The 72,089-nt window shown below is 30.2% G+C and overlaps 7 protein-coding genes across 8 annotated transcripts in view; 3 read left to right on the forward strand and 4 right to left on the reverse strand.

Moving 5' to 3' along the window:
- Positions 1–1,048, reverse strand: part of LOC150024796 (fanconi anemia group D2 protein) — a 1,386-nt gene extending 338 nt beyond the window's left edge. Inside the window, exon 1 of the mRNA XM_090296659.1 lies at positions 781–1,048. Within this exon, the coding sequence (XP_090152785.1) occupies positions 781–996 (216 nt within the window). The 5' untranslated portion in view covers positions 997–1,048. The remainder of the gene's footprint in view (positions 1–780) is intronic.
- A 9,207-nt stretch (positions 1,049–10,255) lies between these two features.
- Positions 10,256–16,388, forward strand: LOC137818517 (ribonuclease 2). Of its 2 annotated transcripts, XM_068621988.2 has the most exons (9): positions 10,256–10,632; positions 11,106–11,134; positions 11,792–11,865; positions 12,228–12,329; positions 12,439–12,442; positions 12,713–12,804; positions 13,680–13,841; positions 14,301–14,400; positions 15,988–16,388. In XM_068621988.2, exons 1-9 carry the CDS (start codon positions 10,436–10,438, stop codon positions 16,032–16,034), a joined length of 807 nt encoding a protein of 268 aa, XP_068478089.1. In that variant the 5' UTR covers positions 10,256–10,435; the 3' UTR covers positions 16,035–16,388. The 2 variants fall into 2 exon arrangements, with proteins under 2 accessions (XP_068478089.1, XP_090152933.1); XM_090296807.1 differs by having other exon boundaries at positions 12,228–12,442; positions 14,301–14,396.
- A 66-nt stretch (positions 16,389–16,454) lies between these two features.
- Positions 16,455–23,642, forward strand: LOC137818031 (cytochrome b561 and DOMON domain-containing protein At3g07570). Its single transcript, XM_068621254.2, has 6 exons — positions 16,455–16,931; positions 17,024–17,429; positions 19,774–19,943; positions 20,471–20,876; positions 22,156–22,439; positions 23,288–23,642. Exons 1-6 carry the CDS (start codon positions 16,764–16,766, stop codon positions 23,516–23,518), a joined length of 1,665 nt encoding a protein of 554 aa, XP_068477355.2. The 5' UTR covers positions 16,455–16,763; the 3' UTR covers positions 23,519–23,642.
- Positions 23,643–25,440: 1,798 nt separating this feature from the next.
- LOC150024797 (Cytochrome b561/ferric reductase transmembrane with DOMON related domain-containing protein) lies at positions 25,441–28,231 on the forward strand. The gene is made up of 4 exons (XM_090296806.1): positions 25,441–25,676; positions 25,858–26,260; positions 27,028–27,296; positions 27,842–28,231. The coding sequence occupies exons 1-4, from the start codon at positions 25,497–25,499 to the stop codon at positions 28,115–28,117; spliced, it is 1,128 nt and encodes a 375-aa protein (XP_090152932.1). The 5' UTR covers positions 25,441–25,496; the 3' UTR covers positions 28,118–28,231.
- An 8,633-nt stretch (positions 28,232–36,864) lies between these two features.
- Positions 36,865–40,561, reverse strand: LOC137818988 (metal transporter Nramp3.2). Its single transcript, XM_068622674.2, has 4 exons — positions 39,915–40,561; positions 39,013–39,149; positions 38,190–38,842; positions 36,865–37,092 (listed from the first exon to the last, which is right to left on the reverse strand). The coding sequence occupies exons 1-4, from the start codon at positions 40,559–40,561 to the stop codon at positions 36,865–36,867; spliced, it is 1,665 nt and encodes a 554-aa protein (XP_068478775.1).
- Positions 40,562–42,789: 2,228 nt separating this feature from the next.
- On the reverse strand, positions 42,790–44,547 carry LOC137818515 (serine acetyltransferase 5). The gene is made up of 2 exons (XM_068621985.2): positions 43,984–44,547; positions 42,790–43,524 (listed from the first exon to the last, which is right to left on the reverse strand). Exons 1-2 carry the CDS (start codon positions 44,350–44,352, stop codon positions 43,033–43,035), a joined length of 861 nt encoding a protein of 286 aa, XP_068478086.1. The 5' UTR covers positions 44,353–44,547; the 3' UTR covers positions 42,790–43,032.
- A 3,540-nt stretch (positions 44,548–48,087) lies between these two features.
- Positions 48,088–60,676, reverse strand: LOC137818399 (uncharacterized). The gene is made up of 13 exons (XM_068621809.1): positions 60,276–60,676; positions 60,056–60,172; positions 57,801–57,865; positions 56,365–56,470; positions 55,922–55,993; positions 55,172–55,231; positions 53,939–54,068; positions 53,669–53,862; positions 53,384–53,568; positions 52,949–53,076; positions 51,515–51,801; positions 50,080–50,299; positions 48,088–49,117 (listed from the first exon to the last, which is right to left on the reverse strand). The coding sequence occupies exons 1-13, from the start codon at positions 60,543–60,545 to the stop codon at positions 48,321–48,323; spliced, it is 2,631 nt and encodes an 876-aa protein (XP_068477910.1). The 5' UTR covers positions 60,546–60,676; the 3' UTR covers positions 48,088–48,320.
- Positions 60,677–72,089: the final 11,413 nt, after the last annotated feature.

Below are 72,089 nucleotides of genomic sequence, written 5' to 3' on the forward strand. Positions count from 1 at the left end.
AGCAACTGCAATTGAAAAATCTCTCTACTAAAATTACCAGCAGCAGAAAACATATCTAATGTTGCCTTCTTTGAAGTGTAACATTGAGGTTCACAAATAGAAAATTCAAGTGTTAACTATATTCTTGAAAAAAGGACTGGTGAAGTTCAAACTTCTTAGAATTTAGATTTGAACCTAATTCAATCCCAAAAAAGTAGCCAATAGGATGAATGTTGTCCCTAACTTAAATATACTATTTGAGCCACAAAAGAAAAAAGTGAATGCGAAATCTAAATATATTACCTCATGTCAACTTCTAAAACAAGCTGAAATGTTATCTTAAAAATTGGGTTTGAACCAAAACGCTAGCTCTGAGGATGAGGACTACAGCCATATTTTGAATACACCATCGGTGAATATGATATCTCAAGCAAAAAAGAATATATAGAAAGCTCATGTTCCATATTCATTCTATGAATTCACCAGATGCACAACAAAATAATACCTAATTAAATTTAATTAACCACAACCTCACTAAGAGATGTAACCAATATTGTTCCAAGCACAAGACAATCCGTTACTGCAGTATCCAGATCATAATATTATAATTTATTAGATTAAATACGCAAAAAAAAAATTATTAAAATGAAAATTGCAATCCCTAAATTGTGAGAAATTTCTCCACCGAAAATAATAGAAATTATGGCAAAACAGAGCAAGGCGATTTGAGCGTGAAATTAAAGTGAAATTAGAGAGAGATAGAGAGAGAGAGAGAGAGAGAGAGAGAGAGAGATGAATTACCTGATCGGAAGCGGAAGGAGGAACGACAACAGAAGAAGGTTTTGAGAAAGAGGATTCGATTTGGGAGATTCTGGTTTCGAGAACGCGAAACTCGTGTTCGAAATGAGAGGAAAGCGCAATAGACTGAACCATCAAGTCCTTCAAAACACATTGGGAGAACACAGCGTATGATGAAGCGAATCCAAAGGTGAACCATAACAATCGACTTCGCGACATCCCTTCTTCTTCTTCTTCTCAGTTCAGAGCCAAGCCAGCACGAATTTGTGATAAAAGATGGATAGCTAATTTTATTTAAATATAAAAATTAGTTTTATATAAATTAATAGTATGTATAAAACTGGAAAAAAATATTATTTCAAACACACAACTTTTTTTTTCTTCTAAAACTAACATTTGAAATCCAAATTTCAGCTTTTCCAAATATGTCTTAACAATGTGTTTTCGTATAAATTTTTCAAAGAGTAATTATTTTGATAGAAAATTTAAAATATTTTATGATGAAATGTTTTTTTTTTGGATAAAGAGTTTTATACTTTAAAACTTTATGAGAAGATTTTTTTTTTAAATTAGATAAAAATTCTAGATTGAAAATAAAAAAAAATTAATTGTTATTCATAAGATTACTTTTTGTTAAAGTCAAATTAGAGAATTTTCTATTAACATCTATAAAAAAAAAGTCACTAAAAAATATTGTAAAAATAACTTCAATTAATAACCTAAATAATTGTAGTTGATACCAATTCAAAAGAATTTAAGCTAAAGTTGAAATATCAGTTCTGAAAACCTTAGTGAATTTTGACTGTAAATAACATGTTTCAAAATTGACTTAAAAATAATTAATGTTGATATTTATTTAAATTATTAACAATTGTTAAATATTTAAATATTTTTATATTTTATGATAATTAAAATATAATATTTAAATAAAAGAATAAAAATTAATATATTTAAATATCTTATCCACCAAAACTTTAGTATAACCAAATAATTTAAAATAATATTAATTTAAATTTATTATATTTTAATGTATCATAAAACGTGAAATCCCCTTTTCAAACTCAAGATAAAGGATTTTTATAATTATTTTTCTTAAAAACTTACACTAAAATACTAGTAAGTTAAATAAATCATCAATAAAAACTAAAATAAATAAATAAAATATTCATTTCGAATTAATTTTCAGTTATTATATTAAAAAGCTAAACTAAGATACTAAATTTATACTTGTAGTTTTTCTATTTGAGTCTTCAATAATTCCTAACTCAAAATCCATTATATTCTTGAGTTTATCATGAACATATATTCTATTTTCAGAAGTATTATTGTAATTATATATTTACTAGTCATTTTTGTGAAATTGTGTATTTTTAGGGTTTTTTTTATTGTGTAATCTTTTTTTATATTATAATTTTGAATAAAAAAATTTATAAAAATGAGAAAGTGTGTAGTGTTGGGACGACTTCATAATAGAAGTAGAAGTCGTATTATATGAATATGACTTTGGATCTAAAAGATGATTAAGTAAAAGTTGTGTTCCATCAAAATGATCCTGTCAAATTTGTTATATCATGACGACTTTAAGTGAAGTTGTGTAGAAAAAATATAACTCAAGTCGTGCTACTTCAGTTGTATTATTTTATATTGAAACCGAAGTTGTATTGTAACACCCAAAAAAAATAACATCAAACTAGATATAAACTTTATTAATTCACTTAATATAATTCACCTATTTACAAAATAAGAAAATAAAAAAAAATCATTTTTCCTATATTTCTCTCACAAACTCGCTCTTTTACCTCTACAAATATTTGCTTATGCATAGTTATCACAATTCATACACAAACAAACACATGCAAAGGTAAGTTATCGAAATAAAGTTCTGACATACGAAAATATAAATAAAATAACTAATTTGATTAGTAATTCATAATTAACTTGGTTTTCTTTTTACTGAAAGACGGTCATACAAATTCAAATATCAATCACAATAATTTGATTTCATTTCAATCATACTCACTTGCATAGATTCATTTGTCTCACGGTTCTTGATTTCCTTTCAATTTGCAGTACCCTTTTGATTTCATTTCAATCAGTGATAATATATTGATTTATTATCTTTCGGAAGACTCATTAAGTATGCCCCTACCAGAGACCAACATCTAATTCACTCCAATCGAATATAGGTAAGTCCAAACATTCATACCGTGTGACTACAAGCGGTCACAATGAAGCGAGAGGAGCTCTAATCGTAGGCTTTTCATACTTAATGTACCAAAACACAACATATCATACATTACCCAGAATGTATGACATCAAGTTCATGCAATTTTCATCAATCACATACAACAAATGTCATTCACATACAACACATATCATTCACATACAATGCATATTAATCACTCATACATACATAATTTAAGATTTTTCAAATCAATTACATGTATATTTCAAATTCATACTCATATTAACTCATAATCAAATTCAGTTTAACTAATTTTATGACCTAACATGCATACAATTACTAGATTAACTTATTATTTATCAACTATCTAAAGTTCTATATAAAAAATAATAATAACTTCTCTTACCTTAAATTCTTTATTCTGATAGAAATTCTACCTCAAACAAGGGAACCATTCCAAAATTTAGGAACCTAGAGCAAGTCATCCAAACATTACTAAATTTTAGTATGAGCTTAATCAAGTTGAGAAAAACATAGAGTAAGGGATCTTTAGAGTAAAAACGAACTTACTCTGTTTGAAAAGCTGATTTGGATGAACTTACATCAGATTTTGAAATATATGAGATATGGGAGAGAAAGTAAAGACAAAAGAGAGAGAAGAGAAGTTGGAAGAGAGAGAAAATAAAAAAGAAGAAGAAGAAAGGTGTTTGTGTGAGGGCGAATTACAATGAACATCAATAATAAAATGTTGAAGTTGAAATTTTAAACTTATTTTCTCTTTTTCACTAAAATATCCTATAAGAATCCAATTAAATATTGAATAACATAATTACCAAAAATGATTTTTTTTATAAATAGGTTACACTTAAAAACTATTTATAAAAAACATAACAATTAACATTTCATTTTATGTTCTTAAAAGTTTTTTTTTTAGAAAAAAACTCATGAGATCATAAATTACCATGAATTTAATATTTCATTGGAAAGTGGAGCAAGAGAGTTATTCTCCTTTTTTTTCTTCAAAATATAAAAATGAATAGAAGAGTTTGTATTTTAGTTCTCTTTTTCCTTTGAAAATAGTTAAGTTTTTTTCATTTATAAGCTTTTAAACTTAATTAATATAATATTCCTACTTTATCTCATTTAAATGACTTATACTCTTAGACCAAATTGTTTACTCTCATGACATGTTAGACACTCACGCCTAGCTCAGCATTTTTTAATTTTGTTTTTTCAATATAAATTTTAAAAATGCAAATATTTCCTAAGTATTTTATTAAGTAATTAATGCTTCTAATGGAATAAATTAAAAAAATTATTATCTTTAATTATCTACTATAGTTAATTATTGAATTAGAATAACTTAAAAAAAATTATTATCTTTAATTATCTACTATTTAATTAATTATTGAAACTTAATTTATAAAGAATAATGATTCGAGTCATCATACTATTACATATTTCTAAAATAAAAAATAAATTTTTAACTTTTTTTTATTTTAATTTTTGTAGTCACATCTACTACAAAATTGTAACTCATTTATAGTGACTTTTTCTTTATCCAAACAAGCTTTATTTCCACTATCTTTCAATTATTTTCTTTTCCTTATTCTCTTGCTCCTTTTATTAATGATCATGGCATGTCATTACATGTTTTCGATGCTATAACAATTTTTTAACCAATGCACAATTATTTTATTTTAATATGTAGGAGACTTTTTTTAAAACCTCATTTCACATTTTCCATGGTCTAACAAGATGTGTGCAAAAAGACAGAGTCACTGATTTGAAAAACCTGTCCTAAACATAAAATTAATTTATAAATAAACTAATTTGTAAAAAGTAATCTTATTCGGTTTTTCAAAATCTGATTTTCAGCTTACACAAACTAATTTTGGTTTACGAAAAACTAAATATGTTTTTCTTTATAATTGCTCTATCTTAAAAATGCTGATGAAAAAGTTTCTTTAGTCATACCGACTAACCCACATTCTCCCATGAACGTGCCTTTCCCTATTAACCTTCCTACTATCCTATTATTTAAATTAAGCATCTCACACTTCAATTGGAACTACATTAACAAGTTCTTTAACTCTTTAATTCTAATAACCATAGCTATAAAATCCAATACCTCAACCAGCTTAATGACCTCGCTAATTCTAATTTAGTTTATTTTTTATTTATATATTTGTGTTTTCATTAAGAATTTCATTTTATATATTAACTACTTTACCATAAGTATGCTCAGAAGTTTAAACTATAAAATTATATTGCATTGAACTTTATTTATTATGATATATTAATCTTTTATAATGGTAAAAAGTTTAAATTTTAGTTAGATTTATCAAACTATATAAGATATTTTTTTATTTGTTAAATCATTAATCCAATACCTCAACGCGATTAACGGTAATTAACTTAACGCTAATAATCATGTTTCTATTTGTTCAAGCATGCAAAACTATAAAAGGAAGAAAAAACAACATGCCAGAATATTTACCACTTTAAAATGTAACTATATTTCTAATGCGTTTTCTTCATCTAAAAAATTGTGAAGCAGAAACTTAGATAACAACTGTAAAATAAAACGAAAAGTTATTGATGATAAAATATCTATTTTTCCTTTATTTTTTACAACAGTATGCTTAATGGTGGTGTTGATTGATTGATTCTAGTGTAGTGAGACATGGATCCAGGCCACCTTGCCATTTTCAGAACCCACCAGAGAATCTTGGTTACATAATTTTCTTCAGCGTATCAAATTTCATAAAAATTTGCTAATGATAATAACATAGTTCAAAGTCCTGGGACAGACTAAACTTCACTTTGTTCTTCTCATTTTTCTTCCTCACAATTCGTTAATATCCTCCCAGGAAAACAAAAAAGCATGCAAAAATAGAATTTTAATGCTGCCTCGGCGTTTGTTTAATTTTGGACATTTCCTCTAAGAACATTAGATCAAGCATAAATCCCATAGAACCTTGTAGAAATCATTTCCCTTCAACCTGCCAAAGAAAATAAAAGTTTTTCGATGCACACTCAGTTAAATGTGAGTGATCATGAAAGAATTAAAAGCAACTGCAATTGAAAAATCTCTCTACTAAAATTACCAGCAGCAGAAAACATATATAATGTTGCCTTCTTTCAAGTGTAATATTGAGGTTCACAAATAGAAAGTCAAGTGTTAACTATATTCTTGAAAAAAGGACTGGTGAAGTTCAAATTTCTTAGAATTTAGATTTGAACCGAATTCAATCCACTATTTGAGCCACAAAAGAAAGAAGTGAATGCGAAATCTAAATATATTACCTCATGTCAACTTTTAAAACAAGCTGAGATGTTATCTTAAAAATTGGATTTGAACCAAAACGCTAGCTCTGAGGATGAGGACTACGCCCATATTTTGAATGCACCATCAGTGAATATGATATCTCAAGCAAAAAAGAATATATAGAAAGCTCATGTTCCATATTCATTCTATGAATTCACCAGATGCACAACAAAATAATACCTAATTAAATTTAATTAACCACAACCTCACTAAGAGATGTAACCAGTCTTGTTACAAGCACAAGACAATCCGTTACTGCACTATCCAGATCATAATATTATAATTAATTAGATTAAATACACAAAGAAAAATCTTATTAAGATGAAAATTGCAACTGCCGAGAATATGAGTATTTGTCAACCACGAATTGCAATCCCTAAATTGTGAGAAATTTCACCACCGAAAATGAAAGAAATTATGGCAAAACAGGGCAAGGCGATTTGAGCGTGAAATTAAAGAGAGAGATGAATTACCTGATCGGAAGCGGAAGGAGGAGCAAGAACAGAAGAAGGTTTTGGCAAAGAGGATTCGATTTTGGAGATTCTGGTTTGGAGAACGCCAAACTCGTCTTCGAGGTGAGAGTAAAGCGCATTAGACTGAACCAACAAATCCTTCAAAACGCATTGGGAAAACACAGCGTATGATGATGCGAATCCAAAGGTGAACCATAGCAATCGACTTCGCGACATCCTTTCTTCTTCTTCTCAGTTCGGACCCAAATTTGAACCGCGTGTGATGGTGAAAGATGAATAGGTATTTTTTTTTAAATATAAAAAATAGTTTTATATAAATTAATTGTATGTATAAAACTGGAAAACAGATTATTTCAAACACACAACTTTTTTTAAAAAACGAAAAACTTTCTCTTTTCTTCTAAAAAATAACATTTGAAATCCAAGATTTCAGCTTTTCCAAATATGTTTCCGTATAAATTTTTAAAAGAGTAATTATTTTGATAGAAAGTATTTTTTTGGATAAATAATATAGAATTTTATACTTTAAAATTTTATGAGAATAATTAATTTTTTTAAAATTAGATAAAAATTCTAGATTGAAAATAAATAAAAAATTAATTGTGGTTCATAAGATTACTTTTTTCTTAAAGTCAAATAGGAGAATTTTTCAATTAACATCTATCAAAAAGTCACTAAAAAATATTGTAAAAATAACTTCCATTAATAACCTAAATAATTGTAGTTGATACCACTTCAAAACAATTCAAGCTAACGTCAATCATTGAGAAAAGATGTTGAAATATCAGTTATGAAAACCTTAGTGAATTTGAACTGCAAAATATATAACATGTTTCAAAATTGACAGTAGAAATATTTTTAAGAAAATATGTGGAGGAGGAAAGTAAAAAAAATAATTGTGATCAGGGATGCAAAACTTATAGTTCAACCAAAATACTATATATAGTAATTTTTAATTGCTTGGCTGCTAGAGATGTATACTATATTTGCATGCATTGTTAAGTTCTAATTCAGCAGCGATAAAAAAAATGAATATGCTATAAGCTATTAAAATAAAGTAAATTGATTTGCTTATTTTAAGAAAAGTTAGATATTTCTTAGATAAATTCATATATGATTTAATTATACACAATAATTACTCTCATTTTTTATTTTTTAATAATCTAAAATTTTATAAAAAAAAGTATTTTAAATGTAGTGTAAGACTTCATTTAAAGTATTAATTTCTGATTTAATCATAGTTGTGAGGTATCTTACATAGGTCCGTCCCACATAAATGTGAGTTGTTTATATTGATCAATCTGCATGTGGATTAACCCATATACTTGCCGGTTTGTAGATTCTTTTTAATTAATGAAAAAATTAAATATAAATTTTGAATAATTTTGTTGTTGTTTATTAAGTTTTTTTTCTTATTTATATTAATTAGGTAATTGTCTCATAATATTATTCTCACTAAAATAAGATTTGGATAAAAAATATATAATGATGTTTTGAATTTCCATCATATTAATAAATTAACTAATATAATATTTTATTAGATATATAATTTTTTTTAAAGAAATACATATAGAAACATGATTACTATTTTAATTTAAAAATTAATATATATAATAATAATACTATATTTATATTTTATTAAAAAAAATACCAAGGTTAGACTTTGCATTTAACATTGATGATTATTGGAACTTAAACAATTTATGTATTTTAAAAAGACAAAAAAACTATTAAATATTAAAAAATTATTATCGAATTTGATAAAGGTATTATGAATTAGGGATTGAGGTAGTTTCTTCATGCACCTCCTTCCATCCCATACTTAAAAAATACTCAATTATCCTTTGACATTTTTCATTGAATATTTTTTGTTTAATTATGAAATGTAAAATTAAAAGACTTCCCGGATTATAGAGTTAAAATTTGTGTTTCGGATTATACGATCCATACAAATTTGTTGAGTAGATAACTTTTTAGAATAAGAGGCTGAAAGAAAAAATTATGAGGGTACAAAAAGAAAATTCTAAATTTTTTAAAATACGCAGGTTATTCAGGATGAGCTTAAGCAAACTCACATGTTGAAATAAACAACCCACCTGCGTTTCTTCTCAGCGGACCACCGGCCAGTCCGTGTGGCCACTGTAATGAATCTTCACCGATGATTTTGTACCCAACAAACGATTTCCAGCATGAATTGTATTATAGCGTCGATGTATCATAAAATATTTTAACATCCTAATTTAATGTAGAAATCTATTTATCGCGTAAAAAAAATGGAAAATAACTAATTTCAATAATTTATTTATTACAGATTAAAAAAGTTCAAAATTTATATTAAAAATTAATTTTATGTGAAAGTACATTAATGAAATTATATTTAAGCTTGAAAAATATGAGTCACAATCGATCGATAAAATAAAATATGTAGTCATGGATAGTTGAGAGCATTTTTTTTTCTACTGAAAGAGTAGAATGTAAAATGTTTAATTGAGAAAAAAAGTATGGGTGTTGGTAATGTTTTAACGATGGTGTGTTCTTCGTGACGAATGTTTTTATATATATTTTTACTAATATCTTTTAATATATCATTTGTATCTTTATTTATAAAATAAGTTTCAATATGTTTAAAAAGAAATTATCAATAGTTAAAATAACCTTATATTATTATCATATAAAATACTTATAGTAAATCCAAAATGTATTTGATATGTTTAAATATTTTTATTTCTTATGAATTTATATACAATATAATTTACATGTTAAAAATATATTTATTTATTAAAAATTTGAGTTATATAAAACAAATACTTATTTTCCACATTACACAACATGTTAAAAGATAGTATTAGTAATGATCAATTGGAAAATTGGTAAAATAATAACATTTTATGTTTTAAACTCAATTGCTATATTGAATCTCAGGAACATGTTTCGAACAAATATTTTATTGATTTCAACTATTTTTTAGATAAAAAAATATTTACAATTTCAGAACTATGTTTAGAATAATATTTTAATTTTGTAATTTTTTATGAAAAAATAAACTGTTTTGTGATGAATTAATTTTTTTGTATCTAATGATTATTGTTTAAAGTTAGTTTTTTCAACTTCACGTCTTGCATAACGTTCTCCTCATGTAAAGACTTTTTTTTTGTTTTAAAATGAAATTAATTATTATAAAACCAGTTTTTAGTAAATTTGCCCAAAATATTAATTTGATTATTGAAACAATTTAGTTTGAAAGATTTTATGAAGAGGAGAAGTTAATATTAAATAATAATTTAAATTATTGATCATAAATGAAAATATAATTTAAAGATATTTATTATAAAAGTAAATAATAGTATAATTTATACATTTTTAAAATAATTATTTATTGTAAAGCTTAAATATATAAAATTGAGCATCCCATAAAATTAAAAGAAAAACAATCATTCTATGAAATTAAAATTATACTTTAAAACATTACTTTGATATTAGATGAATATGTTTTAGAATATACCCTGAATAGAGGCTCTGATTTGAGTTCCGTGTGAACGTCGAGAAGGGTGCAAATGATTTAAAATGCACGTGCCAATCTAACTCCCCCTTCTTCTACTACTATATATAGCCTATTTATCTCCATCTTGTATTTATTCGGACGCAACAATTGCCAACGGAAAACGAACGATGCCTCCTTTGACTTCGTGGCTGGTGCTCGCTATTCTCGCGCTTACAGCGCCGGCGACGCCTCCAGCAAGCGCCGCGCCGGTTGCGTCGTTCGATGGTCAGCGAGAGTTTGACTATTTCGCGTTGGCCTTGCAATGGCCCGGCACTTACTGCCAGCGCACGCGCAGTTGCTGTCCCTCCAACGGTTGCTGCAGAGGGTAATCTAGTAATTTACACCACTTCTTTCTTTTCATTTCTCAATTTCGTACGTTCCGTTGGTTCAATCCTTAGGTTTGTTCATCTTGCATTTTTACTCGTTCCTTTGACTTAAAAATGTGAAGTGATTTATCTGTTTGTATTGTGCCTTTTTGGTCGAATTTGGACTCTCTTTTTTGTTATTGATGATAATCAATGATTACTCTATGAAATGGATTTTTAATAGGAAAAAACTTAGTTATAGTTCTACAGCTACTTTTCGTGTTATTCTCTTATCAGAATTGGAATTTTGCTTCTGTAATTTGTGTGGATCTTTAAAGCAAACCTAGGCGAATTAGCAAAATAAAACTCTAATTCTGATGGCAGAATGCCAAAGGTAGCTAAGGAGCTTTATGTAAGTTTTGTATGTTTTTTATTATGCCACTTTTGTCAAGCACTTGACGAGAGGCTGACATGTTTACGTTTCTTATTGCAGCTCCGATTCTCCAACAACATTCACCATTCGTGAGTATTAGGTTTCAAATGCGGCTCTGTCGTGGTGGTGGAATACTTTTTGCTTGTTGTTGTGAATTTAGACCTCATGGAATACGTATTGCTTGTTGTTGTTCTGAGTTAATTTCTCCTTCTGAAGTTGTTTTATAAGTTTAGTTTGCATGGAATACCTGTTGCTTGTTTATCTTGAATTTCACTACTTGCATTGACTATATTCTGAGTTAATTTCTCCTTTTGAGGTTGTTGTTGTAATTTTTGAAAATAAGTATGCAAAGACATCACTATGTAACTATGTTGAAGACTATGTGGAATACTTATTGCTTGTTTTACTTTAACTTTTCTACTTGCATTGACTATGTTCTGAGTTAATATCTCCTTCTGAGGTGTGAATCCCTGGTACGGTCAAGAAAAATATTGTAAAATTCTTCTGATATTTTAACTCACTGAGAAATTAGCTTTAAGCATGACTTTTTAGTTTTTGTTTCGTTCCGTGAATTCTTTTGCCTGTCATTCCTTCCTCGTCAATGATTTTCTTTTAGATTACTTTGTTTGTTAAAAATAAATCTGTTTTGGGAGGTAAACAGCATATTGATCTTTTTGGTTATGTCTGTTGAGTACGGAGATTCTAGCGATAAATAGCTTAACAGGTTATATCTTCGTGCATGATAGATGGACTCTGGCCTGACTATAATGATGGAACATGGCCATCCTGTTGTTCTAGAGACAGTTTCAATCCGAAAGAGGTATATTCCCCAGCCTTATTTTGCAAATCATTTGATCACAAATAACATTCGCTGGTTTCATGCTTTGGCTGATAGAAATTTGGTAAAGAATGAAACTGAATTACCTTTCATAGATATACTGGAAAGTTTACAACTATTCCTTTTAGTTTTACTAGGTATTAGTTCAATGATAAAGTGTTAACTATTGATTGAACAAAGCCAAGACACTTTTTTTTTATATTTCGAAACGGCAATATTTTAATCCTTTTCAGTGTTAATTGTTTGTATTAGTTTTACCTTTATATGCTATTACAACTTGGTGTCTTCTATTAACTTGGTTGCATTAACTCTCTATTTCCACCATTGTTTCATCTTCTGTGTAGATATCGACTTTGACTAATGCTTTAGAGCAATATTGGCCATCATTGAGCTGTGGCAAGCCATCAGTATGCCATGGTGGGAAAGGATCATTTTGGGCTCATGAGGTGGTTGTTGGAATTAATTAGTTTCCTATTCAACCTTAAATTATTATGGACTCTAATTTTTCTTTTTTCAATTGCTTCTCGGCTTATCACACCCGGCTTGCATTGGCAGTGGGGTAATAATCTTTCGTAGCTTTTGCTTGCTTACTTCATTTAATGAGTTTATTCATTGTTTTTCTTGAGTAATAGTTGTGTTGTTTTCCTAAAATCTGCAACTTGTGGATGGAGTTAGTTGTACCAACCAAGTGTTAAATTGGTGCCGAACAAATTGTTCAAAGTTTCAAATACACATTTGTTTTTACTTTTTTTGCTGTTTTCTGAGGCAAAATGGTATGGTTTTCTTGTACTCATATTCCTATTTTCTAATACTGTAATTTCATTTGCAGAGAAACATGGCACGTGCTCTTATCCTGTATTCCGAAATGAATATGATTATTTTCTGGGAGTTCTGAATATCTATTTCAAATATAATATTACCGTAAGTTTGTAAAATCTATTTTTTTTTTTTGTGTATATGAAATTTCTGTGTTTTTCTGTAGGTAATGACTTCATATGAAATATGATCAATATACATTGATAGCTTAATTAGTATTATCATTTTTCCTCATAGATAAAACATCAAACTTGCTTTACTGAATACTAATAGTTAGACAATTAAAGGTTATTATTCAATGCAACTGTTATTTTTTACTTCTATCTTGCCCCGTCCCATCACCCATAAAAACTAATAAAATTAATGGATTGTTTAACCAATAGTATCCTCCCTCCGGTTGATAGAATTTGTCTGTTGATTGATAAATCCATTAATTAGTGGTCTCTTTGGCCATGATGCATTTGAGAATATGTGGGAGATAGTTAGGCCATGGCTATAAAGGAGAAGCTAGCGCAGGAGAGAGAGTAGTTTCAGAGTAGAAGTATTGTGAGGAGAGTTTAGGGTTTCTCAACCTCAAGTACTCTGGGAGTATTTTATTCTTTTCCATTCTGCCTCTTAGTTCTCACAAATTGGCTCTATTGAATATAGTAATCCTTTGCTCTGTTCTGCACCTATTACATTTTCTTTTTTCTTTTTCCTTATCTGCTGAACCACTCCAATTAGTCTACTGGTGTAGTATGGTCCAAATACATGCACGAAGCCTAAATTATACCAGAATTTTGTTGGCAACTTAGGCTGCCATCTTATCAATTGGCATTGAAGACTTAAAATCTTGGTCACAGGTTCTCAATTGTTGAAAAACTGCTGAATTGGTTTGGTGTTTACTCTGTTTTCAAAATATTACCAATTGATTATTAAGAACTAATGCTTACCTGTATTGACACATATTCTGACTATTGTTTTTTTCAACACTTCTCCAGAGTGTTCTAAATGATGCTGGATATGTTCCCTCTAATACAGAGAGGTATCCCCTTGGAGGCATTATCTCTGCCATTGAGAATGCTTTCCATGCATCTCCTTTAATAATTTGCTCTAAAGATGCTATTGAGGAACTTCGCCTATGCTTTTACAAGGACCTCCAGGTATGAAATCTGCTCTACTCTGAAATATATGTTTAGCACACAAGAAACTAAAATATGTGCAAATATTTGTCTTATTTATGATGGGATATTGCCATATTTAGATACCCATTGATGAGTTGATAGATAAATAATTCAGTCTGTGGTCGCTAGAATTTCAATTATCGATATCAGCATTGTACCCTCTGCTCAATTTTGAAGTAATACTGCATGATACATCTGCAATAGTTGTGAGATCATTGAGATGTTTTAGACCTGTATGACACAGACATTTAACTCAAAATTTATAAAATTATATTAATTTGGATTATTTTAGAAGTTTAATAAATACGCCACTGGTAAACAAACTTTCATGTACATTATGAGAGAATCCCCATTAATTCTATGATTTCATGTATTCTGTTAAAAAAACAGTAATTTGGCCATTATTAATTCTAGAATACATTGTCTGTTGTTTTGCAGCCACGAGATTGTGCTATTAGTTCTGACGATAAAATTGACATGGTTACTTCAAAAGGATCTTGTCCCAAATATGTTAGCTTGCCTGAGCCGGTTTCAGTAAGTAAGTTCACTGCCGTTTCATCTTTCATATATCCTTATCTTTAGTTCTGTTACAGTTGCTCTCTAGCCATCAAACTAATCTTCTATGACTTACGTTACGTATGAATATTAGTGACAGATGGATTAGGATGAAGGAGCTGGTCTGTAGTCTATTCTATTTAGCATGTAATGAAGCATTTGTTTGGAAAATGGTTAATATTTTATTAAACTTTGTGGGAAAATCTGAAATTGATTGACCTTAGGCATGAGTTTGGTTAGATTAATTTAATGTGGATTGAACTATCGAGTATTGACACTTGGTCAATGGTAGGTGGCCGTGACCACAGATTGATTTGTTTATTAGCTGTTTTTTCTCTTTTTGATTTAATTGTAGTAATGTACTCTTAAACATGCTGATTGTGACCTGATTTATACATACGAGTCCCTTACCATTTTGAAACATCTTAGCAAGTATTTCACTTTTCTACCAACATCTAGATACTTTCGTACACAGAAAGTCTCAGAAAGAAAGTAATTTTTTCAATTTTTGTGATGGAAGAGATTTTATTAAAGAGAAAACAAGGAGTACAACTTGGGGTGTTGTAAGAAATCCCAAAATAAGGCTCAATAAACCATTGTGGGCGTCCCCCAACAGCAGCAAGAAATGAAGAAAGTGGTTGTTGTTGGTTGAACTAACTAAGTATGAAATGAACAAAGCCCTTCCCAATCCTCTTGCAAATCCAAGATTGCTAATTCTACACCCTTGAAGTAGTCATGGGCTTAAAACAACTGGGAGCCTAGTAAGTGTTTTTCGGCAAAGAAATCACTTGAAAACAGTTTTGTCCCTCTCCAACTGCCTCAGGAAAGGATCCTTACCCTCTCACATACCGGGCTGAAGATAACTAATAGAAATGGAATTTTTTGTTGTTGGTATAATAGAAATTATGGTAGTTAGTCAGCAAACTGCTTAATTACGTGAATACTATCTCAATCCCAGTAGTTTCTTTGATTGAGAAATCCGGTGCCGATAAAGATGCCTCCGGTCAATGGGTATGAAATTTCCAAGGGTATCACCGATGTTTGGTATATGCTTGTAAGCATGTGAGACTTTTAAGAACATGTGATAAAGTATATAACCTAGAAATTAATGTTTTAAAATTGTGAGGTATACCTAAGCAGGGGCATATCACAGGCCCAAAAAAGAGGACTAAAAGTTGATGTAAAACAAAAGATTCCTAAATATCAATGCCTAGTATTCTTAGACGGTGTTCAACTTAGTTGGTAATTTGCTACAAAATTTACCTTAAATTTTAAAATTATAGTGAGTTTGGAAAGGGAATCTTTCCTTTAGAAGGAGCTGGTTTTGTCCCGGTCTCGTCGAGATATAAGGCAGTCTGTAATTGTTATCTGCTGCTATTTTATTGCTGTTTCTATTGTCAAGTATTTTTTACCTAGTTAATGAAATTTCGTTGATTTAAACATACCTTTTAATATGAATTTTTTTATCTGTTGAATTCGGCCCAGAGTTGTATGAAAACATTGATCATTACGTTGGATTAGGAGAATCCATTGCAATTTATTAATGCCTTAATTATCTATCGGTCTGTAGGGCGCGATGGACTTCTAAGTCAGGTCTCTGATGATGCAGCTTTATAAGGTTTTGGTACTGTACTTCTTCTATCTGTAAATTTATGTAGCTTGCGAAAGAACAAAGGCACATGAATAAAATTATTTAGATGTTGTACCATTTATCAATTTGGAGACAATTGAATAGAGTGAAGACTTGGCATTTGGATTGGAATCTAGACGTGCTAAAGTCTGGCCGAGAAAAGTGAAGTGATGGTTGAAAGTATTATTTGGGAATTGGGAGCTGTCCCAAGCCTGTTGCCATGTATTTGGAGTTTGGGTTTTATCATTTTATTTATTATTGGAAGAATGTACAACTATATGATGGAATATGTTGTTGTATCATATGGAACTATGAATATAATTTACTTTTCTTATACTTTACCCTACTCTGTTTCTTTACATACATTTGCATTACATAGAGTTCATGTACGAGTTCGTGTTGTCTTTAATCAGGTGAGCGAAACACTTGGCGGACTTCAACCGACAAAAATTTGCCCTATGTGTTGATACATTTTGCCATTTTAATTTTTCGTTTTTTAATCTTTCATGTACTTCAATTTTCGTTTTCAATTTATTATCATAATTGAGAATGGCCCTGCACCATTTTAGTTACAAAATGACAATCATTGCATCGTTTATTTTTCCCCCTTTTAGCTTCAGTAGGAATAGTAAGCCCAGCTTCAATAAGATTAGTAAGACTTACTCATTCTTACCACATCTTTCAAACTAACACCACTTGCATAATAATAGAGACAAATGAAGGCTCTAAGACTTCTCTTCATGATTATTTTTCTTGGTTCATTCTTCCTTGAAAGCCCAGAAGCAGACTCGTGTACCAGCAATCTAAGCTATGTTTCTATCCCCTTTGATACAACCAACCTTCACTGCCTTTCTGTTTGGGATGCCCAAAGTTTCATTCTCAGAGTAAGTGCATCATGTTTGAATTTCATCACATGTATATAACCTTATTCCAATAGCCCCACATGTATATACTAATCTATGTGTAAACTTTGCAGTATGCTCAGACTTATGCAAACATTTGGAGTTTTATTCTCTCAACCCCCGACACAAATTCTTACATAGCTATGGGATTCTCTGTCAGTGGCGGCATGGTTGGTTCAAGTGCCATGGTGGGGTGGGTGGCATCAAGAGGAGCCAGTGGAGGGATCAAGCAGTATTATCTTGGTGGGGTCACTTCAAATCAGGTGGTTCCTGATAAGGGCAACCTACAGGTGATAGCCAATTCAACCTTCATCACTTTACAGTCCTCTCGTCTGTTCATGGTGTTTCAGTTACAAACCGCTGAACCTTTGTCCTCGCTGATATTTGCCACTGGATCCACCGGTCTATTCCCTGCACCACCAAGCTTTGCACTAACCAAACACCTAGACAAGGTTTCCACAAGAATAGACTACTCAAAAGGTTAGTATAATTTTAACTTCCTTAAAACACTCTCGTAAATGATTGTTATTCTTCTCTTCAAATAAATTTATTTTCTAAACGACAGTCTATGGACTAATTAATCGTATATGAGCTATAAAAATAATTACTATTTTCCTTACAATTCTGTAATAACTAAGTTTAGGTAATTTCTTTTAACCAAAATCTGAAAAAGTATTGCTTGAACCGTAAACCTTAATTTTCTACGTCAAAAACTGAGTTTTAAGGCAATTTCAAATAAGATTTTTTTAGTTTTACTTTGCCTTGATTAACTTTTTTTTTTCTTTTTATTATCTTTTTAGTTTTGTTCAATCTGGTACCGCAATCAATATAAGTTTCAGTCCCTCAATTTAAAAAATGCAATAATGTAAGTTTTTTAAAAATTTAATAAGGTTCCTTAATTTTAAAAATGCAACAATGTGATGGTTTTATTTGTTGAAATTAATTTTATTAGTTTTACAGTTTGTCACTATATAATGAATATAAATTATATTACGTGTAAATTAAAATTATTAATGTTTGTTTATTAATGATTTTATTGTTAATTGTGTAAGAATATTAAATTGTTGCATATTAAAAATGGATAGACTTGATTAATTTTTTATTAATAATAAGACTAAATAAAAAAATTACAGAATAAAAAATAATTAATTCTTTTGATTTTGGAATAAACTTCTGATAACTAAAACAGAGACAATGCTAACTAGTAGTGAATAATATATGTTTTTATTTTCTTTGGTTTGAGCTCTGTATAGCGCAAGGTAATCATAAATATGATTAGTGGTTGAGAGTGGAGAGTGCGTTGAAATTATGTCTGTGGTTGAAATTTGACGGCATACTATTCAAATTCATTGATTCAGCTAGAGAATTCTTTGGTTGGCATCATAGAGTGGGTGGTGTGTTCTATCAAAAACTATATTAGTAAAAGCCAAAACAAGTTGAGAAGAGTAAATAGTGGAACTTCACATGTTGGTTGTGAGCAACGCAGTTCCATTTCTTAGAATGTTGACTCCTCTTTTCGAGACAGAGGGAGAGAGAGAGAGAGAAAACGGCCGACAACTGGTTTGGGTAGCAACAACAGCTAGTCTTAGATTCACACGTTTTTTTTCTGTTCTCTCCGACTTGGAAGTTATGGAATAACAACCGGATCGAGTTCATCTCAAGCAATCTGATTCTTCAACTTTAGGCCTTAGGTTAGGGTCCACCTTAACTGTATCTCAAATTTCCCCTCTAACAACCTATGCATATATTTACATTAAAAACTTTCAGTTCATAATTGTCTTTTAGAATTTATAAAGCCGTAGTTTCTCTGTCTCCAAATATATAATATCTTTTAGTTATTTCTATTGCACTAATTTTAGTGGAAAAAATAAAAATTAATAAAAAAAATTCTGTTTAAAAAAATTTCAAGATAAAAAAATAATTCTATTAAATAATATTGAAATTCCCAATTTAAGTTTTATCGTGATCTATTCTATGATTTCTTTTTCCAAATCATCCGTTCTTAAAAGAAAATGAAGCACATTCCACTTCCACAAACTCCATAACATGCATTCTAAGTTTGAAGTCTCGTGGTGTTAATAAAATTTTCAACGACACGATAGAAAAAAAAAGTGCTTTTACTTTTTATTCTTTCAAAATCAAAATATTTTTATGTTAATTAATCTCATCTTTAAACTTTTAAAAACATCGATTTAACCCTTATTAATGAATTTAACCACATTAAACCAGAAGTATAGAGGACTATAACGACTTTTTTTCCAACATGATAAATGTATTTCTTTGGTGAATGGAGGCTATAAAGACAAATATTCTTTTTTTTAAATACCGCATTGAGTTAACATAGATGGGATAATTTAAAATTTGAAAAAAAATGTTATTTTATTCCCTTTCCAGAAAAAAACAAAGTAAATATAACTTATAATATCGGTAGAGAGTGCTTTTTCATAATTTATTGATAATACTTTAATGTCTTTGAGAACCCAAAAGTTTTAATCTATATTATATTTATATAATGATTTTCCCCCACAATCAAAATCAATCTTTTATTATGAATAAAAGAAACTTAATGGTTTAAGTTTAGCTCTTCCTTTCACCAAATCTACTAAATCGAATATGGCCATAATTATTGATACGCTGCTACCTATACCATTGTTTAATTGTAACAATCTTTCCCTTTACTTTACTTAATCCTATAGCAGTACGTCTTTCTTTCTTGGTTTAACAATCTCATGAATAAGTTTGCAAACACACAAGCATAAACAATAGAGAGTAATGAAGATATCTTTAGCATTCCTCATGTTCACTATTTGTTTGCATGCTTCAGCCAACATCGGAAGTTCACAAGGAGATGGAAATTCTTCACAAGTAGATGGAAGTACTTCGCAGGCAGCAGACTCCTGTGTCTCCAAGCTAAACCTCAGTGTTCCTCTCCTCTTCGACACAACCAATCTCAATTGTCTTCCTGTTTGGAATGCTCGGGGATACATCCTTAGAGTAAGTCGTGCATTAATCCTATAAAATTAAGTTATTGTCATTCTAATTATGATTGTGTATCCCAGATAAAAAAACATTTTAAGAGATTAATTTTAAATTTAATTCAATTTTACAAAATCAATTTAGATTTATACCTATTTGTATATTATAAATAAAGATTTATACCTATTTGTATATTATAAATAATTTTATCTAATAACGTGTCAATATAAACTCTTATGTCGAGATATGTAAATTTGATACATGTCACTAAATATTTATAGATGATTCAATAATAGTTCGATAGTGGATGATAATCTCATTAAGATAGATCGTAATATTATCTTAAAAAGTAGATTAACTCAACCTTACAAAATTGAATTTTAAGATAAGTTTTGCACTCATTTATATATTATAAATTTATCTTAAATCCTAGTTGATATGAAATCTCCCAACAATTTCAACAACAATAAATTTAACAATCAACTGTGACCTTTCAGTAATTACATCAAACCAATTAACCGAATATGCATGCATTAACTGTGCAGTATTCTCAGACTTCTCCAAACATATGGAGCTTCATTCTCTCAGCACCGAACACAAATTCTTATATAGCAATGGGGTTCTCTCCCAATGGAGGCATGGTGGGTTCAAGTGCCATTGTGGGGTGGATCTCATCCAGTGGGGCTGGTGGAGGCATGAAACAGTATTATCTAACAGGACTTGCACCAAACCAAGTGGTGCCAGATAGAGGCAACTTAAAAGTTCTCACCAACTCAACCTTCATTACATCACAGTCCTCACGTTTGTACATGGCCTTCCAGTTAGAAACCAACCAACCTCTGTCCCGGTTGATTTATGCCTTTGGACCTAACGGTGTGTTCCCTTCAACACCAAGTTTTGCATTAACGCAGCACCAAGACAAAGTCTCCATTACGTTGAATTACGCAACAGGTTAGTTAAAAGAATCAGCCATGCATGAGTTTTTTACATTCAAGTACTAATGAATTAATTAATTCAGTGAATCTCTAAGGGAACATGACAAACTCATTTCTATCTTGATTAATCAACTTAAACCACAAATTCAATCGCAACATCCAATCTTCATCAAACAGTTATATGTATACTGAATGCGTGGATACTTGCAAAAATGATTGCGCTAGTTTCATTACTTTTGTGATTTGAGAAATTTTATTCCTGGCTACATGTATTTTCTACAAAGAAAGAAGAAAGGTAAGTATAGAAGAAAAGGAGATAGAAAAATATGCTAAAAATCAGTGCTATGATAGAGATATATGGAAAGAAAAATTGTGTTGTATATTGCATAAATTACTCAAATCTTTATTTTATTTGCATGACAAGGTTTGAAAAAATCGAAAATTAGTAGACGCATTATTCTAGGGATGACCTTTTAGTGGAGTTGATTTTGACAAATTGATTGGACCAATACATGGCCCATTCTTAGTGCCAAACTATTTGCAGTGGTTTTGTGGTTGTTGAGAGGATTTATCGTGTGAGAATAATCTAGTTGAAATGTAAATCTGACTCGACCTTCTACCAAACCAAACCCACATATGTTCTTTTATTTTTACCTTTTCTCTTTATTTTTTGTATGTAGTTCTATCCACTAAATTTGGCTCCATAATTCCTTTTGCATAACACTTGTTAATTACAGTAGATGTTCCATATTAAATATGGTACTTTAAGTCAACTATTCATTCTAAAACTGAGAAAATTATTTTATTCTAAAAAATTATATAAACGAGACCATATATAAAATAAAACTATTTACAAATATCCTATATCTACTATAACATCTTAAACACGTACCATAAAGATAACAAAAGTTATACTTTTAATATAATATGTAACAAAAATAATCCTTCTTGAAATTGACCAGGACAATATATTCCTCTACTTTGCCAACTCAATCTATACCCACACTTGTCAGTTATAGCAATCATGTTATTGTCGTGGAGTTGATTAATAATTGAATTGTCACATAGTTATCTCTATATTTAATTTAGTTTTCTTCTGAAAATATTTGATGTAATATATATGGAGTTTGGCTTAAAGCAGGGCATTTTGTTCTTCCTTGTGGATTTTAATGTAAATTGGGAAATTCTACTATTTTGCTTGCCCTCAATAAGTTCGTGAATATATTATACAGTAGTCATATTTGAATATTAGGGCTGACAGTGAAAAGGTTTGTTTATGATATTATTGGAAACAGGTTCAAATGCATTAGGAAACTCATATATGAACCTGAAAAGAAGCCATGGAGTGTTGAATATATTGGGATGGGGCATCCTAATCATAATGGGAGCAATAGTTGCTCGTTACTTCAGAGAATGGGATCCATTTTGGTTTTATTTTCACGCTTCAGTTCAATCCTTGGGTTTTGTTCTGGGAGTAATTGGTGTAATTAGTGGTTTTGTGTTGAATAATCAACTCCATGTCGACGTTAGTCTTCACAAGGCTCTTGGAATCCTCATTTTCGTTCTAGCTTGCCTCCAGGTACTAGTTTATTTATTTTTTACGTTTTTCGTAATTGTGCACTTTATCCAAAACTTGTTACAGTATCTTATAATGTATGTTTATAGTATTCAAAAATAGTGAATTTAGTACCATTATTTTTTAAGAGTACATCATTAATTAATTTAGTCCTTAACATAGCATCACTTTAATGTATATATGTCATTACTTTGCTTTTTTAATAGATGTTAGAAAGAAAATTATTAAAATTAGGGATTGATATTCTTTTTTCTTAATATCATGAAATTAATTAACTGATGGTCCTAATTTTCAGGACCAAATTGTTGTATGTGTAACTTGTTATCTCTAAATTACAATAAAAATTTGAAATACTTCTCAGATTTATTTTCCATACCTTTATCTATTTTTTATCTAATGTGTCATTTATTTAATCATCTTGGTATTTTCGTTAAGGACTAATTACATTTAATCATATCCTTATATTTTCTAATAACACAAGTTATTTTTCAAATTTAAATTATTTGTGTGTGCAATGAGACCAATAACAAATTGAAAAGGGTTGTTAATTATAGTAACTCATATATAACAAAATCTTAATGTATAATAATTGTCGTCATCATTATTTTCTGCATCATTCTATATGGTTGGAAATTAAAACGTATTCATCACGTGCCACAAAATTAGTTTCTTTGAGTATGTTTGAGTGTGAGAGAGTTATTTGTTATTCCCCTTAATTTACTGAATAATTTTCACATGCCTTTTGAGTATAAAATACGAGTATAATAGATAAAAATAAACCAACTTCTGTATGGTAATTTTGAGCGCACCTTATTAGCTTAGAATACTCACAAATTTATATGATTTTGTAGATAATGGCTTTGATTGGTCGACCAAAGAAGGAATCAAAAGTGAGAAAGTATTGGAATTTATACCACCATAACACGGGGAGAATTTTGATTATACTAGCCGTGGCTAACATTTTCTATGGAATCCAATTAGGGAAGGAGGGAAGTGGATGGAATATAGGTTATGGGATTGTGCTGGCCATATTACTCACAATGGCACTTACTTTTGAGACACAACTATGCAGTAAAGACTAAATTCTTTCCCTCATAGATTTTGATTTGTTTCACCACTGCTTTTTATTTGGAAGTTTAGTTCCATTAATTTGTAACTTATTTTTGTACTAAGAGGATTGCTCATGAATTAATTTTATGTTTAACATATGTCTCTTCCTCTAGCTTCAACAAATTGCTGTCAGTAGTCCATTACATTATATAAAAATGAAATTATACAAAGACTATTGTTAGTAAAGTAAACATTCAATAATTAAAAAAATAGATTTCCACCCCCAACATTTAACAATTATTTAATAACTCGTTTAGTAATAAATACTGTGAGAAGTTTGTAACTTTTTTTTTATAAATAAAAACACAATTCAGATCCACCACCTCTTCAATATGTCTAACTTGGGATGCTTTGACATAACATAAACAATCAAATATTCTGAAACATGAGAGATTAGAGGCCCATTTTTTAAAATTTTGACGGACAAACCATGAACTCAATAAAATTTTCAATTATTTCCATGCAAAGCAAGTTGGAGCTTAATTCATATGTTTTTTCACACAAACATTGACAGCATTCCGAAGTTCATTAAATTCCAAAAAAGTGGTGGGGACAAAGTTGTGTGTAGGAAAAAAAAGTTTGTTTTGTGTAATATTATGAGAAGTTAGAATTTTTTTTTAAAGAGATTTACTTTACTTTCAGCTTGCAGATATTTATTACAAGAAAACCTTTTTTATTAACAATAAATAATAAAATTATATGGAGCATTTGGGGTCAATGGATATACATATGTTGACATATATACAAATAGGCATGTAATTTTTTTTTTGCATCAAGTGTGTAGATAAAACTCATGTAAGCAATAAAACATTACAAAAAAATTGGATCTACATATTTTTCCATCTTATACATTTCAGTTTACCCGGAACCTACAAGCCAAAGTCCTATAAGATTGTACAAGGGCAATCTTTGAACCTGTTATGTTAATATATCTTATAACACAGTCAAGTGGTAACATTCAATTTACTCTGCATCCATACAATGTGAAAGTGAAGCAGTATTTAACCCTGGTGCAGGTGTTTGCCGCCTACAACTTGTATGCACTCATGCTTCATTCTACACATCCTATTCAACTTCGCACAAGTTAGTTTGTTTCTTTTTGTACCTTTCTGACAGATGTTGTGTTTTTGTATCCTTGGTCGTTTGAATTTGTTGTTAAAGGTCGGTCATAACCTCTTCCTTACCCAGTCTTGCTCACCCTTTACAGTCCTTACCAGATACTACCTATATAGTCATGCCCCACTTTGCCATCATTTTCATCTAGCTCCCTTATCTTATTCATTACCCTTTACCTTTGCTTTAGGCTTTTAATGTTCCAAAACACCTTTCTATTCCTTCAACCCCATTCAGTTTCTTATTTCACTTTTTTCTGCACAATTATTAGTTTCTATTCAAGATTCACATAGTTATTGCATAGAGGTTTTCCCATGCATAAATATTATATGAATGTGTGACATTATTATTATTTTATTATTATTATTATTTTACTGAACAAAATTAAAATGATTAAAAAGATTATTAGAAAAACTAATATACTAATGTCAACTCTTTTTATCAGTTCAAAATTCTTATGTTTTATACATAGCAGAAGTTCAAGTCACACTGTGAACGTATATCATTACCATGAGAAGTGGCATGCTATAATACAGTACTTCCAACAAGAAAGTCTCTCTTTAAATTCACCTATTATGATTTTTGATTGATTTTTTTTTATGAAAATTAACACAGTACCCTGTAGGTTCGGTTGGTCTAATCAAACATTTGAATGAAACAACAACACTGTCTGCATGTCTTGTTCCAGCCGGCAATATGCCAATTGTCAAAATCAACTATTTATAGTTACAAGGATGATCATAATTTTTTCACTATAAAATTGAACATAATTAGTGACACATCCTAAGTAGCTACTTCTGCTGTCTCTGGTTCTTAATTATCTTCCTCCTCACAAAGATGAAGCTAACAAGCCTTTGCCAGATAGTCTTGTTCATTATGCTCTATAATTCATCAACCTTTGTGACTTCTCAAGATTCATGCTCCTCTAAATTGATGCAACTTCAGCTTCCAATCCCTTTCGAAACAAGTTCACTTCTGTGCAGTTCTGTTTGGCCTACTCACAATTTCATTCTCAGAGTATGTCTCTTAAATTTTTTGTCCATATTTTTTCTATCAAACACTGACAAACTTTTCAGAAGTATTGTTTTTGTATTCACAACATAGTATGAATAACAACACTTTAGTAGCATATTTGAGTGTAACATTTAAAATTAATGAGGTATATATCTTTCTTCTTTCTGTTTGATTCTCTTATCAGTATGCTAAGGCTTCATCAGATGTGTGGAGCTTCATATTTTCATTCCCATTAGACACAAAAGCTTATGCAGCAATAGGGTTCTCCAAAGATGGAAACATGGTGGGTTCCAGTGCAATTGTGGGATGGATGCCATCTCCAGGTGCTGGGGGCATGAAATTGTACTATCTGGGTGGAAAATCACAAGATGAAGTGATTCGAGACAGAAGTGATCTTTATGTTATGAATGCATCATTTGTTCCACCAACTGATTCTCTTGGTTACTTGATCTTCCAGTTGAAGACCACTCAACCTTCTACCAATCTCATATTTGCCATTGGACCCAATGGCCAGTTTCCTGATTATCCACAGTATAACTTGCCCAAACATATTGATCAAACATCAGTGACCATTGATTATTCAAAAGGTTAGTAGTGAAGAACCCTTTTCTTATTCAACATCAACATTAAAAAATGAGAGTATATATTAATTATTGTTTTCTTATCATAGATCGAAATAACTCTTCTTTACTCATTCTAAAGGGCCAATTTCTACATTAATCTGCAGAACTTTATATACAAATATATGTATACACAATCTATTACTTCAATTATGAAACTTTTTCAATCGTGTTATTGTAAAAATCTATCACTAAACTACTCAGCTAGATCTTGATAATTATAATGTGTTTAAAACTTAAAATAGTACTCCTATATTAGATTTTTTTATATATACAAGAACCTACAAAGATTTTTTTTTCATGATGATGATTTGCATGAGTGGATTTCTAATTAAAATTGTTTATTATTATAAGAAAATTAGGAAGCAACTCCATCCAAACAATGCCAACTTATTTACTCTAATACTTTAGAACGTACAATTGTTTAACTATAATAAGGAACTTTGTTTTTAGTTTGATTATATAAAAATTTAACTTTGTTAAATATCACGTAGGGATTTGTCAATTCATACGTGAGACTGTATATTTATGAATAGTTAGGTAGCGAGATAGTGAGTAACCTAATGATAAAATCAACAAATTTTTGTTATGATAAATTTTAAACGATTGTGACATCATATTAAGAAATGTACTTTAAGTTTAATTCAATCTTGTAAAATCCGTTTATAAGATGCGATTTGTATTTGTATCTTATAAAATATCTTTATGTAGTGTGAATGTTTCTTTTGCAATAGGTTCAACTGGTGAAAATTCTAACCTAAAACTTCGAAGAAGCCATGGGGTTCTGAACATTATGGGATGGAGCATTGTAATGATAATAGGATCTATAATTGGGAGATACTTGAAAGAATGGTTTTATCTCCATGCTTCCATTCAAGCATTTGGCTTTCTCACCGGCCTTTTTGGAATTTTATGCGGATTGCTCTTATCTAACAAACTCAATTCTAAAGTCACTCATCACAAAAATATAGCAATCCTCATCATCCTCCTTGCGTTCCTACAGGTTACTTAATTCATTTCTCTCTCATTTACCTTTACATTAACACATAATTAACAAACACTATTACAAATCTTACATCACTTTTATTTAAATAAATTATATATATCATATCTTAAATTTATATACATTAAACTCATTTTCTCATATAAAAACCAGAATTTTTATTAAAAAAACATAACATTTTATTATTAAAAGGGTTGGAAAGTAAGAGAAAAAATGAGTGTAAAAAAACTTTTTTTTTAGTAATAATAGATTGACACTCTTAGTTGTCACCCACATTCACTTGACAATCAATTATATTAATCAATTATATTAAGTCGATATTTGGAGTTGAAATTTTTTTAAATATTTTAGAAGTATGATTTTATTAAATTTGATATCCAAATTAAATTATTCTTAAAGATAAAATAAACATGTACAAATCTTATTTCAATATTAATTTTAAAATATTGAGCTAAACCTAAATTTACTTTCTAATAAACACTATATTATTTTCTACACTCTAATAAATCATTCTTGACTCTTGTTATTTATTTATGATTTGATAGGTGTTAGCCATTATATTAAGACCAGGAAGGGAATCAAAGATAAGGAAGTATTGGAATTGGTACCATCATAACGTGGGGAGGATTTTGATTATCTTTGCAATTCTTAACACCTTTTATGGACTCCATTTAGGAGGAGAAGGATCTAAGTGGTTTCTTGCTTATGGACTCATTATTGCTGTCTTGCTCATTGTCTTTGTGTGCTTGGAGATAAGAATGAGGATGATTGCAAGAAGAGAGATTAGATCATTTTCTAAATCTGTGGAGATGCCTTATTAGTTTAAACATGTTTATTTTTGAATCCAAAACCATTCATAATTTCTAATGTATCATAGCTATTTAAACAAGTTTAGGTGGAAATGAAAGAAAGAAAAAAAAGACCAAAAGGCACCAAATTCACTACTAAGTTCATGTTAGAGAGAGGACTTTCTTTAGAAAAAAATTGTTTGACACCCTAACAAACACTATAAAACTTTCATTTCACAACTTTATAATAAGAGATTTCAAGACAACCAATTTGAAAAGTCACATTTTAAGAGATTTCAAGACAACCAATTTAATAGGTGGATTTTTAAATAGTATTTAGATTTGTTGAAAAGTTGCATTTTTTTTAACAGGACTCTTAAATCGGTTGAAAGACCATTTTTTTTTTAATTTTCTCTCGTATTAATTATATTTTTATCAAAATATTCTTAATTATTTTAGATAATAGATAATAAGTCCTGTGGACCATGGAAAGATTATAGTTATTTTATATTTTAAATTAATCTCTAATTTAATAAAAAATTATTAATATTTAAAATAATTTTTATTATTAATAAAAATTTATAAAATAATTTTTAAATCGGTATCTAACCATTGTCTATCAAAGTTTTACATAGTTATATACAGATTTAAAAACTATTTTATAAATTTTTATTAATAATAAAAATTATTTTAAATATCAAGAATTTTTTAGTTTATAAAATAATTTTTAATTTAATAAATATAATAATTAATTATTTATTGATTATGTGTTTGTAGATATATAATTTTTTAAGAAAATAAAATTTATTTACTATTAAATAATTTGTGAAAAAATTTTCATATAATTTTATAATATTCCACTTAATATAATATATTGATTTATATATATATATAATATAATTAAAGTAAGATTCAATATTATGCATCAACTTAGAATGTATTATACAATCTGTTTCAAAATAAAATGTTTATAAAAACTATATTAAAAACATGTATAAATAAATATATATAAAATAAAATACAACTAAATCACTTTTAAAACATGAAAAATTATATTTACATATAAATGAAACAATATAATATAACTGTATTGAAACTCTTTAATAAAAGCGTGTCATATTGTAATAATGGTGGTACAAATTAAAAGAACACTATTGATATACATATGTTTAAAATATATTATCATTACGTATATGGAAGAAACTTATTTAAATTCTTAACAATTTTTTATTTATAGAATTTTGAAGCGAAAAGACTAGACAATTTTGATACCGTAAATCATAAACAAACTCAAAAAAATTGAAACATTACTTTCAATTCTAAAAATTTAAAATAATAAATAAGTCTTTCTTTCAATATATTAGTTACTATATTTTTTATCCTTAATCTAATATTAAAGTTATATATAAATAATTATATATTACATATACAAAAGGCACCTTAGCATTATGCATTAAAATTGATGAATAAGTAAAGTGATTAAAAAAACTTTAACCACTACACCAAACAGCTTTTTGTCATAATATGATTTTTATTATACATAAATGATGACCTCTAACAATGCGTTTTTAAGGATGTCTTTTGTAGGTTAGTTGTTTTTATTGTCATAATTGTTTGAATCCTCTTTTCATGGTTTCTTTAAATTTTTATTTACGAAAATTATATTTTCACAATTCATGAAATTGTATACAACTTTTTTTGATGTGATGGGTTTAGAAATAAATATACAACAACAATAATACAACAACTTTGAAAATAATTATCAAATTATAAGCAATTAGTGTATGTAATTATTGTACGTTATTGGATAATATTGTACGTAATTAATTTAATACTGATAGAATCTCATAATTAGTGTTAAGTATGTATGTAAACCCATCTAATGTTAGCCTTATATAGGGGTACTCATAAGTTGTATTTAGTTTACTGAATATACAATATTGTTGTATTCTATAAATATACCCTTGGTGGTATATTTTCATATAATACTGAATTATTGTTTCCAGCTTATCACTTATATTTCCTCCTCTCTATTTCCCTTACATGGTATCCAGAGCTTAATTTTTTTTTTCAGCCATGTCTTCCGCTACTTCTTCTTCTTCTACATCTTCCACCACCAATTCTTCATCTTCCTCCTTTCTCATGGGGTCTCTTCTTCCACATCAGTTCACTATTTTCATCACACTAAAACTAGATAATGACAATTTTCTTCTTTGGAAGCAACAAGTTCTGGCTACAATTAGGGGTCTTAATCTTGAACATTTTCTTGACGGCAATGGTGTCCCTGATTGGTACCTACCGTCCACCGCTGGTCAACCTCTCAAACCTAACGATGCCTATCTTCACTATACCCAACAAGATCACCTTATTGTTGCTTAGCTCCTTGCATCGATGACGTCCACAGTTCTCACGAAGATGGTTGGTCTCGAGAAATCCACTGACATTTGGAAACGCCTCTACACTTCATACGCATCTCGTACCAAGACCACAATCAAGAAACTAAGCTTCTTCTTAAAACCACCAAAAATGATAAATTTGTATCCACTTATCTTCTGGATATTAAGAAAACTGTAGATAATTTGGCAGCGGTGGGTGCTGATATCTCAACTGAGGAACACATCGAAGCAATTCTTGATGGCCTCTCCGAAGAGTATGATGGTTTCATTACATCAATTTTATCTCGCACAGATCCATATAGTGTTGATGACCTTGAAGCTTTGCTGCTTGCTCAAGAAGAGCGTTTTGAAAAGCACAAAACGCAATCGTCTCTTTTCCAGGCCAATACTGTTTCGGGAAATGTCGTTGTTACCAACCCTACAAATTCTCATTCTCAGTTTAACCCTAATTCTTCTCGTGGTGGTCGTATGTCTTCAAGAAACCATGGTTCTTCCTGCTCCAATCGATTTACCAATACTCGTATTCCCAACAACAATGCTTCAAATTTCAATATGCCTTGACACACCGTTAAACATCCGTGCCAGATTTGTGGCAAAATTGGTCATACAACGCTTCGTTGTTGGCACAGGTATGATCAGTCTGAACAAAATTCCTTCACTGCTAACATGTCTCAATTTCCTTCTCACCCAGATGAATAATCTTCCATTCTTGGAGCACCATCCACCGTAACTGATCCTATGTGGTACCCTGATAGTGGGGCATCCCATCATATCACAAATGATTCAGAAGTATTTATCAATAAATCCTTTTATCAAGGTGCTGATCAAGTTCGAATTGGTAATGGTGCAGGTATGCGTATTGCTCATATTGGTACTGCGAAATATACTTCATCACACACTAATACAGCTTTTATCTTACGAAATCTTCTTCATGTTCCTCACATCACAAAGAATTTACTTAGTGTATCTCAGTTTGCCAAAGATAATAATGTCTACTTTGAATTTTTTCCTAATGATTGCTATGTGAAACATCAGGTAACCAAACAGACTCTGCTTCATGGAACTGTTAAAGATGGCATCTATGTTTTTCCTGAGCCTCTTTTTTCTGTCTCTGCTAATGCAAACAACACTGTTCTTAAATCTGGAAATTCTGATATACAACTTTGGCATGCTAGACTAGGCCATTGTAGTTACAATACTGTCAAAACAGTTTTACAAAAATGTAATATTCAATTTGATGGTTGCAAACAGTTATGTGATGCTTTTGTGTTTGGTAAAGCTACTCAAATGCCTTTTAAAGATTCGACTATTCTTTACAATTCTCCTTTGCAATTGATCTATATTGATATTTGGGGTCCTGCACCAATTCTTTCTTCCACTGGAGCATGTTATTATATCTCTTTTCTTGATGTTTTCTCTAAGTATACATGGTTGTATGTCTTACATAGTAAATCTCAGGCTTTCTCTATTTTTAAACAGTTTAAGTCTTTAGTTGAAAATCAAACTGGTAAGCGTCTTTAGGCTTTACAAACTGATAATGCCAAAGAATTTTTATGTTTTAAATCTTTCTTGCATGAGCATGGTATTCACCATAGACTAACCTGTGCTTACACTCATGAACAAAATGGTGCCATAAAACGTAAACATAGGCATGTTGTTGATACTAGTTTAACCATTCTTGTTGTTACCTTTTTACCTTTAAAATTTTGGGCTGAAGCGTTTCATGTTGTTGTTCATATTATTAATATTTTACCTACCTCTGTGCTTAACAACAACAATCCATATGAAACTTTATTTGGTATTAAACCTGATTATGCTCACTTAAAACCTTTTGGTTGTGCTTGTTATCATCTTCTACGTCCATATCATAAGCATAAGTTCAATTTTCGCGCTACATGTTGTGTTTTTCTTGGGTATAGTTACAAAACAAAGGCTATATTTGTTTATCTAATACTGAAAAACTATATGTATCTCGCCATATTGTTTTTAATGAAAAATCATTTCCTTACTCTCTTCCTGAGTACAGTTTTAACGTCTCTTCTGATTCTATGGATTTTTCTTCTCATACTCCTTCTATGCTTATGCTCTTATCTGCTCCTTCTCATACCACTTTACCTGTTCCAACACCTGTTTCACACACTACACCATCTATATCTTCAAAAACTATTTTCCCTTCTTCTATTATTAATGAGGTTTCCACTGATCCTCCTCTAATCGATAATGCTCATCCTATGATAACTCGATCCAAAGCTGGAGTGTTTAAACCTAAGACTTACACAACTACTGTCTCTTATGCTCACGAACCTGTCTCTCTTAAAGTTGCCTTATCATCCTCATCTTGGTTAAAAGCTATGCAAGACGAATATCATGCTCTTCTTCAAAATAGAAAATGGAGTCTCACTTCTCTACCCTCTGGAGCTGAAGTTGTGGGTTGAAAATGGATTTTCAAAAACAAGTTCAATGCGGATGACACTTTTCAACGACATAAAGCACGGTTAGTGGCAAAAGGCTTCACCCAATCTCCAGGTTTGGACTATAATGAAACTTTTAGCCCTATTGTCAAACCTATTACCATTACAGTTGTGTTATCTCATGTTGTTTCTAACAATTGGCCTGTACATCAAATTGATGTTAATAATGCTTTTTTGAATGGAGATCTCACAGAAGATGTCTACATGAATGAACCTCCAGGTTTTGAATCCTCTAATTCTTCTCTTGTTTGTAAGTTACATAAAGCTATATATGGTTTAAAATAGGCACCATGGTCCTGGTTTTACTAAGCTAAGTTGCACTCTTGAAGATCTTGGTTTTCATTCTACAAAAAGTGATACTTCTCTGTTTATTCAGTTTACTAATACTTCTACGTTAATTGTGCTCATTTATGTGGATGATATAATCATCACTGGATCATCTACACATGCCATTAAATCTCTTATTTCTCATTTAAGTTCCAGATTTGCTCTTAAGGATCTCGGTCCACTGCATTATTTTCTTGGCATTGAAGTTTCAAAGGTTGCTGATGGAAGTTTTCACCTTTCTCAGACCAACTATATCAATGATCTTTTGCGACGTACTGATATGACCACTGCCAAAGCTCAACCAACTCCTATGTTGTCTACTCTTCGCCTTCAACAGGATGGCTCCACTGCTGTTTCAGACGCTACTCTATATCGATCTGTGGTAGGAGCTTTACAATATATTCTCATCACTCGACCTGATTTATCTTATGCAGTGAACAAAACATGTCAGTTCATGCATAACCCACAAGATCATCATTGGAAAGCAGTCAAAAGAATTCTTCGCTACCTTGCTGGTACCACAAATCATGGTCTTCTTATCAAACGCAATTCTCATTCCTCCATCCTTGGTTTTGTTGATGCTGATTGGGGGCACAGATCTGGATGATAGAAAATCAACGACAGGTTATGCGGTTTTCATAAACAAAAAGTTGTGTCACGGAGCAGTACAGAAGCTGAGTATAGAAGCATTGCGGCAGTTTTAGCAGATATTATATGGCTTTTGGCTTTACTCAATGAGCTACACATTCACCTTTCTTTGCCTCAGATTTTTTCTGATAATTTGTGAGCTATTCTCTTAAGTGCTAATCCAATTATGCACTCCGGGACTAAACACTTTCAACTGGATATGCATTTTGTTCGAGACTATGTTCAAAAGAAGAAAGTGTCTTTGGTTCACCTTCCTGCACGATATCAAGTAGCTGATGTGCTTACCAAACCGCTCTCTAAGTCAACTTTTACTCATTTCAAAGATAAACTTATGGTAGTCATTAATTCCACCATAAGTTTAAGGAGGGATGTTAAGTATGTATGTAAACCCATCTAATGCTTGCCTTATATAGGGGTATTTAGGGATACTCATAAGTTGTATTTAGTTTACTGAATATACAGTATTGTTGTATTCTATAAATATACCCTTGGTGGTATATTTTCATATAATACAAAATTATTGTTTCCAGCTTATCACTTCTATTTCCTCCTCTCTGTTTCCCTTACAATTAGTGGATACTACATAATAAAATTACAATTACTGAAAGCTATAAAATAGAAATATTATCAGCCCTATAAACTAACCACTCATGCAATATAGTAGAAAAAAAATAAAAAATAAAAATACATTTAAATTGTTAAAACATATATATAAAAAAGGGCAAGTTCAAAATCATAATTTCTTAAACCTCAAAACGAACGCATTTACTGTGACTTGAATCGTTGGGTGTTGAACCAAATGAAAAGAAATACGATTTCCCACAGTTGAGAATTTATTTAATAAGGAATCAATGATTAAAAGATCACAAAAGTATTAAAAGACTATTTTATTCAAAACCAAATCTTGTACTCAGTTTCAATTGATATGAATTGGGAATACCATCTCAGTTATCATCGATATAGTTTTTATCTTTGATAAATTTTTGGAATTATGTTTTTTATTCTTAATAACTTTTTTAAAAAATTTCATTTTTTTGTTTCAATATTTTTTCAGATAGCTCTTTAAATAATGAAATGAGGTTATCTAAAGTGTAAAAACAAAATATTTTTTATTGAGAACGAAAAGCTAAAAAGATTAATAGAAACTAAAAAATTCAAGATTTTATAATAGACTAAAAACTCTACTATTATTACATTAGTAATATTACATTTTATTTCCTTGGTAAAAAGTTGGAATTACCTTTCTTGATATTATAATAAACAAAAATGTTTTTTTACACCCATAAAAAATATTTTTAAATATATCATCACCTATAATAAATGAACATGGCCTCTACTTTTAAAAGAGGTAGTGAACTTTTTTATGTTTTTATTAAAATAGCATTCACACCTATATGCTTTAAATACATGTATTGACCTTCTTTTTATTATACATGATATTCATCTTTTTTATTTTATTCATATAAAAGTTTTTATTTATTAATTTTTTATAACTTTTTATGTTTTAAAATTTTGAATTTTTATAATTTTATTTAATTTTTTGTTAATCTGATATATTTAAGTAAAATACTAACTTTACTAAATATAAATGGAGAAAGTACTGTTTATTTTGAAATTAGAGAATGTGTAAATATCATTTTATTAAAAATATAAGATAAACTGTTGTCTAGTTTTAAAATTAATGAAATGGTAACAGATTGCTTAGTATTATATTATTTAGTATTAGAATTAGTAAAAGTAAGTGCAATTTTTCATTTAATTAAATGATAAATTTTGTTAAGAAAGAGTTATTATCCTTAAAACAACCTTTCTAAGCATATATATAAGTTCTATTTATATATCATCTCACATGTCTTTTTTCAAAGGAAATTGCCTTTTCGAAAACACAGTTCTCATAACACTCACTGAAGAATAATACTTTAATTCTTGGTGAGAAAACTTATCTCATTACTCTTGAAGAATATCTTACATGTCTCTTGATGATAAAAGAAGGGTCACATCTATTAATACAAACACCATTACATATAAAAGAGAAAAGTTTTGTTAACACGGTTTATAATAATATAATAATAATTTTAAATTAATAAATAAAATATTAATTTATTAAGGTGTAAAATGTATATTTTTATTGTTGAGAGGGTTAATATATCAACACCCTTACATAAATTAATAAATGCAATTTTTCATTAATTTTAAAACTCCTTCTAGATTTGGAACACTAATTCCTTATACAACAACTTAGCTTGTTCATTAAATTAAATAAGAGAGGGAGAAAATGAATAAATGGATTTGCTAGAAGAGGAAGTGATCCTAGATATACAAATAAAACATTAATGTTTGAGAAATGCTCTTGGTTGGAGAAACAAATGGGGATTTAAATGTGTTATAATCAATACTTTTTTTTCCTATTAAAGCAAAAGTATAAATGAAAATACATAAGGAAAATGTGTAGATCATTGAGAAAAATTAACAAAAAAAACTATCAGAAAAGGTGAAATGAGAGGATAACAATACAACTCTATTTCTTTGGTTATTATCACTAGTACAACTTGAAAGTGATCATCCAATGATACAACAAAAACAAATCTACTTGACTAAATATTACATCCTAACCTGTTTCATCTTACAAAACACTTGGTTTATTCTAACTTCTATACACAAAAATCTTGCAGAGCTTAATTAGTAAAAGTTTCTTAATTATATATCACCATAATGACACCTTAATCTTGTGCATGAAGAGTGAGTTCTCGGTTTCTAAAGAAGACAAGTGCCAAAAGTATAGTGCTTCAACTACATGGACTTGCATTCTTTTCCAAGTTCAGAGATGGTTCTGTGGTAACAATGCTTCCTTTTGGAATACATTATCAGCAACCCTTGTAAGATTGGCAACACTCTTCCTTTACATTTTAGCCCCCAAAAATGGTTTGGATTTGCAAGCTTAGTTCCCAGAAAGAGAGAAAAAACCTCTTGAATTTGGGGACCTCACCATGATTGAAGGAATGGCACCACTATGTTGAACCAAATATATAATAAATGAAATCCAAGCCAAAGCACCAAGGAAGACTAGAAAACCAAACAATACTCCATCCACTTCATCCATGAAGAAATCTAATAACATATATCCATAAACCAATATTACCAGCACAGCCACACTCCAAGCCACTTTCTGCATCATTAGAGGAACAAAGTTAAGAGCTAAGTATGGAAATTGACTCAAAAACCAATGCAAAATCATTATGAATAGTTTATATGTTGATTTGCTTAAAATCCTTTATGTTGGTAAGTTTTCAATTGTAATCAAATTTAGCTTTTAATTTAACTAATGCATTTCTAAAACTAAATTGAAGGGGGAGAGGTGTCAATTATAGTAGTAGTAGTAAAGGTAACTTCAGTAATCAAAATAAAAATATGAAAAATTAACAGATTAAAGTGTTTCTTTCTTCTAATATTCAAGTTAATTACTACTGAAGTGCTTTGCTTACAAAAATTCTGTTTGTCATTTAGCAAACTTCTAGACAGTGGAGTTTAATTTACACTGGTGCTTCATTTATCTTATAATTAAATGGCAATACATGCATCTGTCATACATATGGTAAAGTATATCTTATCCTTCTCTAAGTCATTTTCCAAATCAATATCAGCCTTTATAGTCAATACTTTTGGAACTCAACTTTACGTGTAGACTATATGAGCTAAATGAAAGAATTACTAGTAATAGATATGCAACTTAAACAAATATTCTCAGAGGTTTATGTTCATCATATGTTTCATTGTTTATATTCCTCTTATGCATATTATACTGAAATCATCCTGTCATGTCAGGAGAATTTCTCAAATCAACCTCATTGACCAATATGAGCGAAATGAAAGAGTCCTTTATCAAACAAGTAAAATCAGAGTTTATAACCAACTTTGGATTAAGATAATGAGAGAGAATGATGCAGGGAAAAAGAAGTATCCTCAAATTATGTGAAAGTGAAATAGCTAATTGGGGCATCACTAATCTGTCATTTCATTTTTTGCCTCTGAATACTAAACACATGCACAACAAAATTGTTTGGCATTAAGTCCTGTATACCAAGTCTAATAATCAATAGAGAACTTAGTAGCTTTTGAAGAATAAAATTAGAGCCAAAAGGGTCACTGTTAAATATGAAGAGTCTTACACTTTGCCTTGCTTGGTTATCAAATTCTTGGTATTTGGAACTTGTAGCATCATAATAAAAATTACCTAGTAAAAAATTGGATAAATGGAGAGCTTACCTCTACCATAGGCCCTATTCTGAAGGACCCCATGACCTCCTCTTTGGACACCAAAGTAAGAAGGGGGATAAGTGCAAAAGGAATCTGTATTGCTTGGACCACATTAAGCCATTCATTCAAGGTATCCAATGAACTTTCTGATGTATTAAAAGCAATTGCACAAATCATAGTTGGAACAATTGCACAACTTCTAGTGATCAATGCCCTCAACCACTTCTTTATATTGAGCTTAAGAAAACCCTCTGTTATAAACTGGCCAGCATATGTGCCAGTTATGGTACTACTTTGGCCAGCTGCTAGTAAACCAATACCCCATATATAGAGAATTGGAAACAACCCTCCCCCATACCTCTCCTCCAGATATTGCCCTGCATTTACCAATCCTATGCCATTGGCCTGTTCTGTACCATAGAACACCCTAGCAAAAACTGTTATCACACATAGATTGATCACCAATGTCACTAAAAGTGCAACTGAGGACTCAATTGAGTAGTAGTTGAGAGCCTCTTGAACCTGGCCTTTGTTACGGATATCAATGTCCCTTGATTGTACCAATGCAGAATGGAGGAACACATTATGTGGGGTTATCACACACCCCACAATTTCCACAGCCTGACGAAGAGTTTTTGAACTAAGTCTTGGGATTAAAAGACCTGCAAGAAGCATCAATATTGAAAGAAATATGAAAATTAGTAGAAACATCTTGGACATTGGAAATAAGAATGAAATATAATCATTAAACAGACACTAATAATACTAGTATATTTTTACATCATAAAATCAAATGAATGTGCTCAAACTAAGCCATTTGATAAATTTCTACCCATCAATAGTTCTTCTTCACTGGGTTTTGTATCCAAGAACATCCACGCAAAAGAAAGGCCCATAGTTCCAATGAAAACTGCGAAAACACCTTCCAACTTCCTCACTCCATAGTTCTCCAGAAATAGAAAGAAGAAACTGTTCAACCAGCACACAAAAATGCAGAATTTTAAACAGTGAAACACAACATTTATTTATCTTTTTATATCATTAAATTAAACATAGTAAACTGATCTTTTCTTATCCATGATAATTCAAATTGAATGACTTATAAGGACAAGAACTTGATCAAGTTCTCTATATTTTTGCTATCAAATTCTTAAATTAAGTAATGACATGTGGATTTATTTCTTCAAATTAAACAAACTTCTTCACCAAGAAGAATGAGCCTCAGCACAATTTTAAGGTTGCTACCTAGTGACATTTAGGTTTTAGTTCAATGTTTGAAAACAGCTTCTCCATTTTGAAGGTAAAACTGCATACAACTACCCTCTCCAAATCTACCAGATGGGAGTGCCTTGTGCACAAGACCACCTCTTGATAAACTCCATTAAGAATATGTTGTGGAATTTTCCGAAAGAACTCTGATGTTATTGTATGATTTGAGAACTTAAACAGACAGGATAAGAATACAAAAAGCTTGACAAAAGTCTTACAAAAGAATGGTTTAAGTAACTCTTAATACATCATCTCATTACAATCTTTTTGTTTTCCTTGTATAGCAACTGCCGAATTTGTTTTACATTTTCCAAACATTTAGTGCATGCTGAGATAACCTTACACCCTTTTTAAAAGTACTTTCAGAATAAAAGTAATAAAAAGAATCATTTTTCATAAGTATGTTTAGAATGGTTATCAAACAAGCCTTGATATATATGATATTACTCAATTTAATAAGCTTACCAATCCGTGGCTGTGATAACCACACCAGCCCAAATGGGGATAAGCCCATGGCTAAGAATCTTGAAAGCAATGGCACTGCCAATAACCTCTTGAATATCAGCAGCAATGAGAGCCAGTTCAGCCAAGATCCACAGCACCAACCTGGCCCAATTGGAGTACTCCTCCCTGCACAGCTCCGCCAGGTGCCGCCCGGTCGCCACCCCGAGCCTCGCCGACAGAAGCTGTATCACCAACCCCATGATGGTGGACCACATCAACAACCAAAGCAGGGAGTACCCTGCAATTGCACCAGCTTGAAGGTCCCCTTCAAGGTTCCCCGGGTCCAAAAACGCCACGCTCATCAACAACCCTGGCCCCGTGAACAGCCACAGCTTCCTCCACGAAAACGGCGGCACCGCCGTGGACCCTCCGCCTCCGGAAGACTCCAAGTCAAATATCTGCACCTTGTCCTTGGCTGCATACACCGTGTCTTTCTCTTCTTCTTCTTCTTCTTTGTAAGCATGTTCCCAGTTTGAGGGTGTTACATGGGGTGAGGACAACGGTATTGACTCGCATTCTGCTTGTAGCAAATGGTTTTCTTCTTCTTCCTTCTCTTCTTCTAGGTTCTTGTGGTTGCCTTGTTGCTGAGGTTGTGACTGAGAGCTCATGTTGCATGCAGTTATGGGATAACGATATCTTTTGTGATCGTTGTTGGGGTTGATATATTTTCCTGTTTATCTCCTTTTGGGAGAAGAATATGGCAAAAATTTAGTGCAATAATATCTATGGCTGCGCAATCAACAATTGAGACCGCATGCTATTTTTGCAGAGTTTTCTTCGTGATGCTACGCTATTTTTGTAACCAAACTGCTATATTCTGGAGATACAAAATCAGATATTTGATTCGCCATTTTGAGAGCCTCACGAGTAGCAAAAGTTGGAGAATGAAAGCAGATACAGTGCTGATTGCTGATAAATAGTGTTACAAGCTGAATTAACACAACCCAACCCACTATAAGTATAACTTTCTTGCTCTTTATATTTGATTATTTTGAAGGTTTTGTTTTCCAGTTGAGAAGATTTGTTCCACACCGAAAAAACTCCAAAACTCATCATCTGCTACTTCAGATAAACAAAGTAACCTGAGACCTTAACCACTCGCAAGTTGAAATGTTAATTTGGTTAGTTTAGTTTGACACTGGATGTTGATGATGAGGTTTAAAGATTTTGCAGGATCACATTAGAATATAGAAAAAATAGTATTTATAATATTATTTTATTCATATTTAAATTTTCTAAATTATGTTTAAAAAGTATATTTGGCCATCAAATTTTAAATTTTTGTAAATTCTGTCATACAATTTTTAATTTTAAATTTTTGTAAATTCTGTCATACAATTTTTAATTTTACAAATTTTACTATCTCAATCTTAAAATTTTACAAATTCTCATTAGGTTGTTTTTACCACTATTCAAATATACAAATATTAAAAATATAAGCTAGAAAATATTTTTAAACATAAATATAGTTAAGAAAATCAATATGATAAATTAAACAAAATGGTTTAACATACAATATTTTCACTTATTTTGTTGGCATATCATTACACTTTGACTTCCACTTTATTTATTATTCACATCTTAACATCCAATTGAAAAATAAAAAAGATAAATTGTGTATAGTTTTAAATTATAAAATTAGTAAAATTGAAAGTTCAATATGTAGTGCATACTCGGTAAAAATCTCACATAAGTTACTTTAACATACATTATATAGTAATTTGATAATCAAATAAATATATATATATATATAATTATAAAAATAAAGTAACAACAATTACACATGAAAATATAATTATTAAAAAAATAAAATTATGGAGACTAGATAATTTTATAATAAAATTATGTAGACTAGATAAAAATAAAATTAATATATAGGTAAATTATATTTATTGATATATTTTTATGTTATACACGTGTATTATTATGTGTATTATTATGTAGCGCATAATAAAGAACATAGATATTTATTATTTCTTTTTTAATTCTTAACAGTAAATTAATATTAGTTTTTCTTAGTTTTAGAATTGTCCATGATTGGAGACTAAACTTAATGTATTCTTGGTAATTAGTTTTTAACTTAGACTGAGAGAATTCTTGGTGTTTAGTTAATACTCAGAAAATTTGTTTCTAAGTTCTAGAAATTACCCAAACCAATATAAGCTCGAGTTTGCTTTCAAGTAATTTATTCTAAGGTGTCATTTGGCAATTTTATTAAAATATTTTTGCTTCCAAAAAATAATTGTCTCTTAGCATTACATAAACAGACTAAGTATTCAAAACTACACAATACCCATTAGATTTTAGAGCACGTACTTATTTATACCCATTATATTTTAGAACACGTACTTATATTTGAAGTGATTATACTCTATTAGTCAAAATCAAAGTTTCAACCACATTATACAAATACAAAGAAATTGTTTAACAACAATTTATTTGAAGTCAAAAATAAATTTCTGAACTTAATGCATGGCCTTGCTGACTTGGGGGAAAAGCAAATCAAACTCTCTTTCTCCTTTTTCTCTGTCAACCACAAAATGACTCCGACAGACATGGGACTGAGATCAACCTCGTTTTGATTGATTACCAAATCAAAATGAAGTAAGAAAAAGTTACAGAAAGCCTAAGTGAGTTTGTTAAAAAAAAGAGAACACATGCAAGTTGCTGAGAGTGAAGAAACTACTCAGAAGAAAATTCAGGTCAGATTCTTGCGTTGTGAAATCTCAGTAATAGGAAATATTAATAACTGCATAAATTCCACCATATTCTATCAAGAAGACACCTACATTATAATCCTTGAGCATAAAACGGAATGTTAAAAAAAAATTAGAACTTAAAACTGAATCCTGGTACCATATCATTAGACTTCAGGCTGCCAAAATTTCAACTCATAATACAGTATATATACAAAGCAATAATCAACCTTTTCATACAGCTGATCATCATACCCTTATTAGACCCTATCACAGGTTCACTTTTCACACAGTACAAAATCTCAATTGAAACATAAAATTACAAAACTTTAGAAGGTATTTCATTTGGAGGATTCATTAATTAATTGATTAGCATTAGAAATTCAAATGATATAATCTGACCACTCAGAGATAAAGGAAGTATGGTCCATGGACTCCCCAGGCACATCCTCATGCTTAGAAGGTGTCTCCTTCCCACCAACCAACCTGGCTGGGTTGCCAACTGCAGTGGTCTGTGGCGGCACGTCAATCAAAACCACCGAGCCAGCACCAACCTTTGCACCTTCCCCAATCTTAATATTTCCCAGAATTGTAGCACCAGCACCAATAAGCACCCCGTCCCCAATCTTGGGATGCCTGTCACCACCAACCTTGCCAGTCCCGCCCAGCGTAACATGGTGCAGAATCGACACATTGTTCCCAATCACCGCTGTCTCCCCCACCACCATCCCAGTGGCATGATCAAACAAAATCCCCTTCCCAATCCTCGCCGCCGGGTGAATATCCACCGCAAACACATCAGCAATCCGAGAGTGCAGAGCCAATGCCAACGGCCGCCGCGACTGCCGCCACAAAAGGTGTGCCACACGGTGCGCCTGCAAATCCCAATCACAAACAATTAACCCAATATTCAATAACTAGCCAGAGTAAATAATCCATGCACTATTAGTTACTCTGTCCTCCAATTTGTAAATTGTCACCCCAGAAATTGTCATTGACATGTTGACAATCAGAAATGGTAATGAATTGTAAACCCAGCAATCATCATGTCAGATAAATTTGTTAACTTCATAATAATTACTTTAGAAATCATGACATACTCATCACAACTTATGATTGCTCAACAACAGTATAATCAAAACAAAAAACCGTAAACTATCAACTAATCAAATTGTAAATTATCAAACCAGAAATTATTATTTTCGATAAGTTTATTAGCATTAACACTAACTTTCTGAGTGAATAATGATGTGCATGGAAATTAAACTGAATTAGATAAAACCTAGAACTGAAGCATTCAGAACCCTAGAATTAAGGGGGATAAGGAATTAGACCTGGCAGGCGAGGAAGCCTTTGTAATTGAGGAGACAGTGAGAGTACGAGACGCAGGCAGGGTCGCGTTCGCGGGCGGCGCGGAGGTCGGCGACGGCTGCTGAGCGGAGGGAGGGATCGGAGGAGAATGCGTTGAGGAAGAGGTCGTAGAGGAGAGTGGAGAGTAGCGTAGAAGAACAGAGCTTGTTCCCGAGGTGGAACGAGAGAGAACGCTCGAGCGAGGAGTGCGAGAGGATCGTCGAGTAGAGGTAGCTCGCCAGCGCCGGCTCCGACTCGGCGTCGCGGCGAGCCTCCGCCTTGATCTGCGCCCATACCCAGCCCTCGTCGTCGGTCGCAACGGCGGCGTGAGCCGCCGTTAGTCCCGTGGGCATTGTTTGATGATTTGTTGCGATGATGGTGTTGCGTTGGAATTTGTGCGGTTGAGAAAGTGGTGAAAAAAGTGTGGTACAGTAAGAAACAAGTTGATTCTACAAGAAGTGACAAGAAACACACACGCTATTCACGAATCACCGCATTTTCAAACCATTCATATTCATTTGTTCCTTCGCTTGATGTTCCAATGCAATGTCACCTAAATTATATATATACATATATATGACGTATTAAATAAGAAAATATTTTTATAAATATTAATGATCAAAGTTTTAATAATACAGAAAAAGAAAACAAAGGTAATCATTATTGACAATATATGTTATACTAACTTTAGTCAATGAATTTTCATAAAAAAAAAAGTTAGTTATTAGCAAAATCAATAAATCTTCATGTAATAGTGTAAAGGATTGTTGCTTCAAGTTTTCATAATTATTCCTTCAGAAATCAGGATGTTAAGAAAATTATTAAACATGATTTATTTTTTAAATCTAAATTTTTATTTCTTTTCTTGTATTGAAGAGTGAGAATCTATTGTTGTGGGATGAAAATTATTTTTTAAAATAGTCTTTTACTTTCATTTTGTTTTTACAAGAGGACCCATTTTGTTTTTACAAGAGGGGTCCTATGTAACTTTCGTCTTCTCGTCATCGCGACTTTTGTGTTTGACGTCTCTCCATCTTACAAGTTCTTCTCCAAGAACGGTGAGGTGAGGTACCTGCGAAGGCGTTCTGATGCTCAAGTCAGCTTGGGTATAATTTGTAAGTGTGTTAGAGATCAGAAAACTACCTTTGGTATTGGGTTATGATATTTATAACCTTGTGTTGGGTTTCAGTTGTTATGGGTCTTCTTTTGGGCTCAGACGAAAGTCCATTTGTACCTTAATCATGATTTATAATTAAACTGACTTAATTATGATTAAACGCAGTTTATCATCTATTTACACGTTCGTTCGGTCTTATCGACTATTCGACCTTTCAACCTCCTGGTAGTACACATTTTATTTTATTTTATTTTTTAAAATAAAGATGAATGTATTCAAATAATAGTAAATATTGAGTAAGAACATTTAATAGAAATAATATTCGTAATGATAATATTAGCAGACATTATTTATAAATATAGAATTTACACAGTTTGGCACAAGAGTCCTCCTCCAAACATTAAAAAGAAACAATATTTTTTACTTTTGCATTCATATTCAGTACCTGTGTGGTTGCAATGAGGAGCGGTGCTATCAATGAATCTGGTTGTGATAATGAGCATGGTACCTCTACATTTAACGTTTACCTCTTTATATAACTCAGATTCCTTCCTCTATAAAAAAAACCCTATTCTTCTTAGTCAAGTAAAATTATAGAAGACAACCTCATTTTTAAAAGTGACTAAGAATTGTTAATATTACATTATCATGACTTTTTTAGGTTTATACGAACTCAACATATAATCTCAACCCAACCATATACAGTATAATAAATCTCTTTCTTTACATATTTATATGTTCAAAACAAAAATCTTTTATTAAATTGAAATAATGATATATTAATTAGCATTCCATTTAATTAAAACAATAGAGGTGAAAAAACGTGAGATTATAAATAGTAGAATTAACTATTTCAACAAACAATATTAGACATCTATTCATTGCACTTCATTTAACCATACATCTAATATACTTCCTTTGTTATTTTTTTATATGTCTTTGTTATAGTTTTGCAGCTTCTTATTTTACTCATTTCTCTCTATCTAACACAGTAAATAAATATATGTATAAATTATGGATAATGAGATGTGGAAAAATATGTATTACAATTATAAAAGAAAGGGATAATATGGTCTTTTTAAACTTAAGGGTGCATGGAGAAATTATAGCGACAGGAAGAAAGAGCCCTCACATTTGTCGACGTTCTCGGGCTTTCTAAGATTTATGATCCAGTAGATAAACCAGTCAAACAAGCGTGTAACTCCAAATTTTCGGCTGCTTCTTCCTGCACCCCATAGGTTCTTGCAGCACCTCATAAATTTTGTAATTCCAAAAATACTCCTAGAGATTTAGGATTAGCTTCTAGATTATGTAATCTAAAATGTGTTTTTTAAAAATGTATTTTGAATTACATAATCTATAAGCTAATTACGGATCAGAAAAGACTTATTATGAATTATGTAATTCAAAATTATTTTTTAAAAATCATATTCCATACACAAGCAGAGTAAATACATCTAAAAAACTAAAAATTTTCATCACGCAACCCCAAACACACTATAAAATGCTCTCAAATTTTGTATATAACCACCAAAAAAAACCTTCAACCGGTAAAAAATCACGTTCTGGAGGTGCTTAAGGTGCTGGGGTGGATGCAGTATTTGGGATACACCGTGAGAGAAATTAGAAGAACGGGTAGGGTGAAAACCTAGGTGGAATTTTAGAATTTATTTATTTTTTAACTGAAGAACAAAAATGAAATTGCATAATTACTATGGGCTGTTGTAAGAACCTATGGGGTGCAGGAAGTAGTTATCCTATTTTCCTCTTGCACATACTTTCAAAAATATTAAAAGACAATTTCTTCCTGTATCTCCATTCTTTCTTCGTGCACCTCCATAGAACACGTATAATGACAATTTTGCCCTTCTTATTTTTTGTATTGACACCCATCTTTTTTTTTTTTTTTTTTATTTGATATGTACTTTCAAAACACAATTTTGTATTCTAAATTTTAGAGTTTGAAATTTTCAAATCTAGAAAATATCTTTCAAACTATAAAATTCGGAATACAAATTCTAAACTTTAGAGTTTAGAGTTCATAATGTATTTTTACCTTTCAAACTCTAAAATTTGAAAATGCAAAATTGTATTCCAAATTTTAGAATTCAATATGCATTTTCGAATCCAAAAAATATTTTTCAAATTCAGAATTTGAGCTTGGAAGGTCTATGAATTATACAATTAAAAAATAAAAAAAGAAATCTAGAAACTACGAAGGTGGAGGAAGATGCCTTCTCAATTACCTCCATTTTATTGATATTTTTTTAATTCTAGAATGTGTAATCTGGAGACTTCTCATATTACAGAATCTAAAAGTTAATATTTGTAAGTTTTTTGCACAATCCAAAATAAATAAATAAAATTATATTTTGAATTATATAATCTAAAACTTAAATTTTGTATTCTGATATGTCCATTCCAAAATACAAATATTTCAGAATGCAAAATTTTGTATTTTAAATTGTACAAATGTGAAGTTTTCTAAAACCAATAAAAAGGGTAATTTTAATATTTTTCAAAGTATGGGTGTAGAAAGAAATTGACAAAGGAAGAAACGCATGGGAAGCAAATAGTGTATACTAAGAAGCGTTTTCAGTTGGCTATCCTCGAGGAAACTTACCATTGATGCTAATTTGGAGGGGGGGTGCGAAATGGAGAGACATGGAATGGTGAAAAATGTAGTGAAATAAAAGTTAAAGAGGGTTGAAAGCCTGAGAAATTTATGATAACAGAATGAATTCAATAAGTAAAAAAAGATTGAATATGGAGAATGAATTAGATCCTAAGACTAAGTTACCATTCTACCAAATTGGCATACATGCAATGAGGATAAAATTCTATACATACCAAATCTTGTTAATAACTAGGTCAATTGTTATTTCATTATAACCTTTTCCCCTCTTTCCCTTCATAACTTTACTTCACCTTGTACAAAATATTATAAAAGACTAAATTGAAAAGTTCAATATATTCCAAAAATCTCTTTATAAAGAAATAATCAAAATATAATAGAGTCAAAACACAAGTTTACTTTATCAGAAACTCAGCTCAAGCTGGAAAACCATTTTCCTTTTTCCCAAACAAGGTCAAAACTTCAAATGTTTACCTTGGGAAAAAAGATGGAAAAAGTGATGAACTTGAACTGCACTAAGTATTCCTTTATGCTTTCTATGGATAAAAGGAAATTACAAAATCTCCCCTTTATTCGGAATCAGAATCTGGATCTCCATCCACAATATCAGGAAAACCATCTTCATCTGCCAGTGGATTGCCATGATCCAATTTAAAAGCAAAATCCTGAAAAATATTAGAGTCTGAGGTTGTTTGCCATAAGCTATTACTCTGAGAAGCAAATGCAAAGTCTTCGTTAACAGAGTTTCCTTGGTCTGATTCCATATGACTGGCTTCATTATGAGGAACAGTGCTCCCTGAAAGAATCTTCTCAGACACTACATCATCAAATGTACCATTGTGAGCTTCAACCAATGGGATGTTTGTGGTGCATGATCCAGGTTCCTGAAATTGCACCACGGATTCTCCAGGTTGATCTAACTTCAAATTGGTTTCATCCTCAACAGTTTTCATTTCAACATCTGCAGCAGGGGTGGCAGCCTCAGAATCCATCTGGGTCCTCTCCTTGTCAGAAGATACATGCACAGGAAGCACTATAGGATCATTATCTCTGCAAGCTTCAGAAGGCTTTTGGTTGTTTTCTGCATCTTTACCCATTGACACATCATCTTCTTTGCCAGTTTCAAGCCATCTAGCACAAAGATCATCATCGGAGTCAGGAGGATCTTGCGGTAAACCAAATGGGGTACTGTTGCTTCGGCCAGAATATTCATGTTGGAGACTACCATGGGCTTCACCCGATGAATTGTTAACAGCATAGGCGTAATCTACCAATGGAAGTGCCCTAGGATGTATCAGCACTTCCAAGGTTAACAGAGCATGGGCACAGAACTCAGCTAGCTTTGGCACAGCAGTTTGTTGCTTCCCTGCAAACAAGGATTCCCATGTTGTTTCAGGAAACGGGAAGCAGGATTAAAATAAAATTTCATGAAATTGTAGGTACAAGGAACACAAATGCTGTTTTTATTTTATCATTCTATATTCAATAATAAAACCAAATAAACGGAAAGTATATATTTATATCAACAAGAATTTATATTATCTAAAACCCAGGATATTACAAATACACCTTAGATATCATGTACAATACAACATCCTCCCTATTACTAAATCCTTTCATACACATACATACATACATACATATATATATATATATATATATATATATATATATATATACACACAAATGAAAATCTAACAGTATAATAGTCAAATTTGAACATACATTCATGGATGCTGTGTAACCTTCCCTACACTTCTCATTATCAAACACTACTTCATTCTACTACACCCTATCCATTTTTCCATATCACATAATAAAAATTTGAATCCACTCCTGCTCTGACACCAGAAACTTTAATGTCCTAATTCAAATCCAATACTTTTGAAAACTGGACCACCTTTAAGGTCATGGTGATTTGCTGTTAATAATTTGGATTTGATTTGCCTACCTGTTTCCCTATACAAAACATACCATGCTAAGGATTTTCTCAAGCAACTCAGAAATCTTCTCTCCCATTTTGTCCACAAAAAAAAGGCATAAATTGAAATATGCAAATCAAGATCTAATTATTAACAGCAAACACGACATACTTTCCAACAGTATCACCAACTATGCAAGTTATAAGATCCTAAGCATCTTGCAACAATAATCACAAGATTTTACGTAATTAAAAGAATTATCAATAATCCCAGCAACAACAATCATCAAAATCTCTTATTTAGACACATAAAGCCCAACATTAAACCTGCTAAAATACCAATACTTGATACCAAAATAAATAAGAATAAAACAAATTCAAATTGATATATGTATATATAGAAGTACCTCTACGGAAAAGTTCAAGACCCTGAGAAAAATATGGAGGTCTTTCTCGAATAAATGAAAGAAAGGATGCTTGTAAAGTCCGCAATGCAGCAAGCTGCAAATCTGTGACAGTGGCAGCAGGTTCTTCAGAAACTGTTCCTTCCTTAAAAGAATCCGTTGCAATGACTATCAAAAGGCTATCAAGTTTTGATCTCCATGGTGCAGATTTTAAAGCTCCAGCCTGTTAAAAATTATAAAAAAAATCATACAGATCTCTTGAAATTGAGAAGAAAATAGAGATCTCAAGGGTCACTTTCATTTCCCCTTTAACTTGAGAAGACAATTTCAGGGATGATTTTTAGGTGAAAAATTCATCCCAAGGGAGACACCAAACGTATTCCACAGGTACAAAACAAAAACTGTAAGTAAGCACTACAATATTTTACTCCATTTAAAATAGAACACCTTTTCCTCATTTTCGATTTTTGGCATGTTAATTTGTTTAACATGTGTAAAAAACTAGATAAAGGTAGTCTTAGAAATTACATAACAATGGCATATTGTGAATTGCACCAGTTTGAGTCTAACAATATTGAATACCTTAAATTACTTTCTGAGTGATATGATAACTTTTAGCTTCTCTTTGTTATTCTGCTTATAGCTGTTTAAAAGGGTCACTATCTCGGATATGCAGTTTATAGGGCAGGTTCACTGTACATTTAGCTGCTTTTCATGCCCTCTACCATGTGCAGTTGCTAGGCAGGGAAGTAATGAGACGGTTTGGAAATGTATTATAGGAAGAAATTTAAAAATAAAAGTAGTTAATAGTTAGTTGTTACAGGGGATTGAATTAGACCCAAGGCCTAAGTTCTAGGAAGTTTCTTGTTTGAAGGATATCTTGTCCTCATCTAACTTGTAGTTCCCCTATTTTCCCTCTAAGAAATTCCTTTTTATTTTTTTATCAAAAAATTTAAAAAAAAACAGCTGACTGTTTGGACAGATAAAAGTGTATCATCTTATAAAAACAACATTCCAAACCATGGCCCACCAACATAGCAGTGTCCCAATCTGTCCTCCCAGAGAGAATATGATGAGTTGATTGATATCATTACAAATTTATTAAAGAGGTTGTGAAAATCGACACTTTGCATAAGAACATACGCAAGCACTTGCAATTATAAACATTGAGTTCTGTGAGAATATTAGGATGCCACTGTGTTGGGATTCTTATTATATTTGGAGTAACTGTGATGGGCTCATACTAGGTATATTACCTAAAATATCTGTGCAAATAACAGGAGTGACAGGCCATCTTTTGCATCACAGTTATACAGTCACATTACTTAAAATATGGTTTTTATCCTTTTCCATCTAGCCATTGAAGGTAGGGAAAGGTTAATGAAGAAACAAACACCTTTAGTTATTTTATAATAAAGTTACTCAGACAGATTCATACCACAGTAAGAAGAGCCTCTAATGTCTCGAGTGCAGCTATTCTCAGAGAAATTGGAGTCAATGGACGATTCTTGGGAACTTCCACGCCTGAACCACCTCCTTCATCGTGCTCCTGAAGGGATCCCGTTGCACTGCTGTGCTTCCTTTTTCTATGACTGGGCGGTTGCTGTGCTCCAGCAGAGGCATTTGAATTTGAACCATTTAATATGCCACCATCCATATGCTCAGTACTATTTAAATCAGTAAAAGCATTGTTGACAACTTCCTGTGCAAGGTATAAAGCCATTCCTGCTCAAGATGACTAATTAGTAAAGGCCAGTATGCATGGTAAAATTAAATGCATCTTAATCATACACCAAGATAAGGGAAACAGATGAATTCATGTGTCAACAAAGATAAGCTGAAAAAGGAAAGAACTGCCCATGCAGCCTACATGTAAAGTTGTTGAAAATAATATACGGAAAAAATACATTAACAGTGTAGCATAAAATCAGATGCAAGATGACAATAGCAGAGACAATGGAACTAAGACTAAATACACTTAAGTTCAAGCTTTTCTCTTTCCTCCTTTCCTATTCTCTCTTCATCTCCCCTTCTCTGCCTGTATTTTAATGGGAAATTGTGTCTCAGTAAATGTTTCTAAACCTGATTTTTGATGATCTGGATTTGCAAATTGACATTTATTAAAACTAGGTTTGAGATTATTTAATTTAGGAAACTTTTATCTCAAAAGCAGGCGAGTAATAAAATGTTGCCAGGGTTTGGCTCAACACTTTTGGGATTCTTTCCTTAAAAGAAGTTAGGCCAAACAAAATTTCCAAAATGCTTAAAAACATACAAGTAGTTTTTGGAAAAACCACAAAAAATACATCCTCTTCAAAATCTAATCAGAGATTATTCTTTTAAGAAGAGAAAAGCCCAAAAAGTTGGATCAAGCACTGCCTTGGTATAAAATCTTAAGCCCCACTCAAAAGCTACAATTTTTAGCGTTTGATTTTAGAAGCAAAAGCAATTTTAATGACAAACAACCAAAGATCATGTTTTTCCCCAGAGTCATGCTGTTATTGATGTTCAAAGTGGTTGCATATAACTGTTGATGGATGAGAAATTTGGGGACACAATATAAGAGAAAGTAAGACAACCATACACAAGGCTCTCGCTTGTATGGAGAGAGTAGATGCATACAGATTTAACGCCACAAGCATCAAAGATTTAATTCAGTGACCTCTAAGTTAGAAGGCAACAAAACTTACCATTGAGCCAGGGCCCTTCCTCTAGGAATGTATAATATATCTTCCCAAAATGTAAAAAAAAAATGTAACCAGGAGCATGAAAAGAATAATATAAAGAAAGACATTCCAATCCACAAACTTCATTGCTACAAGATAATGCCAGTGTAGGCAGAAAAGCAATTAAAATGAGAAATTTTACATACCAGCACCCATGGTTATGAACAAATCCCTCGCGACTGAATAGAACTTAATCCTTAACTCTGGCAACTCACATGTCTTGAAGTACTTCGTAATGATACGTACAACACTGGCAGCATATGGTAATAGTTGACTGCAATACAAATATTGGCAATAAGTAGAGTTCTTCCTCTGGCAACAAATTAATACATGAAAGATATATCAGAGGAAAGAACTTGAAAGCCATGCATAGAAACATTACCAGAACACCAAAACAGTGAAGGGTAAACCCTTTGATGATAAGACACATTATAACAGAGATCATTAACAATGGCATTAAAAGTAATGACAAACATTATTCAAAAATGTCAATGTTATCCCAACCATGTTTTTTTCTGTTTGGCCTCAGTTTTCTTTCTTTTTTTTAAGGGAGAGAGGCTATCATGTAGTCATACACATACCTGCCCGTACACTTTATGATAGCTGTGATCAATTCCAGGCTACTCGAGTGCAAAACTGGAAGTTCTGAACAAATGTTCTCTTGCTGCTTGGCAGTCATGAATGGCAATGACATTTGTGGCAAAGAGCCATTTACCTTCAGAATCCTCTCAACCAGGGCCAATAATAGGCGAACAGGAACATTTACCTAATAATGTGATTGCATTTTGTCATTGTTCTTCCAAAATAAAAATACACAGAACTGACCATCAATTGTAGGAACACATATTGTACAAACTAAAAAGTACCTTAGCAGGATATGAATTTGTAAGCATTAGACAACAGCCCAACATAAGGGCAGATACATTAGAGATCAGTGATTGCTCAGTCATTTGTGATGCCTTGTTTCTAACTTCTTCTGCCAATATGTAGCCTCCCAACGGTGGCGGAGGATGTTTTCCTGGTAAAACCAGCAGCCTAGTAACACTGTCACGCATGGTTTCTACAACACATGGAAAAAGATTATCACAGACTGCTTTAACAGAGGCATTTATTACACAGATATTATCAACATTTACCTTCTTCTAGCCCATGAAAGGCTAGATTTAATTGATCATTTATTAACACCAAAATTTTCTGCATCAACACTGACCAGCTTTCAGTGTCTCCTTTCGATTTTGGAAGCAGTGCAATGCAACGGATGAGTTTCTAGATGTACCCAATCAGATAACATAACACATCAGATTAAGACTAGGAGGATATTCTTTGTATTTATCAGAAAACACATCCATACAAAATTGAGCCAAACATTAAAGAGAATTAAAAAATCATAAACGATGCCCCCCATGTTGAACATTGACCCAGCAAAATGTGGCTGCTGGTAGAGTTCTTTACCTTGTTTGGAAGTTTTATAAAAAAAATGGAATGGAACTGGTAGAATATAAACTTACAATCACAGAGGGATCCATTCCACGGTAGTTGAATTGCGATACAAATTAAGTATCTGAGAGCTTATACTTTGAATTGTGAATCGTTTCGTATTGTGAATCGTAAGATTTGTAAACATTTGAAAACCACATTCAAGATGAGGGGTTGATCACAGGAAGATTAGGTTAATGTTATAACGGTTGGATTAGGCCGGGTTGTTTGGCCCAACTCCTTTGTTAAATGGAAAAAAAATATTTGGGCTGATAAATGTTTGGCCCAAGGAGAATAAGAAAGCAAGATACAACATTAGGGTTGTCTTCTCTCATGTGCAGAGCTGCCTCTTTCATTTTCCATGGGCGCTGCTGCTGCCTTTTTCGGTTTCGCATGGGCGCTGCCGCTGCCTTTTCAGTTTTGCATGGGCGCCACTGCACTGCTAGAGAAACCATTCATGGAAATCGGAGTAAAGAAGAGCACAAATTGGTATGTATCTCTTCCAGCTCAATTCATGCAATAAAATGAAGTAGATTAAGGTTTTTCCAAACTGGGTCATGCGACCCCACACGTTTTGGAGTGAGACCTGAATCCACGGATTCAGGCTGTGTTTCTTGTTAGAATCGCGATTCATGTAATTCTGAGTGCGATACAAATGATACAACACAGATTTGGGAGCACAAATGAGTTTTCCTACGATTCGTATCGTGGGGGTTATGAATCGTATTGTATCGTGCAATACGAATTGTGTATTGTGCAATACTTACTACCATGATCCATTCTGATAAAAGTATAATACAAAATAGAAGTAAAATAGTGAAATTATTTTTAAGAAAAATGTGGCTGCTGCTAACATATACAGGCAGACAATCAAAATTTGATGAACATATTACCTTCGACATATCAAGACTGCATCCTCCAGACAAAAGTTTTAAAGCGACAGCAGATTCAACCTGCATAAATTAAAATCACTCATCAAAATGTAAATACAGCACCAAGGGAACTTAAATAGTTTTTTCTCAACCCTTTCCCTGTAAAAGCAACAAAAAACCTAGTACTAATCCCATCCAAAAGTTACATGCTCATCATCTTCCAAACATGCGGAGAAAGGGACACGCCAGAGTATTGTCTATAATAAGAAAATCAGTGTCAATGCAAGTGCAAATGCAGATACATAGTGCAACAGCATTAACATCCCAATCATGCAAAGCTTAGAACAAATGTACATAAAACCTGATTAGAACCATTGAATAAACATGATTATATCCTGAGTATTTATTTTAGTAGAAAATAATTTCATTGAGAAAGAAGGGAGAAATACAAAGGGATGACAATAATAAATCCTTCTACAGTGAAAAGTATGCAAGAGAAAAGAACATAAGACTGGTGCATGCAGCACAACACGCCAAACTCCACCTACAGCATGTCAATATCAGCCAGCCTAATAATAATAGGAACATAGCATTGAATTCAAAAGTTGCTGGTGAAATTAAAAGAAAAGGAACATATCAAACGCACTATTTGAGTTTGAAATTCTTGCTCTGGTAAAAAAAGTATTGAAGGAGGCAGTGGAATGTATCCAAGAAAAAACATTCTACTCATGCAAACAGAAATTAAGGACTTCCAAAAAAGGAGAATCTTACACTATCATAATGATTACGAATAGAAAACGGAAATGAAGTTGCTATGGTGCATAACAAATGAACTGCAGCATCCTGCATTCACCACAATTCAAATATTAAAAACGCTGTAGGCAAACAAAGCATATAATTTCTGGATAAAAATAATAATAACAGGTATATGGAATTGACAAATAAAAGTAGGGTATCTAATGTCAACAGCAAACAGAAAATATATTATATTTAAAGATTTGTCTGCATTCAGCCAAAACTTTTTATCTTCCACATTGGATAAGTTTAACACAAAAGACATTTCATCTCTTAGCATAAACCTGTGTACGGGTAGGTAAGTCAGGAGAGGTCCTGAGGAAACTGTTGCATGCCCGTCAACATATATTGCACATATAAAATACTATCAAATATACTAAATCCAAATGCAAATCTACGAACTGTCCAAACCAACTTACCCATATTGCCTCGGAGTTCTCATCAGTTAACATCTTCAATGTAGGCTGAACAACTTTAACGGCACAGGAAGATGATTCTTTCTTGATCTTTGGATATCGACCTAACCTATTTGTAACAGAGTTAGCACAGGAAGCTGCCAACTATTTTAATGAAGACTAAGAATGGCAGAAAATGTAATACTACAAACAAAATATTGGAAATAAATATATAGAATAAGTGCATGTCTATATTAATTTTTGTTTCAGTAGAGATCCTGGGAGCTATTAAACTTAATAAGCAGTCAAGTAAATGGAATGTAAAATCTAAGCAACTTGGTAGAACCATCCATTGTTCTCAAACTCACAAGTAAACTTGTAAGTATAAGATTACAAATTTGGGCTCATAAATCATGCCACCTCACTAACAGACTTGAACTTGATCAACTTAACTGGACGCAGTTAGGATCAGATAAACTCATCACACTAGCAGTCCACAGTCAAGTTAGAAAGATTGCTTGAGGTGCAATAAAAGCCCAAAGCATGAACAATCAGTCAGGGTTCCTCCCGCTACTTGGTTCTATTATGCATTTGCTTAATAGCTATTTTGACCAACCACAAACTTCGAATCTATAACAAATGCAACCCCTTCTTGTTTGGTTACCCACCCATGAATCAGCAAACAATGTAATTTGGTATAAGAGCATTATTACTTGTGACTTGTGAATGTGATATACAACTGTTTGTTCGCTCACTTGCTTGGCAACAACAAGTTTGCAACTACTACTGGCCTCTATGCTTGACTGACATTCTGAAACCTAAATTGTGAACAAGGTACCCTCTGGCCTCTACATGAACAAGGTGTCTCTTTTTTGTTTTTTTCTGAACTTGCAGTATTAGTTGAGAACTGAGATCACTGTGAAATAGTGGATTGTGTAATTGATATTCACAATTTATTTAGTTTGTAGTTTAAAAAATGTCTCACATTAGAGAGTCGAGGTGCTCAAGCAATACAGTTGTTAGGCCCATTTCAAAACTAGGAGTAATGCCCCTAAAAATAAGACTGGTATTAGGTTGAAACTTGAGGCATGGAATGGTGGTTTTTTTTTATTAATTTATGCTATTCATTTAACTTAGATACTATGAAAATTATTTTATTTTTATTTTTCAATTAAGCAAACTCTTACAAGTTTATTTGTCTAAGTTTATGAATCCTCCTCAAGTTGGACAACCTTACCCTCATCCTATTGAGTATTATGCATAACAGAGAAGAGGTAAAAAATCATTGGTAATGTGGGTGGCAACCACACAACAGCTAGCATAAAAATAAAGAGAGAGATATTTCTACCAAGGGATTCATTTAATCAGCAGCATAAAGCATTAGTACTCTACTCTACATTGCAGAACAATATTGTACCAATTAATAGAAAACTCTCAAGGTACAAAAAGAAATATCTAACCTTAAAAATAAATCAGACATTGAAGCACAAGCCGCTACCCTCACTAAATTTGAATCTGCTGGTGACTATTTCAAACAAACATCAAGGAGCTTGTCAAAATTGAGCATATCAAAAATAAAAATTCATTTCAGAGATTTGTACAAAGATGAACGCAAACAAGGGCAACTGTGTTTGAGCATGCATGTACTTTAAAAGCTAGAAATGAAGTCAAATAAAAAAGACTGTGTCACCTAACAATGTTTAGCATTAATCCGTAACATACAGGGTCCTTATCGAATACAAGAAAGGAAGCTTTGTGAGCTCTTTAATGGCCTACAGAGGGAACAAACACATTTACTAATTCCAAACGGCATCAGCAAAAGATACACTGCCCATTAACAATTTACAGGAAGGATGCCTGAAATCAGTAAAGGTGAGTAGTACAAGAACATTAAACTTAAATGGTATCAACTACATTAAGTTATCCTTCAAGTCCCAGTATTGGCTTGTAGGCTAAAATATGTGCTGGATAGCATGCTTAGTATTACAGTTAGAAAACATTATGTTTTAGATCCGGAAATGTACCAAAGCTATTCTCATTGCCAGAATACATAGGACTAGTCCTCTCTTTTTTTTCAGCAAAATATAAATAAATTAAATTGAAGGGGACACTTCAGAGGTCTCACAACCCTTATACATGACTCATTTCCACACTCACCAAGAGAGTGTTAGGCACAGAAGCGAAACCTACCTTAATTCTAGCATTAAAATCTAAGATAAAAACTGTCACAATCTACACAAAACCCCGCATGAAAAACTACTACCGATCCAGCTTATACTAGATATAGCAAAGCCAAGCAAACTTACACCTGAGACACCCCACATAATCATCAAAATATGCATCAAAGATCTTGAATAATGAAACTTAGCTCTTGTGCAACCCAATTTAGCAAAAAACATGGTTGCTGCAAAATTCAAAAAGCACCAGAATATGGTTTTCTAACTACAGCTTTGGAGCATTGCCTACAAGCTCACATTTCATCTTTGACCCAAAAGTTTGGCTGCATCTCCAATACAATAGCTACTGCCAAAGACAGCTTGTTAAGATCCATGCTTCCTTCACCTCCTTACCTCCAAAACGTTCTTCTCCCACACCTGCATCCAACACTCACCTGGCTGCAAGATTATGCAGTACACATTGAAACAGCGGATTACCTCATATAAGTTGTGCATCAAAATAGAGCTTCCTTCATTCTACCCTCCCATACAACATAACCAACCAGTGGCCCTGAATTCTGACCAGCAGTGCCTCATCAAATTGCGAAAAACTCCAGACCCTGCAATCACGAATCTTCTTGGACCATAAAGTTATGTCCTTGGCCATTCCAACCAACACCCAGATAAACAACCCCTGAACCATGCACACAGAACCAACCATAGAAGCAGGAACTCTGTACTAATTATGTGTGTTGCATAGACCAAAACCATCAGCCACAATAATCTGCCTTCGTTCTGTCATCCCTGCAGCCACACCCTGCATTAAAAACACCAGCTAACCCACAGCTGACTTAAAGCAAAACTTGTCCAATTCACATGCTTCCTCCCTTCCTCAATTTGTCCAGACACAAGCATATTAATCAAATACTGCTTAACATTACATCACACCAGAATAAATTGTCAGTGGCCCTGCAAACTAGGTTTGCTTCTAAATCACCACCCTACACCGAAAATACCATCCATACCCCTGCTCTTCTAACCAGATAACCCAGCCTTCTAATAACGTCTTCAATCTGACAAAACACATCATTCCTCAATTACCAGTATCTTTTAAAACAAATGAGAGGTGGTTGCACCCTATGTTTCATCCATAACCACAATTTAAGTTGTGACAAAATAAGGGATCAAACCCGTGTCATATACTCAAAAGAACCAAAGGTACTAGCCACTTGTGAGCATCACTAAGGTTTAAATTCATCTAGGAGCTATGTGGATAAAGTTCTCCATAAATACAAAGAAGAAGAAAATGAATAAGAAAAAAATTAAATGAGTTTCTCTATAAACAAAAACTAGTTTACCTGCATTAATTTATAGAATTCTTCTCATTCTAACTTATCTGAAAGATTATGCTTTTTCTCGATTATTTTCTTTTCCTAGACCTGTGTAAAAGTTTATCCAAACAACAATTACCCTAAACAACTGTATATCTACACCACTTCATACTCCTAAACCCGAAAACTCTAACAAAGAATCATCAGCATGTAAGGCAAAACATCTACCTGTAGAAAAGCTAACAACTTGTTGAACCACACAGAGTAAGATTCTAGAAAACGCTCAGAGCTGCACTCTTCACAAGTAACCCCGAGCAGAGAGATCCCCGCCCAGCGTTTATCAGGCTACAAAAGAACAACACACCCATCTTAACTACAAAAATCATTCAAAACAAAGAAAGAAAAAAAAAAGGAAAAAAATTAAAAGCTTCTTGCTTTTGATTCCCACCATGGAGGTGGACAGGAGGGAGAAGATGCGGTTGAGCCAGGAAGAGAATGCAGACTTCCAGGCTTCGATTATTTTGGGAGGCGTGGAGTCTACCAGGAAAGACTCAGAGAGAAGGGAGTGCGTTTTGACGAGTGACACGACCTTGGAGAGTTGGAAGTTGCTGGAGAAGGCACGCTTCTCATCCGGAATATGGTCTCTAATGATGGAGAGAAGCAAGCGGGGTTTGAATGCAACGTCGTACATGTTCCCGAAGTGGTCGAAGGCCGCCATTGGAGCCGTGAAACCCTGCAACCTCGGAGACACTGAATAGAGGTGCCGCAGAAGAGAGACAACCTTAAAAACACACAGTGCGGCCTTCTCTCTTCTGTGCTGTGCTGTGTGAGGGAAGAGGAAAAGAAAAAGAAAATAAATATATATATAATATTATTATGTTTAAATTATTTGTTGACGGGTTGGATCCGGATTTTTAAAGGGTGCCCGTTACCCGAACAGATATCTCGTGTTAGGGTTGGCTGTGATAGTTTCTATAAATCACAAACAAATCACAAAGTTATAAATTTATAGTTTCTATATTTTTTAATTTGTATATTATTAGTTGAAGAAGTAATATATCACAATAAATTTTTTATTTTTTTATTAAAAACTTTCATGATTTCTCAGTTAAATAGATACCTCAAGTAACAACAATCATAATCATTTGTCATCACATAAAACAAGTATTATTAAAAAAAATATAAAAATATAGAGTACAAGATCAAAGATCAAAACTCATATGTTAACAAAAATCATATAAACTATATATTAATAAAAAATTATAAGAACACACTAAATAAAAATTTATTATACTAAATAGTTTATTATAATAATAAAATGATTCTATATAAATATCTTTTAAATAAAAATTAAATAATAATGATTTATAACAAATGAATATTAATGATTTATAACATTTATTTATAAATAATAAAAAAATTATAAATACATGAGAAATATATATATATATGAGACTACTACGCTATTACTCCGACTACTAAACTAAAAAAAGTCAGTACACTTACGCTAAAAAATAATTGTTTAACTTTTTTTATTTTAATGTAATATTATTTACTTTTGAATAATTTAAATCAATACACTTATTTACAAACATGTTTTTAAAAAAACATAAAATAAAAATATACATCCAAAATTATTAATAATATTTCTCTTTATAATAATTATTTTATTGCTATGAATTATATCACTAATATATATTATTTTATTCTTTAAACTTTTATAATCTTCTTTTTAAATCAATTAACAGCTTATAAAATTATAAAAAAAATTATTTTATAATTATATTTTATAAGTATATTTTATAATTATATTTTATAAACATACTTTTTATATAAATTTAATAATATTTTTTAAAATACATAATGAAATTAAAAATATCTAATTATTCATATGAAAAATATATTTTGTTTAAATGTTCTCCTATCAATCAATTCTGGTCATCTAAATATATTGTGTAATATTTTATTTCAAACTGTTAAGTATGATAATTACATCCAATTTTAATATTTTTAATTTTGATATTAATTGTTAATTCTTTTATGGAATTTAATTTTGATCATTAAAGTCGGTTACATCTCTCAATCAATATAAAACTAAAATTTGATAAATTATCAGAAAAACTTCAGATCCCCTTTGTTTTTTTTTCAAAACAGTGATTCACTTGTATTTTTCATTAATTAATATTTTATTACTGAAATGGTTCTAAATCTAATAATAGTCTTATATAGTATTTTTTTTTTATATATAGCATAATCATGTTTCATATTATTTGTATTCAAAGTGTTCAATTGAATGTATTTAACATTCTATGTAATAAATATTAACACAAATCAATTAGCGTGATAAATAAAATAAAATAAAGGAAAAATTTACTGCATCTTGAAAAACTATGAATAATTGTTCAGTAGTCAATAAATTTTAAGTAGATGTTTCTTCATATTAATTAATACAGTAATTGTACAATAATAAAAGGTGTAAAAATATTAATTGATGAGGGCGGTTTAATTATTATTGTTAAGACAATTATTTAAATATTATAAACCAATCAATATTATTGATCAATAAATAGTCTATGTAGTGTTTGAATATGACTCTAAAAAAATAATTCAAAATAATCATGTTTTGTAACAAACACAGATAATACAAGAGTACAGAATCATATTTTTAAATTTTTTGCAATTTAAATCACTGGTCCAAGAATAAAATAATGGTTAAGATAATTTTATCAACATTTAAGTTTTCTTTTAATTTAAAAGAACATTTCTTGAAAACATTTAAGGATTAAACATGACTTTTGTTTCTTTTATTTTTCATTAAATTTTATTTTGATTTTTTATGCTAAATTAGTTAACTATTCTTTCAATTAAAGTAAATACGTGAATTTAATCTTTATGGTGAAGAAATATCTTTAAATGTCAAAATTATATATAAAGGATCAATATTGTACTATATCAATTTAAGTTTTCTATCAATTTTATGATGGTAAATTTTAAAGATTGAATTTGTTTATTTAAAAATATAGAAGACCAAAGATAAGTTTAAAAAAATTTAGGACACAAAAACCGTATTTTTCTTATTTTATAAATAATAAAAGAAATTCAAAGTAATATAAGAAAAAAAAATTATATTGTTAAAATTAATCATGTGCTTGTATAATCACAAATCTAATTATATGTATATTAATTGTGATTTGTGACATGTTCTAACATTTTTTTTCACTTGGAATTTCTTGAGGTGAAATTTCATATATTTTATAAATTTGTTACAATTAATCAACTTTATATTAAGTATGTAAATACGTTATATAAAAAATATAATTTTATTTTATTTATATAATAAAACATGTTTAATGTAATGTATTCTAATTGATTCACGACAATGACATGTATGATGATAAAATTATTTACAACAACTAAATAGATAGTTTATAATAAACTAATTTTTATAACATTTAATAACATGAATGACAAGGGATGACCTTTACAACAAATGACAAGTGAAACATAGTACAATTTAAGAAAAACAAAAGTTCAAAAATCTAAAATAAATTATAATACTTTTTAATTCAATTAATTTAAATTTATTAAAAAAATTATGTTAACTATGATTATTAAAGTTCTTTTATCATGAATAACTAACCTACCTCTTAATTTTATTAAACAAGATAAATTTAAAAACAATATATTAGGTGTGTTTTCTCGTCTTATAATGTTCTTTTAAACAATAAATTTTTTTATTTATCTTATTCAATTAATATTACAAAGTTTGTTTTAATTTTGAAATATGTAAGTTATTAATCAAAATACTCTCACCGATTTACACATTGACATCACCTTGCCAAACCCATAAATCATTTTACAAGATTTAAAGTTCATAATAAAAAAATTATTTAATAACAACCAAATTTAGAGACCAAAATCAACTAGTCATTATATTAACTAGATTATATAATATTTTAGACACTAAAAACTTATTTGTATCTAAAGTGGTTTACAAATTGGTATATAAATTAGCTACTAATGTTTTATATTCTAAATTAGTCTTTAAAACACTAATAGAGCCTAATTTAGAATATAAAGTAGTTAGTAGTTAAAAAATTTGGTAGTTAATCGTTAAATACCAATTTAGAAACTACTTTATAATCTTTTTATTAAATAAAAACTATTTTATATATCAATAATATTTTTAGTTTGTAAAATGATATTTAATTTAGTTAATATAGTAATTAACTATTTTGGTTTTTATTTAATAGTTTTCTTAGAGTGTGTTGATCGTAAGTTTTAAATGATGTTTCACTCATAAATTGATTTTTCATTATTTAATTTTTATTCTCTTATGTGTATTCTTTAATTAGTTTATTATGCTTTTATGATAGAATTTATTGAGTTTTTGTTATGGTTTTAACATAAGAGAAGATTGACAATGTAAGCTTTTCTGATTTTCTAACATGGAGACAAATTGTTCGATAAAGGTTATTAAGTGGGGAAGAAATGGTTTAAATGAGACATTGTGGGAAAAACATTTAAAGTAACAACAAATAATAGTAAACTATAAACGATAGTCAACAAATAGGTGAGTCATGACAAAAAGAAAAGAAGATTATGTTATAGTGTAAATGAAGTATTATTATATTATGACAACCAAATTAATTTAATGGTTTATAATTGTGGTATATCGTATATCACATGGTAAGACGGTACATCCTAACGTAACCTTTAACATCTTAACTTATGATACTGATGACTTTTTACGGCAAGTGCACCGCGTTTGTCATAAGTAATAATTGTCCCTAAGGACGGATATCGATCCCACAAAGAACAGTGAATTATCGAGTACAATATTCGCTAAATATAACAACAGAACAATAAAAAAGAGTTTGAAGTGATTATGTTGGCACTGATCAATAAGAAAACAAACAAAGAATTAGTTGCTTCAATTGGAAAAATTGGGATCAAGTTTCATCTCTCTCACTCTCATGTATTTTGATTAGCATGTTAATATTAAGTTCTTTAATTGAAATTGATGCCCGTATAAAAATCATTTATATTGATTCCTCGCATATAAAATCCTTAAAAATGTTCCCTAACTATCGATCCCTCTCATACTTATAAGAACAACTTAGAACGAAGCTCAGACGTTTAATAGCAATTAACATTTCAAGTCTATTCCTAGCACTCAAATATGTTAAGTATGGTTGTTTAGGTCCGAACCCTAAAAATACCTCTCGGTCAGATTTAAGATTCTCCATTTGTCACAAAATTAAAAGTAAAACAACAATACCAATAATCAATCAAGAACTGAATATTAATATATAAAATATCACCAATACATAAGAGTTTGAGCAGATTACTCCCAATCCCAAAGGGTAGAATTAGCCACGCATACTTCTATCACATTCCATTCTCCCAATTGGGTTACAATTCACTCTATGGTGTTTTCCTCTCAATCTGGCACACTGAGGTTGAGCCTCTAGCCCTCTATTTATCCTAGTTTTATAGGGTTAGGTTGTTTCCTATGTCGCGCTAATGGGCTAAATGATAAAACATAAAAAATGCCCAATCTTTCTTTGCATCTTTTTCCATTCTGGGACCTTCTATCTTTATCTTTTTAGCTCAAATCATTAATCTTTAATCCAAATCTTCAATCTTCCTTAGAAATCTGCAATTAACATCAAATTTGAGAATAAAATACTCTTATTCAAATAAAGATCATAAAGAATGTAAAAAGGTATAAATTCATAAATTAGGAATTATTTTATATGTAAATTAGCAATAAATCCTCATAAGTGCCTATATTTTAATATGAAATATTACTGATATTAAACACTTATCAGATACATGCTTTATACATGTTTTTGGTGTAATTTTTTTTTTAATATATTAGTGTAACATTCAATTTTATCAATGTTATAAACGAAATCTAATTACAATTCACTATTAAATGCTATATTATCTACTAAGTATGTATTTTAATACATAATCACTTCTACTTTATTGAAAAGTATTTTTAACAATAGAAAATAATGTTTTTAAAATCTAAAAGGCATTAAATTGATAAAATATTTCAAAAATCTATGATTCAAATTGTGTTCAAAAGAAAGTTTAATGGATGTTAATAAAATTATCATAATAATTAAATTATACTAAGAAAGAAAAAGTATTGTATAATATTCTAACAACTAAGATTAAACCAAATTTATAGATTTTAACATTCAAAATACAAACAAAAATAAAATATGTTATTCTATTTAAATTAAAATTTCAATTTAACGTAATTTAATTTCCATTTTAAAATGTCAAGACATTAAGTTTATAGATTTTTTATATATTATTCATTTCATTTTTATATATTTAATGTGAAACTCTTAACTTTACACTTAATTTTCTTTTAGTTTTAATTTATGAATAATGGTTTCAATTCACTACACTTTTTGTTGTGATTGGTTTAGAGTTTAGGATTTTTCTTGAGGTAAATTTTTATATCTTTTATAAATTTGTTATAATTAATCAACTTTACACCATGCAAATACACAACATAAATAAATATAGTTTAATTTTATTTTCTTTAGTACTACAAAGCGAGTTTTAATTTTGAAATATATAAGTTATTCACCATAATTTTCTCACCATTTACACTCACTGACATCGTCTCGTAAAACCCATAAATTATTTCGTAATTTGATTTTAGAACATTAAAAGTTAAATGTTCATTGATCTTAGGTTTTGAATGATGTTTCACTCATAGATTTATTTTTCACTATTTTTTTTCCCTATGTATTCTTTAATTAGTTTATTATGTTTTTATAACACAATTTATTGAGTTTTTGTTATGGTTTTGAGATGAGAGAAGAGAGACAATGTGAGCTTTATTATTTTTCTAGCGTGGAGACAAATTGTTCGCTAAAGGTTATTAAGTGGAGAAGAAATGGTTTGAATGACACATCATTATCCGAAAATATTTTAAGTAACATCAAACAATAATCAACTATAAAAGATAGTCAACAAATAGGTGATTAATGACATAAAGAAAAATAAATAAATTTACGTTATAGTATAAATACAACATTATTATATTATGAAAACCAAATTAATCTAATGGTTTATAACATGGACATATTGTAAACCACTGGTAAGACGATATAGATTAACATAACTTTTAACATCTTAATTTACGACACATGTTTATACATATTTTTTGTTTTTAGTGCACTTTTTTTTAATATATTAGTGTAACATTTAAGCTTATCAATGTTATAAAAGAAATCTTTTTAATTCACTATTAAATGCTATATTATTTACTAAGTGCATATTTTAATACACTATTTAATGAAAATCTTTTTAACAATAGAAAATAATGTTTTTAAAGTCTAAAAGGCCATTAAATTGATAAACTATTTCAAGAATATAATTCAATTTGTAGTCAAAATAAAGGTTTATGGATGTTAATAAAATTATCACAATAACTGTAACATCCTTAATTTTACCCATATATAATGTAATAAAAGTAAAACAAGCAATATCTAATTACAAATAACATATACTACTTTCTCATATGTGTATCTCAAAAGAAATATCCCTCTTCATAGGGATTTAATATATATACATCAAAAGTTTTAACAACAAAACAAAACATTTAAATAAAACTATCTCATAGCTCTATCACCTGAAATCTCATCTGCTCCCATGTAAAACACGATCATCACAGATAAAGAAACAAACACAAACAAATAACAGGGTAAGCTATCTATATAAAAAGTTTTGATATAATTTAAATTTCAAATTAATAAGCATAATTCATCAATTCTCATATGATTTCTCAAACCATCAAGAGTCTATTACATTCATAAAATTCATCTTTCATATGTCAGACTTTTACTGACTCACAACACATAGACACTTGACTCTACTTCCAGAAGACTCGTGTATTGAAATTAGCATCCAGAGACCTGCACCTGTCATACTACTGCTGTGAAACCCACACAGTCATGCACATAATTATCTCAATATCTCATCATCTTCATATGACAGGGTAAATCCATTTGATATGCTCTGATCAGTTCTTTCAAACCTCAGAATCAGCCAAAATGGACCTCCTTCGACTCTCACCAACTGAATAACTTCATCTATTTGATTCCATTATATCAGTAGAGTCAGGATCGTCTCATTCACAGGACACTCACAAATCAATACACCCTAATAACAATCTCAACATGGTATTTCCTTTCCTGAACATACTACGTCTTGATCACAATTTAACCTCATTACATACATCATTTAACATATCAATGCACCACTCAATCACTTCATATATATAAACTTTCTAAACAATCCAAATATATCTCAAACTTTACTTAAAACACATAATTAATTCCAAATATATGCTCTTTAAATCAATCATCATCTGAAATCACACAACCACTTCTCATCAAACATCTCACTTAAGTAATTCAACCAAAATATTCAAAAAGAATAATTCAACTCATTTATATTATCATTCAAACACTTTCAATTCTCAATAACAGATTCAAAATCAACAATTCCAGTCAATATATTACTTTACTCTTCAAATCTTGCAAGCAAAAACAATTGGGTTTTATTGAACATAATAAGACTAGCTTCCCTTACCTGAACTTTAGTTGATGCTCACTAAGAGCTCCAAATATACCCAAAAGCTTAAAGGTAATTAACCTGCACCACAGAGTCCTAATCAAAATCTAACTATATAACTAGGACCTTGAGTTAACAGAGATTAACCCTAAAGCTAAAAGAGTCACATGTAAAACTCATGTAGACAACCTAGTTCAAAATTTGACTCAAAGAAAAGGGCCAAAAATGAACTTACTCTATTTAGGATTTTGATCGGGCAATCTTGTAGAGTTCATTGGCAGGAGTTCAATGACAGACTCCGATCGTCAAACTGAATAACTGAATTTTCTATTTATATGTCATTTTCATTTTAATAATAAAATATTCAGGTATCATTTAAAATATATCACTTCTACTCTAAGGTTATTTTCTAGATCCTTACAATAACCAAAAGTATACTAATAAAAAAAACATTATATGACTATTCTAACAACTATGTTTAAACAAAATTTATACATTTTTAACATTTAAAATACAAACAAAAAATAAAAAATAAATTATGGTATCCTACTTAAATTAAAATTTAAATAATATAAATCGATATTTATTGTAATATCAAATCTTGATGTAAAATAAAAAATAAAATAACAAATATTTTAAGTTAATTTTAATGTTTCAAGAACAAACTAAAATAATATTTCATAACATTTTTAGTTCAATCAATTTATATTATTTTCCTATCAACTTTGGATTTCCAAATCACTTAGAAGTTATTTGTAAGTCAACTTTATAATTCCTTTAACTAACAAGTTATTTGTAAGTCAACTTTATAATTTTTTTAATTATTTGACTAGTTTAGTAATTGGATAGATCAATCTAATTTAATTTTCAAAATAAAAAAAGACAAGTGTGATTTATTTATTTTTTTAATAAGAAATTTCAATCATAAAAAATAATTAATTTAATTATTTACAAGGTAAACTAGTTACATAAAAAACACCTTATTGAATTTTTGTATATATAAAAATAATAATAACAAATTTTAATAAAAAAAAACTAATTCACATTCGTCAAAGGATATGGTATCCTCAACCGTGATTAATAAAATCCTGGTTAATATTAAGTAAAAAATAATAGTGATTTATAATAATATGAACAACAAAAATAATTTTAAAAAAAATTAAATACAAAAATATATTTATATTAATACAAAATCCCAATTGATATCAATAGAAAAGTACAATACTTATCTTAAAAATATTATTAATAGAAAAATACTTATCTTAAAAATGTTATTAATAGAAAGGTACTTATCTTAAAAATGTTTTGATCTTACTCGATTGAGTACTATCGAATTAAAATCGAGTTGAGAAAAATATGAAAGTTATATACACGAGTTTAAAAATATAAAAAATATATGTGAAATTTGATTTTTTAACTTTTAAGTGTTAAATTTCATTTTTGTTTGAAATGTGTTATTCAGTCAACATATTTTTAGTGTAAATTATTTAAAATTCTTCTTACAAATAAAATATCTTATTAAATTTTTTTATTCAAACATCCTATTAAGTTACTCTTTGTACTTTTCAGAGGGATAACACATGTATTTTTTTAACTTAAATATTAGAAAATAAATGTGAATTTACCTTTTGGCCTTAATATCTCTCTCATGAAGTCATTTGTGTATAGTTTATTTTTATTTCTTGAAAAAAAATAAAAAATAAAAAACAAATCTAAAAGTTATAAATTTATAGTTTCTATATTTTTTAATTTGTATATTATTAGTTGAAGAAGTAATATATCATAATAAATTTTTTATTTTTATTTTATTAAAAACTTTCATGTTAGGCATCATTATGTTACTTGACATGTCAGCTAGGTCGACACCTCAAGTAACGACAATCATTTATCACAAACACAAATGAATGTTAATAATTTATAACAAATGAATGTTAATGATTTATAACATTTATTTATAAATGATAATAATTTATAACAAATGAATGTTAATGATTTATAACATTTATTTATAAATGATACTTACGTCGGACACCGACACTCCATTTAAGAGAAGTGTATGAGTTTCATAGATGGTATTATATCAATTTAAGTTTTTTATCAATTTTATGATGATAAATTTTAAAGATTGAATTCGTTTATTTAAAAATATAAAAGACCAAAGATAAGTTTAAAAATATTTAGGACACAATAAACGTATTTTTCTTATTTTATAAATAATAAAAGAAATTCAAAGTAATATAAGAAAAAAAATTATATTATTAAAATTAATCAACATGTGCTTGTATAATCACAATTTTATTTATATGTATATTAAAATTGAATGTTAATAGAGTGTAATGAATCTCGATATAACTAATAACTGAAGATAAATAAAATATGGTGTGAAGTTAATTTGTAAAGATGAGAGATAAATTTTACCTAAGTTTTTTTATATATATATATATATATTATTTATTTATTTTTTATATAGTTAATGTAATACTCTGAACTCTACGCTTAATTTTTTTTAGTGTTAATTTATTGATCATGGTTTCAATCCACTACACTATTAATGGTGATGATTGGTGACATGTTCTAACATATTTCATATATTTTATAATTTTGTTATAATTAATCAACTTTACACTAAGTATGAGTATGTAAATACGCTATATAGAAAAATATTATTTTATTTTATTTTTTTTATATAATAAAACATGTTTAATGTAATGCATTCTAATTGGTCCACAACAATGACATGTATGATGATAAAATTATTTACAACAATTGAATAGATAATTTATAATAAACTAAATTTTATAATATTTAGTGATGACATTTACAACAAATGACAAGTGAAACATACTCATAGTAGTGGACAATTTAAGAAAAACAAAAGTTCAAAAATTCAAAATAAATTATAATACTTTTTAATTAAATTTATTAAAAATTAAAAAATATTATGTTAACTATGAGTATTAAAGTTCTTTTATCATGAATAACTAACCTACCTCTTAATTTTCTTAAACAAAATAAATTTAAAAACAATATGTCAGTGTATTTCCTCATCTTATAATGTTTCTTTTAAATAAAAAATCTTTTTATTTGGCTTACTCAATTAATACTATCGTTTTAATTTTGAAATAGGTTAGTTATTAATCAAAATCTTCTCACCCATTTACACATTGACATCACCTTGCCAAACCCATAAATTATTTTGCAAGTTCATCTTACAATATTCAAAGTTCATAATAAAAAAAATATTTAATAACAATCAAATTTAGAAATCAAAATTAACTAGTCATTATATTAAGTAAATTATATAATATTTTAGATACTAACAATTTTTTTTATGTAAAATAATTTCTAAATCGATATATAAATTAACTACTAACATATTATATTTTAAATTAGTCATTAAAACACTAATAGAGCATAATTAATAATATAAAGTAGTTAGTAGCTAAAAAAATTGGTAGTTAATCGTTAAATACCAGTTTATAAATTACTTTATAATTTTTTATTAAATAAAAACTACTTTATATATCAATAATGTTTTTAATTTATTAAATGATTTTTAATTTAGTAAATATAGTAACTAATTATTTTTGTTTTTAAAATTAGTTTTTATTTAATAATTTTCTTGTAGTGGTTTTGAGTGTGTTGATCATAAGTT

This window comes from Phaseolus vulgaris, chromosome 10, assembly GCF_051622355.1.
Source record: "Phaseolus vulgaris cultivar YP4 chromosome 10, ASM5162235v1, whole genome shotgun sequence".
NCBI classification, from domain to species: domain Eukaryota; kingdom Viridiplantae; phylum Streptophyta; class Magnoliopsida; order Fabales; family Fabaceae; genus Phaseolus; species Phaseolus vulgaris.

Excerpts from the sequence above, each read along its gene's own strand:
- LOC137818517 (XM_068621988.2), top strand. The coding sequence starts at position 10,436 with ATGCCTCCTTTGACTTCGTGGCTGGTGCTCGCTATTCTCGCGCTTACA. Across the intron at positions 10,633-11,105 it reads TCCAACGGTTGCTGCAGAGG|CTCCGATTCTCCAACAACAT; the intron begins GTAATCTAGTAA and ends TTCTTATTGCAG. Across the intron at positions 12,805-13,679 it reads ATTTCAAATATAATATTACC|AGTGTTCTAAATGATGCTGG; the intron begins GTAAGTTTGTAA and ends ACACTTCTCCAG.
- LOC137818031 (XM_068621254.2), top strand. The coding sequence starts at position 16,764 with ATGAAGGCTCTAAGACTTCTCTTCATGATTATTTTTCTTGGTTCATTC. Across the intron at positions 20,877-22,155 it reads TACGTTGAATTACGCAACAG|GTTCAAATGCATTAGGAAAC; the intron begins GTTAGTTAAAAG and ends TATTGGAAACAG. Across the intron at positions 22,440-23,287 it reads TCGTTCTAGCTTGCCTCCAG|ATAATGGCTTTGATTGGTCG; the intron begins GTACTAGTTTAT and ends ATGATTTTGTAG.
- LOC150024797 (XM_090296806.1), top strand. The coding sequence starts at position 25,497 with ATGAAGCTAACAAGCCTTTGCCAGATAGTCTTGTTCATTATGCTCTAT. Across the intron at positions 25,677-25,857 it reads CTCACAATTTCATTCTCAGA|TATGCTAAGGCTTCATCAGA; the intron begins GTATGTCTCTTA and ends TTCTCTTATCAG. Across the intron at positions 26,261-27,027 it reads GACCATTGATTATTCAAAAG|GTTCAACTGGTGAAAATTCT; the intron begins GTTAGTAGTGAA and ends CTTTTGCAATAG.
- LOC137818988 (XM_068622674.2), bottom strand. The coding sequence starts at position 40,561 with ATGAGCTCTCAGTCACAACCTCAGCAACAAGGCAACCACAAGAACCTA. Across the intron at positions 38,843-39,012 it reads TGAAGAAGAACTATTGATGG|GTCTTTTAATCCCAAGACTT; the intron begins GTAGAAATTTAT and ends TGCTTCTTGCAG. Across the intron at positions 37,093-38,189 it reads GAATAGGGCCTATGGTAGAG|AAAGTGGCTTGGAGTGTGGC; the intron begins GTAAGCTCTCCA and ends CTAATGATGCAG.
- LOC137818515 (XM_068621985.2), bottom strand. The coding sequence starts at position 44,352 with ATGCCCACGGGACTAACGGCGGCTCACGCCGCCGTTGCGACCGACGAC. Across the intron at positions 43,525-43,983 it reads AAGGCTTCCTCGCCTGCCAG|GCGCACCGTGTGGCACACCT; the intron begins GTCTAATTCCTT and ends TGGGATTTGCAG.
- LOC137818399 (XM_068621809.1), bottom strand. The coding sequence starts at position 60,545 with ATGGCGGCCTTCGACCACTTCGGGAACATGTACGACGTTGCATTCAAA. Across the intron at positions 60,173-60,275 it reads CCCTCCTGTCCACCTCCATG|CCTGATAAACGCTGGGCGGG; the intron begins GTGGGAATCAAA and ends GTTCTTTTGTAG. Across the intron at positions 54,069-55,171 it reads GCAGTCTTGATATGTCGAAG|AAACTCATCCGTTGCATTGC; the intron begins GTAATATGTTCA and ends GGGTACATCTAG.